At 32.4% G+C, this 72,089-nt stretch overlaps 1 protein-coding gene and 1 long non-coding RNA gene across 2 annotated transcripts in view; both read left to right on the top strand.

Annotated features, from left to right (window-relative positions):
* The window catches only part of LOC134249453 (uncharacterized), a 12,364-nt gene extending 10,421 nt beyond the window's left edge, over nt 1-1,943 (top strand). Inside the window, exon 2 of the mRNA XM_062731804.1 lies at nt 480-1,943. Within this exon, the coding sequence (XP_062587788.1) occupies nt 495-1,766 (1,272 nt within the window). The 5' untranslated portion in view covers nt 480-494 and the 3' untranslated portion in view covers nt 1,767-1,943. The remainder of the gene's footprint in view (nt 1-479) is intronic.
* A 27,287-nt stretch (nt 1,944-29,230) lies between these two features.
* Nucleotides 29,231-31,058, top strand: LOC134249452 (uncharacterized). The gene is made up of 3 exons (XR_009988284.1): nt 29,231-29,309; nt 30,459-30,556; nt 30,964-31,058. It is a non-coding gene; the product is annotated as an uncharacterized LOC134249452 (long non-coding RNA).
* Nucleotides 31,059-72,089: the final 41,031 nt, after the last annotated feature.

Here is a 72,089-nt window from a genome sequence, read left to right as displayed (position 1 = left end):
CACTTAGTGATAATGTCTTCTTGATTCTGTGAAAATGTCATTGATTTTTAAGTACAAGAATTGTTAGAGGATTCCTATCTTAAGGAGCTCGTACACGTATATGTTGCAATATAAAGTTTTTGGATCTTAAATGCAATAGATAAAATACTTTTTACTTTTACACCAAAAAGATCCAGGTTTAAAAAAAGTAAATTTGTTCTTATTTTAAATGATTAATACATGAATTTGAAGGCCACTTAGTTATGCAATTGTGTTAACTGATTTAGTGTCCCTTCATGTTGATCACTTGTAAACATAAAGTTAAATGTATTTTACATGGCATTTTTGAAAGGCTTTTGAACTGAATAAGTCCATTAGCATTTATAAGAGACAGAGGAATCTCTAAACAGCATAAAAAGAAGTATTGTCTCAAATGACATCTTGACAAAAAACGAAAACAGTCTTTATACAATAGTGATTTTGTTTCCTTTTTAATTTAGGATAAAAACCGATTGATGGCAAGTCTAATCTCCCAGATTCCAAAATCATCTCACCTATCACAGTACATCAGAGATGATAAAATTTTTTGCACTGAATTTAATTTACCTCTCCGTGATCTAGAAACTTGCCTTTTCAACATAGCTTCCAATCAACGATGGAACGAGAACATTCCAAAAGAATGGTCTTTTTTTGGAATAGAAATCAATCAGAAAAAAATCTTAATGAGAATCATGAAAATATCGAAAATAAGATCAACAGCTTCAGAGATTACTGATAGAGGAGAGGAAGTTTTCAAAAAAGTTGAAAAACTAGATATGCTGAGATATTATCATGATGCCGGAAAAGCTTTATATTTTAAGGAAGATGGTCTGTACGATAAAGTAATTATTAATGTGCAATGGTTTATTGATGCTTTCAAACATATCATAACAGACAAGCTACATTTTACAGGAATTCCTGGGACTCAGGAGAACTGGGAAGAATATTACAAAACTGGTAATTTGCGAGACCAACTCCTTGTGGAGATCTGGAAATACAAAGATGAAGAATTGTTCGAAAAGCTAAAGAAAGAAGAAAAATACTCCGATAATGAAAGCGAAGACAACGACAGTGAAGATGAATCAGATGAGAATGATAAACGATATCTACTATGTCACAAGGAATCACTCCTGAACTTCATGCAAAGACTTGGTTTGTTGGCTATTGGTACAGAATCTCACTATGTTCCGTGCATGAATCGTAAAGAAATTGAAACAGAACTTTTAAATCTCATCGAGGAATCTGAAAGTAAATCATCTGTGCTTGTTTATCAATTTGATTTTCTGCCATTTTTCTTGTTTTTTCGTCTTGTTGTTGGTTGTATGCAAGAAAATGGTTGGAAAGTCCTACGGAATAGAGGAACATCTTGCCTCTATAAAAATGCTGCTTTATTTTCCTACATACAATACAACATTGTTTTATCTGTCACTAAAGAATCTATACAACTTCAAGTATTTTGCCCGATACAAGGAATTATTTTGGAAACAGAAAAAATATGTTTGATTCAAGAAAGAATAGAAGAGCTGTTAAATGCTTTAGCAGGAACATTTAATAGAAAGATACAGTATGTAAGAGGCTTTAGATGTCGAATGGACAAAGAAGAAACGATTGCTATGGATATTAAGGAACATTTCCTACCTGAAAAAGACATTCCAAAGGAAGACCTTAAATTGATGTGTCCTTTGCATTCCGTTACTGATCGGCATATCATTGATACTGCTGAACTTACTAGATATTGGAAACTGTAGAGAAAAACAACCTCCAGTTTTAAATTATTTAAGGAATTACAAAATTTATTGTCTAATATTTCAATATAGTTGATAATTATACATCATATACATGTTTGAAACTTTCAAATGGTTTTTTTTTCAAATGTTTTGTATGGTTTGAAAAACTTTTTTGAATTTGAATGTTTCACATTTTTTCGTCACTCGACTGAGAATGAAAATATGCTAAAATGCGCATCTGAATATATACTGAAAGGAAAAAGAAACGCACAAGAACATGATGTAGGAAAGTTTTCTGACTATGTGACCGAGAATTATGAAAATTGGTCAGATGTTTATTTTGGTTATCTTGCACCAAAATCACTAGTAAAAACTACTCAACCATGAAATGTATGGCATCACATAGGGGAAATGAAAAAAAGTCAAAAACACGTGCATGTTAATTATGATAATTTTGTAATAAAATTTTGTAGTACCATACTATGCATTAGACATATAGACAACGTTTTTGCATATTTGCAGTCGGTATAAATTTCTTGCAATCGTGGTATGGCTGACGGAATCTACTGTGGGTTTAGTAATTGAATTCAATATTGCATAAGTGAATAAAAAGGCAAAAACATGCTGATGCACAGATTGTTTTCAACTTTTCAACCAAATAAAAGTGGTTTTTGGTTGTCTGAGAGTAAACTTAAAATGTTTCCAACCAACCTTGACGGTGATGTTGACGCTTACCAACGTCACAACAAGATAGGGCTTTTCATCACGCCACCTCGGTTATTGTCAAGGCATTATCACCAAAACTGATATTTATACAGCAGACAAACATGCTCACTTTTTTCACCCTAAACTGACAGAAACTCTCTGCTCTAATTTGGGCCGCGAGCTTGGCCAGTTTACGTCGATTTTACTCTCAAACGCGCAAGTACGCGTCGTTTGCGTAATATTTTTTAGCATGTTTACACTGGAAAAATGTTGCTAATATTTGTCGATACTTTTTTACAAACATTAACAAGTACCAAACCTGCTGGGTTCTGTATATTCTATCCTAAATCGAAAATTCGCGGGATTCGATTGAGCGGGGGGATTTGTTGACTTTGGAATAATACAGCCAATTTCACCCATTAAGACTACCGTCGGAAGGGTTGACTAATAATGCTATAAACAAATAAATGCTCTTGTGAACTCAATGCACAGGAAAATCAAGTTTGTTACTGATGCGAAAGGGAGATTATGAGAATTTTTAGTTTTATTTTTGGGGGGTGTCGACATATTGATATAAATATCTCAAGAACTGTCACTCAAAATCGCACAAAATCTTGGTAACTTGTTGATTAAAAATGAATTAAAATGTATAATAAAAATGCTGAAAAACATATTTTAAATAATTGTTTTAATTTGACTCAAAAGTTTAATATGCGTTTCTTAATCCTTTCAGTATACACTAAAATTAGCGTTTGGTATATCATTAGCAAGCAAATCTTTAATTACTTTTCACTAAGAATATATACACATTATTTGTTTTAATTTCTAAGTGTTTTAGATTAGCGAAATATGTTTAACCGTGTACTGTTAACCAACTTTTATTTGCGTGCGAGAAATTTCGCGAGATTCGCGAGACCATCTTCATCGAAAATAAGTCGTTGCAAATTAAAAGTTGGTTTACAGTATTCTTGAATTATTTGTTGTGTTTACTTACTATTGTACAGACAGTATTTTCATTAAGCTAAATCTACATATGTGTGCAATGTTTGAACACGGAACTGAAAAAGGTAATATGTAATACAAAATTGGTAATTCTTACAGCTAGACTAGGAAACGCCTTCATTAGAGTTATGTTCACCAATGCTTTGGTTGTATTTTTCCTCTTTGACTGTGATCAAACATGAAAGAATGCAACATAAATGAGGACTATTTTAGAAATATGACGTAATTAGTATTGATGACATTTCTATTTTAAACTCAGAAAAAGTCCCAAAAATTTAATAGGAGCGGGATGGGATGGGTTCCTCAAGAAATAGTTTAGACAACCTTTGTTAATTTTTATTTTCAGATATCTTACATACATGTACCGGGGTAAACTTCATAGAAAACGCATTTCTTCCAATCCTTGTCAATGAAACAACAAATTGATGTCATTCAGCAATTTTTAGCTCTACTGGTCAGTGACCATAAGAGCTTATGCGATAGTAATGCGTCCGTCGTACGTCCGTCTGTCTGTCTGTTAACAATTTTTCAAAATGCTATTCCTCGTACAATTTTGGTCTGATTTCAATATAACTTGGCACACAAGTAGACTACACTAAGATACATAATTCTGTGCATCGGTTTTAAATTTCGATGAACGGTGTTGCCATGGTTACTAAATTAGAAATTTCTGTGAACTTCTTTCAAAATGCTTCTCCTCCTACAGTTTTGGTCTGATTTCAGTATAACTTGGCACACAAGTAGACTTTACTAAGATGCATAATTCTGTGCATCGGTTTTTTTTTATTTCGATGAATGGTGTTGCCATGGTTACTAAAAATAGAAATTTCTGTGAAATTATTTCAAATTGCTACTCCCATCAGAGTTTTGCTCCGATTTCAATATAACTTGGCACACACGTAGACTACACTAAGATACATAATTCTGTACATCGGCTTTTGATTTTGATGTATGGTGTTGCAATGGTTACTACAAATAGAAATTTCTGTGAACTTTTAAAATGATACTCCCCTTACAGTTTTGGTCCGATTTCAATATAACTTGGCACACAAGTAGACTACACTAAGATACATAATTCTGTGCATCGGTTTTTTGATTTTGATGTATGGTGTTGCCATGGTTACTAAAAATAGAAATTATTGTGAACTTCTTTTAAAATGCTACTCCTCTTACATTTTTGATCCGATTTCAATATAACTTTGCACACAAGTAGATACATAATTCTGTGCATCGGTTTTTGATGAACGGTGTTGCCATGGTTACTACAAATAGAAATTTCTGTATTTTTTTTTTTTAAACTGCTCGTCCACCAGTTTTGTTCTGATTTCAATATAATGTGGTACACAAGTATACTACACTAAGATACATAATTCTTCGCCTCAGTTTTTGATTTTGATGAACGGTGTTGCCGTGGCTGCTAAAAATAGACATTTCTGTGAAATTCTTTCAAAGGCTACTTCTCCTTTAGTTTTAGTCCGATTTTAATATAACTTGGCACATAAGTAGACAAAACTAAGATTCATAATTCTGTGCATCAGTTTTTATTTTGTTGAGTGTCAAGGATCATTTTTCTATTGATTCCTGTTGTGAAGATTCAAGTCATAACTGCTACTTTTCTCTTCCTTGTTTTAAGTATAAACCAGTAGAGCTACAGTCTCGACAGAGACTTCTTGTTTAAGAAGGTATGGTAAAATCCCTAGTTTTGGCGTCACAATTAGAATAGAGTAATAAGCAGATAATGTGAAAAAAATTGTTATATCTTACTGCATTTTTTTCAGTGAGTCAAACAGTACGAATTTTATTTTTTACTACATACATGTATATACTGAAAACGTATTTTCTTTTCAGGCTTTTTTTATTGTTTTATAGCTTATAAACCTTTTGTTTACTCACATAAAACGTTTCTTCATGATTTTTCTAAAGGAGATATATATGCTATTCAAATTACTTATTATGATAGCATAACTTGCAGAAAAATTGGGCAAAAAATTTAACGTAACACTTTATAAAGGGATATTTGATATTTATTTTAATATTAGTGATCTTTCTTATAAGAGTATCAATATATCTTGAGATTAAGATAAAAAAAAATTAACTAAAGTATATCAAATTTTCTGTAAAAATGTCCAACTTCGTTAGAATGCAAAATATTGAGGTTAGACTAAAAAGATCAATCTCTATAAATCTCCTTTTAAAACTGTTATATGAGGATGCGATGTGCATCAGTAACAAAAATCTGTATAGCAAAAAATATTGTTTTGTTAACTTTTATCATGAAAAAGGAAAATAATGTTTATAGGTGTGAAAAAAAAGATTTTTTTTATTTCATGGAGAGTCAAAATGTTTGCATAAACACGGAATTTTGAGAAGTAAAAGGATACAATTACACCGATATCATCTAAGTAAAACCTCAAATAGTGCTTTTTAAACCTTGTACATGTAATGAAATTATTGGATATAGTGGCTCAATTGTATGTTGTACTCAGACAGACGAAGTTGGACAGAACTTCAACTGGACAAATGCATTGTAACAGTTCCATTGCTTTTATTTTTATGTAACTATTGCTTTAACAGGTCTGGACGATTTCTAAATAAGGAAGTCAAGAACGATAACCGTGAATTGCTATCAATACACAGAATAAACAAGGAACTAATCCTTCTGACCAATCAGATAACGGCATTAAGACAAACAAATGACAGAATAAATAAAACACGTGGTTTTTAAGTTTTTTGGTCAAAAGATTTTTTTTAAAACAAACTTTTTGTAAACTTTATGCGCATTTGGAAATAACATTTATGACAATTCTACCGTGAAAAAACTCGACTTGAAAGCTTGGAATACGTTTTAAATGGAATAAAAAAAATCTGTCTCTAGGAATAAGCAATCTCAAAAGTTTACCTTCGTTAAAAAATGATATAAATACGGTAAATTTTCAGTTTTTAGAGCCTGACATGAAAATCTTATCGAAAAGATAACAGTCTTTATTATTTTTGAGTGTTTATTACACAATATTAGTAGTCCATGCAGTTTCTGATATGCGAGGTAAGATATTGGGATAAAACGCATTCATGTATAATTACAGGATTCTCTTTTCGCCACGTTAAACGCCTTTCCTTATGCCCATTTAAAGTCGATCTGCTTAGCTAAGTATTCGGCACTCAAGAAACACGTGATAATGCAAAACTATATGTGTATACTCCATACGATAAACACCTGTGTGAGTTGATCTATACACATGGAATTTAAGCATTATCGATGAAAATCGGACGGCTAAGCAAAATTATATTTACCATCATATAATATATTCTGGTAAATGTTATAATTGAAATTGATAAAAACTTGCTGGTGCGATCTATACCTCTGTAAATGATTACATTCTATAGTGCATTGTTATATTTTCTTTACCAAGATAGAAATGTCAAGGTTCTTCACGGTAAAATGTGGGGAATACCTTATTCTTCAAAAGTTTTCATTTTATTTATACAGATTTTTTGTTTAAAAAATCTTTTTGAGGAAAAAACAATAGCACGTGTTATCTTTTTGTTCTTTTAAAATATGTTTTAGGGCGTGTAAAAATGCTGTTGTCTGATTGGACAGAAAAATAATTACGTGTACTTCAACTGTGAATTGCTATAAATACACGGAATAAACAAGGCACTAATTCTTCTGACCAATCAGATACATGTAACAGCATTTAGACAAACCCACGACAAAATAAATAAAACACGTGGTTTTTAAGTTTTTTGCTCAAAAGATTTTTTTAGAACAAACTTTTTGTGAACTCTATGCGCATTTGGGAATTATATAATATTTTTGAAAATTCTACCTTAACAAACACGACTTGAAAGCTTAAAATACGTTTTAAGTGGGATAAAAAAAATTGTCTTTAGGTGGTAGCAATACCAAAAATTTAACTTACGTTAAAAATTTGATGTAAATACGGTAAATTTTAAGTTTTTAGAGCCTGACATAAAAATCTTATCGAAAAGATATTAGTCTTTTTCATTTTTAAATGTTTATTACAGATTAGTCCATGCAGTTTCTGATATGCAAGATAAAATATTGGGATAAAATGCATTCATGTATAATTACAGGTTTCTATTTTCTCCACGTTATACGTGCGTTTCCTTATCCCATTTAAAGTCTGCATAGCTTTCTTCGAGTATTCGGCGCTCATGAAACCCGTGATAATTTATAACTATATGTGTATAGTCCATACGATAAACACATGTAAGAGTTGATCTTTACACATGGAATTAAAGCGTAATCGATGAAAATCGGACAACTGAGCAAAATTATATTTACCATCATATAATATATTATGGTAAATGTTATAATTGAACTTGGAAAAAACTTGGTGGGATCTATACCTCTGTAAACGATTACATTCCATCGTGCATTATTTTTTTTCTTTACCGACATAAAAATGTCAAGGTTGTTCACTGAAAAAATGTGGGGAATACCTTATTCTTCAAAAGGTTTCATCTTACATATACAGATTTTTTGTTAAAAAAATCTTTTTGAGGAAAATAACAAAAGCACGTATTATCTTTTTGTTCCTTTAAAATATGTTTTGGAATGTGTAAAAATGCTGTTGTCAGATTGAACAGAAAAATAATTACGTGTACTTGATGTACATATTTATCAACATTCGGTTATCGTTCTTGACTTCCATATTTAGAAATCGTCCCGACCCGTTAAAGGTACATTTAAAATAAAATTGTGTTGCTTGCATTGCTTTGTGTGTAAAGACCTTAAAACTTTGTCAAATAGAATAAATGAGTCAGAAGTATATTAAAATCTCCCGTAAAGTGATTAAGAGGCAATATGGAAACATCAATCCTTCTGTACTCAATAATCCAGAAGTGATAAAGAATTAGATAGAATACATTATAGGGGAAAATGAATTTATTTGTGCCTTTGGTAATCAAACTTATACTCATAGTTCTCTTTCTAATCAAAAATCATATCTCAGTTTTTAATATTTTCAACATTCCAAACAAACAAAATGAAATGAAATTACAAACTTAATAAAAATCCTTACAAACAAATATACCAAACAGGTTCCAGTAAATCTTGAACAGAGTCTTTTTTCACCCCCAGGAAGATATTTACAGTAGTAAAGGAGAAACATCAAGAGTATACTGCTCATTAATATATTCGAGAAGTGGGGTAAATCAGATGTGGATACTTTACAATTCGTATGAACTTTTGGAACATTTGAAATCACAAGATTTTACAAAATTCAGTAACATCAGAATTTTGCACTTCTAAATACAACTATTCCCCACGATAATTTAAGTTCAGGCTTTCTTACATCATTGACAGCTGCTTTTTCAAGAAAAATGGAACTCGTAAATTCACTCACCATGTCATTTGCAATATTGTCAAAACGTTCCGGTTGTACTCACAGATACTTTGAAGTTGTTATTAAAGAGATACTTGAGTTTTTGATTGACAATATATATGTTGTTTTTGGAGACCAGACTTCTTCCAACACTCTTTTTCGAATTCCAGTTGTAACCAATTGCACTCCATTGTAAGCAAGGCTATTTTATATTAATAAATAGCAGAATGTGATCAGAATCTTTGATCAGAAGGAAGAAAATACTTACCATGACCTTCAATTCAGCAATAAGAAATATCGATGTATTGTCAAAAACATTTATTGTTATTCCCAATCTTATGTCGACATTATACATCCCGCTCAATTGGAAATAAAAGATTCCACATTGTGTGACGTTTTAAAATTTGTTTCATATTTTGATATTTTAATGAAAAAAACAGCAAAACTTTATGAAAAACCAGATGACTTTTATTTTACAATGGACAACTTCCTTTACTTATATAGCAATACAAACAATGGTCACCTGTACAGGGAATGTACGAGGGCCGTTTAAATTACGCGGCCTTGTTGAACAGAAAAAAAAATGTTTGACGACATAATCGGGCAAAATTTCACACATAATATAAAATTATCTTTACTTATATGGTCTTAAAAATTTCATATCAAAATGATGTAAATTGGTGTCAATTTTGAGTGATTTTTCAGGGCATATCATTCAGTCACGGAGTAGCAAAATCTTCAACGTCACAGGGCATTCTAAAAAATATTTGATTGAGCTTTCATTTTGTCAACATTTTCCGATGAGTACATGTACAGTTTGAGTTACCTTTTCTACTCAACACCCAAACACCATTCTTGTCAAGCTTGAAATTTATTAAACAACTAAAGAATATTCATTTCATTTTGTTTTTAAACCAAAAATTGTAGGTATTTATATGATATAGTATGATATTGGTGACTCTCGATCAGGTTCTCTACAGTCCGGATAAAATTTTCGTGGATAATGTTCTACCCGTCCTCCCGCATAGCCTTTATTAAGGGGTTTAACGGTCTAAAAATTCGATTTATTATTTGTGGACGGATGTCACATATACCGTAGTTTACATGTTTTATTATGCATATTTTGGATCTATGTTGGCAATTGCCCGAGCATCGCACATAATTTAACAAAAGTGGGGTGCGCCGTCAATCCAGGAAGCGTCATTTTTGTCCCCCGCTTTCGCGAAAGCGAGGGGACATTAAATCTCATTCGTTTGTCCGTCGGTCCGTCTGTCTGTCCGTCGGTCCGTCTGTCTGTCCGTCCGTCACAAAAACTTTAACCTTGCCCATAACTTTTGATTTAGTGGAGCTATAACTTTCATATTTCATATGTGTATTTCTTGTAATAAGACCTTTTCTTTGGGTACCACCAAATTTGACCTTTTGACCTTGACCTTGGAGTTTCAACTACTTTTACTAAAAAATTCCAAACTTTTACTTTGGCCATAACTTTTGAATGGTAGGTACTAGGACTTTCATATTTCACATATTTATTCTTTGTGACAAGACCTTCCAATAAATACCAACAACTTTGACCTTTTGACCTTGAAAATTTACTTACTTATGAAAAAACTATATACTTGACCATAATTTTTGAACAGTAAGGGCTACGGCTTTTATACTTTACATATTTTATTCTTGTAAGAAGACCTTTCATTGGATACCAAGAACTTTGACCCTTTGACCTTGACCTTGGAATTTTAACTACTTTTTAAAAATTATAACCTTGGTCACAACTTTTGAACGGTAGATACAAGGACTTTTATATTTCACACATGTATTTTTTGAGGCAACACCTTTCATTGGATACCAACAACTTTGACCTAAGTACCTTGACCTTGGAGATTTACGTACTTCTGAAAAAACTTTAACCTTGACCATAACTTTTAAACGGTAAGGGCTAGGGCTTTCGTACTTCACGTATGTAATCTTTGTGAAAAGACCTTTCATTGCGTGCCAAAAACTTTGACCCTTTAACCTTGACCTTGGAGTTTTAACTACTTTTTAAAAACGTTAACCTTGGTCACAACTTTTGAATGGTAGAAACTAGGACTTTCATATTTTAAATATATGTATTCTTTATGGCAAGACCTTTCATGGGATACCAAAAAATTTCACCTATTGACCCTAAAAATGATATCTTGCCCACAAAGATGCCGAAAGCGGGGGACCACAATTCTTTGAATTTGCTTGTCACTGTTGTTTTTAAGGGAATCGCATCAGAGAAAAATCACTATATTTCTGTTAGTACTGCAAATATCAAGTAAGAAATCTAAACCCATAATAATAGAGCTATTTAAAGATACATTTGAGAAAATATTGCGAATTATAGAAAATTTTTGAGTTTAATTTTGGGTTCTGCATGCTTTTGCTTCAAATTTTTTGAAGTGTTCCGTACCTCTCCATCAGCGATATCAACATATCGATAATTTTAGTAGAATGTTTTCAATACAGACATTTTGCCAAAAATTTATTGGAACTTTCAAGATACATATTTCCGTGTAATTTCATAATTAATGACGTCTGTGAGAGTAAATAAAAGTACATTCCGCGTAATTTTTGAACGGCCCTCGTGCATCTCTCAGTTCATTCGATACGGAAGAGCGTGTTCTACTTACAGACAATTTCAAAAACGAAGTAAGTAATTGACAAATAAGTTGATGAAGCAAGAATATCATCAGTTTCGTTTAAAGTCATCTATTCGATGTCTGACCTTATCGGCAAATACAATTCAGAATTAAGTTAAATGCTGAATGACATTTTTCATACTGATTGGTAGGTCATTATTTTCACACTGATTCTGATAAGGAGCGAATGGCGGGTTCGCCAGGAGATGCTTACTATCCTACATCTGATGTATTAAAAGCTTGTGTATTATTTTCCTATCCTAATTTTGAAAGATTTTTGAGCTCGAATACCGTTTGTTATCTCCACATATTTTATAGGTTAAAAATTGGGAAAACTCCGAAGGGTGATCATAAGGGACTTGTGACAAAATATTGGTTGACTCAGTCGTACTCGAGCAACGAACAGCTGTAAAGTTGAACATATATATTGAAAATTTCTTCGCAAAAGCAGATAATAATTTGTAGAATTTTTTCGAAGACAGAGGACTTGACAACAGATTAAACATTATTTGGATTGTTTAACTGAGTGAAATAAAATTGGGGTGATTTGATTAATTTTTGTTTTGGCGCTCAGCTGGAAAAAAATTCGTCCTTAAATGAGCAATTTATTATGAAAGATCACCGATTTTCAGTAAGAAAAATAGCCGAATATCCAAACAATTTTAAAATTATGAAATTCTTATCTATCATATATTTAGAACTTTAAATAGATAAGCTGTCAGTATTTAAAAGGCGCCTGTACTTTTTCAATAATTAATTAACGACACAAGACAAAAGGAGTATTGTCAAAATCCTCACAATGTTCATTCTGGAAAAAAAAATATCGTTATCCAATCTTCCTTTTGTCGAGATCATTATTTGTGACAAACGGACTATTCTTTTTATAAAGACAAATCTCTTGCAAAGTATGAAAATAAAAGACACTAAGAAAAAAACTTTTATCATAGACCTTGAACTGAACACTTACACCTTACTTTATTTCTTTTATTGAGGTAATTCAATCAATACTTAGAGTTTTTTATCACCTCTCGTATTTTCATGGTCCAATTTCTGGCCAATGAATACAAGATAGTTCATATTAACGTGTGGGAAAAGTTTCTCAACATGTGAGGTAAGAAAATTGGGGGAGGAAAAAATCCAGCCAACAGTCTCTCTTTGAGTACTCCGTTCCGAAGACATCGTTAAGATTGATTGATTGATTGAATATTGTTTAACGTCCCGTACATGTTTTTTTAATCATACAGAGACGTTACCATATGTCTGTTAAGGGCTTGAAATTTAGATCCATCCTTGGCAATAAGGGCCATTAATCAGTGAGGATTTTTTATTGTATCAACGCCTATCGTGACATGGGACCTACGTTTTTAGGTCATATCCTAGAAACCAATGACTTTCACTTTTAGTACCGAACGCTTGGCGAAGGAACAGTCACTACTTTTTTTAAGTCTTAGGTTTGATGGGGCAGCGAACGAGAATTGGACCAAGGCCTCTCAATCAGGAAGCGAACGCTCTACCACTTGGCCACTGTGATCGGTGACAACGTGAAGAGTACTGGACTTTGAAATAGGCACTCCTCTTTCATTGTTTGCAACAACCACATACATAATGTAGGGAATCTTTCAACCCAACAATGTGCCAATATGAATGTGATAATTTATATAAATTTACCAAATAATTGGGGTCGCTCGCATGAAGCAGTGGTTAGTGTGCCTCCTCTAAAATCTAGAGTAAAGGACTGAAACTTACGTCGCTGATTCGCATTCCACTGGGGGACGTGGGCACTGGTTCTTCGAATAAGACTTATGTGAGCGTATATATCTAGGTCCCGTGTTGCTATAGGTATTGGCCGAAAAATGACCCCTCACTACTCAATAGTTATTGCCGAGTATAGGAGAACTGATTTATTTTCAAAAAGCGCAAACTCTCCCATGTTGTGTTATATCGTATAACATAAGTTGAAATAAACCCCATTCCTTATAATCTAATTACAGAATAGACAATGAGGCATTTTTCCTCCAGAAAAAAAAAAAATTCAAAGTGACCATATTGTAAACGTAACGGCCAGCAGAGTACTGCCTTTTAGACGTGACTCATTGTGACGTAGGCAACTTATGTTATACGAAATTGATTAAATATTTTACAAATCAAATGACGTGTTCCAACTAAAATTAAATTATTGAACTATAGTAAATGTATTAAAGTCATCATTTAGATTCACTAAAGTCAAAATATGGAAATATAGAAGCTTTGATAGTTTGATTACTACAGTTAAATCTTTTCATTACTTATGAGTTATGAGAAAACTTTGTTAATTTGATTTATTAGAAAAAAGCATTGAATATTTCATAACAATAGTGAATAATCTGAAACTTTCACTCAATTTACTATGAACATGAAAATTTTGAGTTACCTAATCAGGAAAATTATACTCACCGTCAATAGAGACGCAATACTTTAATTTTAGGGTGAAAATTATATACGGGTTATAACTATGTACCAAAAAAGTTAGGACTTCTTTTACTTTGCCAAATCAGTTATTTTACTTTTTAATGAATTTCTTTCCATTACCGGAAGTTGCTTTATTTATAGCACATCCACTTATATATAGCAATTCTTAGCAAAAGAAGAAAAATGACAAAGGATTAAAGGAGCTTTATTGATAACATATTTACGAAATATACTGCGGTATTCAACATGTTCAATATGTCATCCTTTAGCCCTCTTAACAGAATTCAAAATTTACCATTTTTAATTGAATTTTAATGATATCTTGGGTTTCCAAGGTTTTGAAACTGTTAATCATAAGTATTGCACTAAAAGGCCGGGAAGAAATCCTTCTTTTTTTACCAGATGTGATGACTTTTTTTCCTAAAAATGACTGATTTTGATCGCTAATGCTGGAAGTTCTCATAATAAAGAAAATAAGAGATGCAGATACAAATGTACACTATATAACGACTCATTAGGCTCATGTGTTTCAATAGCTTCAATAACTTTTTTAGTACATAGTTATAACCTGTATATAATTTTCACCCTAAATTTAAGGTGTTGCGTTTCTATTGACGGTGAGTAATATTACTATAAAAAACAAACTTTGAAACATTTATTGACATAATTAGCACATTACCACTTAAATTTTTTATCTTTTATTGTACAAAAAAACTTTTTAAAAATACAATTCTTTTTGTTTCGGTTTCCAATTCTAGATATTTTAATCTCAAGATTAGATTCACAAACCCCATCCATTCTCTGAAAAGAAAGTAGAAGAACTGAATTTGAGTTCGAGATTAAAAAGGAATCAATAAGAGCAGTTAATTATTTCAGTAAACTTAACAATCTAAAATAAGTGGTGATGGCAACTGGGTAAAAAATTGTTTAATGGGGCTTTATCATATTAGTCAAAAAAAACTTATGTTGTCTCATTGTCGTCTTTCTATTTTATAGTCTTAGTTAAATAGTCTCGGCGTTTAAGTGTGTCATGGCCTGAAGTGACCAGAGTATATAATATAAATCGCTCTGATAAGAACTTAGAACTTACCTCATCACACAAAAAACTCAATTATAATTGGTTAATTGCATTCATCCTTGATTGCTTTGCAAATTCCATTGTAAGTTAAAAAATGATCTCTTTCATCTTTACCTACTTGCTTATGATTCTTGTAGTACATAGGTAGCAGTGAACCTATCTGTTTTGTTGAGATAAAAATAGTATACTTAAAGGAATGTTGTGTGGTTTGTGGCAACGCACTTTGAAAAAATTACGCACTTTGAAAAATTTTTTCAAAGTGCGTTAATTTTTGGGACCATGTTAACGCACTTTGAAAAAAAAATTTTTTTTTCAAAGTGCGTTAATATCGACCATATTAACGCACTTTGAAAAAAAATTCTGCATGGCTTAGTCAATATTCCTACAAATCTCAGGTATGATAAATTATCATTTGAACCTGATTTGATACTTTTTGTCCCCCGCTTGAAAAGTGGGGGACATTAATTTGGGTCTATCTGTCCGTCCGTCCGTGTTTACGAGAGTGCATTTATTGGGTATTTTTCAAGTTCATGCCAAGATTGTACTTATTGGGTACTTTTTGTTTGTTGGGTATACCCAATAAGAAGTGTCGCTGAATACGCTTAAAACACCCTAATTGGGTATTTGCAGGTTAGTACCCAACAAAACTTGGACACGACGATTTGTCCAAAAAAGTGTCCAAAAAAGTTGCTTTCACGGACGCACCGTGTTTTGTTGTTTCAGTTTTACATTCGGAACTCTAAATTCTCGAGAGTTCCGAAAATCAACATCCGTTGATCCTGATCATAACAACGTTTGTTTTCATGAGAAAAAAATATGGCGACTAAGAAACACTTAATGTCAACAAGATTTTCTGATTGACAAGAGAAAAGGTAAGTTTATTCGATTAATATTTATCCATTGCTGGGTTCTTGTTTAAGGAAAATAGATTTAATGTAATTTTGAAAATAACTTTGCTCAAAATTAAAATAGATATATCGGAACAATTAATCCTAAGTTGCACTTGTTTGTATTTTGAATTTTCTCTGTCTTTTTAACTCTCTTGAGGGCGAGAAATATTTAGTAAATGATCGTATATTGTTAGATAATCTTTAATAAATCGAAAGTGTTTATTATTTAATTTTATATCATAACCAACTAAGTATGTTCTGACAATGTATTGGAAAGGGAAATGAAAATTTTAACAATCGTGTGTTCATAAATCAGCTGTAAATTATCGGTTCATGTAGACAGTATTACAATCGCAAAGTGAGCTGAGATGATGATAAATGGGATAATTGACAACAACTAAATAATTGTATATAAGTTTATCTCATCTGATATGTAACTTAAGAGATTCATTGTATTACTGAAAAATTTCAGTAAAAAAAGTGCTTCTTTCTGTATTTGATTTTGTCTCAAAATCAAATTAATAAATATGCCCAGTTTAGGCAATATTCCTTTGCTGTTCTGTTTATTCAGTGCATGCTGATAATCCCTTTGTTTAAACAACGACAGGAAATCACTTCACGCTTGAACGTACGCACACAGCCACCTGGCTAATTAACATGCCTCAGGCTGTCAGGGTAGGGGATTTAACTTGAGAACCTGTCATTTGATTGCATTGATTATGCAAGAATTAGCCCAAGACCAAAGATGATAAACTTGTAAATTATTAACTACCGTATATACTCGCCTATAAGTCGGTATTTTGGGAGTTAAATTTTAGTCCAAAAGTCTATGTCCGACTTATAGGCGAGTCATAAAAAGACAGGTTTTTTTCTGGATGGCGAATCGTAGTATTCTATTAACATTTTCAATAGCTACATGTATCTTTGAACAAAGTATGGATACATTATATCATTATTGTATTATAAGATTTATATACATAAATTATATTTATTTTATATGCACGTATTTAATAATTTTATTTTATTTTTAATCTTGAGAGGGCAGAATTTATTTTTTTTATTATTTAAAGTTTAATATCGACTTCATATCTTAAAATTTTAATTGAAATCAGGCAAAAAATCAGAGCATTTATTAGAAATTGTCATCTGATTCTGCCAAAAAATTGCACCGACTTATAAGCGAGTCAATGGCAAATTCCTGAAAAATAACCTCAAAAAGTACAACCGACTTATAGGTGGACCGACTTATAGGCGAGTATATACGGTAATAAAAATCAGTATCGTTTATTTATAAACCGAAAGTAGAATAAAACACACAATTCAACTTGAAGAAAAACGGATATTTTATCTGAATAAAATACAGTGTACCAAAAAACTGAATGTAATGTGATAAAAAGGCTTAAAAACAACAAACTAAGTTAGTTTCTTTGATTGAACTGATAGATTTGACAAGCTGAGGGTCAAGGTTTCTAATTAAAGCCAGAGTTGTTTTTTTAAACAAATTATGCATGGCAGTAAGACCAGTTTTTACATGATCCTGTTGGTAGAATATTTTCCAAGTAAAGAGAATGGTCTCTACATGTATTTTTCAAAATGCCCATCCCCCCTTTTCTGAAAAAAAGTATTTTCCTTTAATGTTTAAATTGACTGTACTTGTAAACAAGTAACGGTCCAAGCAGGTAAAAAAAAAACAATCATACCTCCAAATTTTAATAATGTTTGCACCTGTTTCAGCTAGATTAATACCATTACTTTCTCAAGTGTAACCTTACTAATTTTTATTAAAGAAATCGGATGTCAATGCCTTTTTATATTCTTTTTGTTTCTGAATTAAAACATTGTTTAAAAAAAGAATGGAATACAGATATATGAATTTATCTTTAAATTACTTGTTTTAAATAAAGATTTCAATATGAAAGGATATTAAAAGTAATTAAACATGTTAAAGTATGTAAAAATTAAAAAATGTTAAATATAATTTCAATGACATTACCATTTTTTTTTCAATTGCCCTCGTGAGATCCTGTCGTGACACAAAGTGCCCCTTTGATTCCTTGATTACCATGCCCTTTTTATGGTCTAGATTTAACACTATTGAGTGTCTGCTTTATTTTGATTTTTTTTTTAAAATTATTGTTTTTGTCATTTGTTTTCATTAATTTAAAACGATACTGAAATTGATATAGGGCTACTATAACTATTTTACATGATGGGTGTGTAATCAGCATCGCGCTACACCCGGGGTTTCCATTTTTGAGGATGGGGCTAATGGTTTTCTGCACTGAGGAATCCCCTTGGGCTATTAGGAATTTTAATATACACATGTAATACATGAAAAGCACCACCGGTATTTTCACTCTTTTTTGCTATTAAATTCCCTAATATGGAAATATTCCACACAGCATGCTCATATTATCCATAAATCTCCACAACTGCATCCATTTTGCAGTACTACAAGATGATTTACTTAAAAACGATCTTTTATTTCCTAATTTGAATCCCCCCTTTCCTTTGTTTAATATAGCAATATTTGCATGTACATATATGCCTCACAGATATCTCATTATTCACTCAATCAGCTCAATGATAAGTGTCATGCAATTATGTAGCGTTTTTTTTTTAAGCCATATATGGCGTAACTGACCAAAAAATATGCTATTGAGAAATACAAAATTAAATAAAGAAATATAATTAATACATTTAAATTAAAGCTTTTTATACAATTCGGAGCACGGAGAACACCTCGTTTTATCTAATAATACGATTTTATCTTCTCTGTAATGTGTTATTTAAATCTTTTGTATTTTCTTCCAAGTCGGAGAAAATTCCGAGAATCCAAATTAAATTTTGATATCTTTATAACGCAATTGACTAGCTTAGATTTTTGTAATTTACGGAAAATTTCTATCTTTATTATGTTTATATAAAGTAATGATACAAATAATAAGTTCTTATAATTTTAGTCTAATAATTTTCATTGTACATACGCCATATATGGCTTTAAATGATTCAAGATGAAAACACAATGATTTTTGCTTCGTTTTAATTAGACGAACTAGTGAATGAGCAGAAGAGGAATATTTAAAATCTTTTTTTCATTTTTTTTAAATCATTTATTTATATATGATTAAATTTTACCAGCAAAAATTAAATTAAACTTTAATTTTAAAAAGAATCATCTGTAGTTAATACCCTGACTTTTTTCACAATGTTACTTTTTAATTTTTGCCTCTATATTTGTGCTTGTCATTTTTTACTCGGGGATAGTAACTTTATTGCCACAAAGCTGTGGATTAGTACTTGATTTCCTTTATTGCACTGCGATGACTATGATCTAATAGCACAAAAAGCTAATGGGTTTACGTATGTGAATTTATATGATTAATGCTTACTTGTGATTTTAGGATAACTGGAGATAATGATTCCTTTTTCCATTGATATTACATAAATATTTTCCTAAGTATTATGTTACAATAAATTGGTTTAGATTTTTTTTTATAAAAGTAATCAATAATTACAATGGAAATTAAAACCATAATCATGTTCATTGAGGATTTTCAATATGTAACAGGTCAAACAGGAACTTCAATTGTGAACATTGCAGAGAACACACTCATCAGAAGATGACCCATCAGAAATAGGACAATTGTAAGTAATCAGTAAAATGAACAGGAATACTTCATGCCAACCATAAGATTTTTTAGAGACATTTTCGCTTCTTAAATTAGAAGAGATAGAGGGAAAAACTTGTACATACTACATAACTACTAGGCAACCAACATTTAACTGCAGGAAAGCTTTTGGTATTTGCAATACAGCTACATAAAACCTCTTTAGTATTCATGCTAAGTTTGAGAAAGTACCTTAGTATTTTTTTCTAGTGTTTGCCAACATTTTTATGCACACTATGTGCTTGTTTGTACTATCATTGTATTTTAAATTCTTCAGATGCCCTTTACCTTTGCCAGTTTAGAATCATTTGTTTTAAGGGCATCTGAGGGTTGGTTCCAGAACTTAATTAATTGTAAAGTAAATACTGGGGTACTATACAGTCATAGGTTATGTTAATACATGTATAACATTTTGTTCTGATAGAGGTGGCATACAGGAAAAGAAACAATACTAGATATCACTTCAAAGGAATAAAACAGCTTCATCTTGTAGGTGTATTTTATTTAAGGATCACTACTTCATGTCTGATGTGCTGAAAGTTATTCATAATCTGTTTGACTATAATTTTTCATATTTTCAACTTCTATCCAGCTTAGTCAATTTTAACTAATTTTGTGCAAAGCACACCCCAGGAAGGGGGGATGGAGTGTCAAATGTGTCTCTGTCCCTGTCAATATAATTTCAAAGCAGTAAGGTTTGGGTCAATTTAAAATCCTCTTTAGCAGAACCATTGGGCTAAAAACAATACTAATGTGAATGCTTTATCATTAAGTTTAGAGATGTTTTTGAAGATTATGTACCCCTAATGTACTGATAGTGTTACATTAGAAGTCTAAAATTTGCAAGGAATAGGTGTAAAATCTTTTTTAAAATCTCCTTCTTAACAATCAGAAACTAACATACTGTCTAATTAATATGCAAAATCGTTTTGTGTGTTGAATGATGATTCCATTTTGATAAAATTATGGCGGATGGGGGGTAGGATGAAGATGCAGTTAGACATAGAAGAAAAAAAAGAGTTGATAGAATTTAGTTTTTCTTCCATTTTATTTATCAATACATATTTCTGAATAAGAAATATACTTCTACTTCTTGGTTGGGTTTGATAAACATAAAGGGTGATCTTGCTGTAGTCAAGAAAAACATGTTTTATACAGCAAAGAAATGCCTTTATCTGATTGCAGAATGAATAAAATGGACAGAGACAGAACTGAAGGAGATGCATGAAATGAGGAATATTTCAAAGATTGCCTGAGCATAACCACTGCTGCTGGATAAACATATGGCAATATAAAAGAGCAGGGTCAATGGAGGTATCATACAGTATAGGCCATGAGAGACCCTGAAGAAGAAAGTATTGAAAAGAAACAAAAATAAAACCATTTTGACATTTATTGAAATATAGGATCAAAGTCTTACATGTAAAATTTGGGCATGTAATGACTTTTCTCTAGCTCTAAGACTTATAACAGTGATGATTTGATTTAATAACTTTATCCCGATTTGTCGAAAAGATTTGGACATAGTGCATCAATTATTTTAAAGTTTTGATACAACGAATTCATTCATTGTACTTGTAACTGAGTTTTCTGGCGCGTCCCTTTTTTATCGGCTTCAAAACTAAGTTTGTGATTTCCAAACCAGATTAATGAGATCATGTAATATCTTTTAACATCGGTGACTATTTAATCCATTCTTTTACATCTCAGAAGTATTTTTATTATTACAGGGAAAATATGCATTGTACATGTATCTGTAATAAACAGGATTATAGAAATTTTCCATATAATACAACACAATCTTAGCAACTGAAGGCAAATATTTTATCAAGGGTGTGATCTATTTATCAATATGGTTTTCAGCATCTTGCTCTACCTGTAATGACTTGCTCCAAGTTCCAATATTTAAATTTAAATTTTGTAAACTTGGTTATAAAATTCTTTAAAAGCCAAATAGTTTAGGCACAAAATGCTTATATATTTCCTATCATTTGTAAAGTGTACACTGAATGAGATGTGGAATGTTAGAATTAAAGTATTAAATATGTTTGGGACTTATGTATGCTTATGCAGATAAATTTGAATTCAACTAGGGAAGGTAAATGTCATACTTATTGGGTTTGCAATCTAATGCAAGAGTATAAATATCCAAGATAAATTTGACAATTTTAATGAAGGGTATAAGTAACCCAAGAAGAATTGGACAGGTAAACATCACCTGTTTGGTTTTATTCTAATGTTGGGATGTAATATCCAAGAAGAGTTGAACCAATGTCCAATACCTATTGGGTTTTCTTTCTTATGAAAAACAATTTGAGTAACCCAAGAAGAATGTCCAATACCTTTTAGTTTATATACTATTGAAGGGATGAAGATATCCAAGAGGAATTGGACAGGTGTCCATTACATGTTGGGTAGTATTCTGATGAGGGGATTCTCAAGAAACCCAAGAATTAGACAAGTGTCCATTGCCTGTTGGGTGGGATGTAGATATCCAAGAGGAGTTGGACGGATGTCCATTACCTGTTGGATGGTATTCTGATGAAACAATTCAAGAAACCCAAGAAGAATTGGACAAGTGTCCATTACCTGTTGGGTGGGATGTAGATATCCAAGAGGAGTTGGACAGGTGTCTATTACCTTTTGGGTTGTATTTTGATGATGCAATTCAAGAAACCCAAGAATTAGACAAGTGTCTATTGCCTGTTGGGTGGGATGTAGATATCCAAGAGGAGTTGGACAGATGTCCATTACTTGTTGAGTGGTATTCTGATGAAACAATTCAAGAAACCCAAGAAGAATTGAAACAAGTGTCCATTACTGTTGGGTTGAATGTAGATATCCAAGAGGAGTTGGACAGGTGTCCATTACCTGTTGGGTTGTATTTTATGAGGAGATTCAAGAAACCCAAGAATTAGACAAGTGTCCATTGCCTGTTGGGTGGGATGTAGATATCCAAGAGGAGTTGGACGGATGTCCATTACCTGTTGGGTGGTATTCTGATGAAACAATTCAAGAAACCCAAGAAGAATTGGACAAGTGACCATTACCTGTTGGGTGGGATGTAGATATCTAAGAGGAGTTGGACAGGTGTCCATTACCTGTTGGGTTGTATTTTGACGATGCAATTCAAGAAACCCAAGAATTAGACAAGTGTCCATTGCCTGTTGGGTGGGATGTAGATATCCAAGAGGAGTTGGACAGATGTCCATTACTTGTTGAGTGGTATTCTGATGAAACAATTCAAGAAACCCAAGAATTAGACAAGTGTCCATTGCCTGTTGGGTGGGATGTAGATATCCAAGAGGAGTTGTACGGATGTCCATTACCTGTTGGGTTGTATTTTGATGAGGAGATACAAGAAACCCAAATAGAATTGGACAATGTACACATGTTCAATTGTTCTTGGGTAGTTTAATCCCTTCATCAAAATACAACCCAACAGGTATTGGACACCTGTCCAATGCCTGTTGGATACCTTCATTCTGTCCAACATGTAATGGGCATTTGCTTATTATTAATTGGTCATGACTCAAAAAGGTTTCTCCTTAAATACTTAATTTTGTTATTCAAGAAAGGTTGAACAGAGTCTGAGATGTGTTGAGTTGTGTTTTCACAATTCAGTTTTTTTGCACTTAGGTAATCATATATATTAATAGTAGATATTTTGAAATATACAGGTGTATATCCTTATTGCTAAGAACAAATTAGTTAGGTGTTACAACAAAAGAGCTATATCGCAGAAATTGACAAAAATATGGGTTCAAAATCAAAGGTTTTCAGTCTTGTCTAAATTTACCAGCAAATATTAAATATATAATAAATTTGAAATGAATAAAAAACAATAAGAAAAACCCAATAAAATACGGACACGAGGATTAATATCCAATAAGATTTGAACAGTAAATACCCAAATAATGCTCTCTCGTGTGTACACTTTTTTTGTATCCAATAAGCAGTATCCAATAGGACTTGGACTTGATGTACCCAATATATAACCAAGTGTGTGTCCGTCCGTCTAGCTGTCCGTCCATCCCTCTTTCTGTAACGCTTTCGTTTCCACACGATATCTCGACAACCCTTTGAGCTTTTGCAATGAAATTTAACATAACAGAATCCTTGTGGTCTAAGGAAGACCCCTTTTGAATTTGGGGTCAAAAGGTCAAGATTCAAGGGCGTAAAGAACTACGAAGGATAGTATTATTCTTCCGCCTATCTCTAAGTCAATTCTCAAAAGTTAACATATTGGAATGATTCTCAAAATTTTTATAGATATTCATATGAATTTTCATAAACCTTTACTTATTTGGGATACCAAAGAGAGATAACTCTATATTTTTGGCAAAACTTGTGTTTTTCACTATAGAAATCAACGGAAAACTGAAAATATTTTTAAAACATCTCTCCCCCCCCACCCCCCCCCCGTGAAACAAAAATTCCTTATTTACAGGTAATATGGACTGTCATTTTACAAATTTATGCCAAAGCTTTTTGTGTTTCACGGGGGGGGGGCATATGTTTATAGACAAAACACGAAAAAAAATTGCTTATTTTTCACCAATTTTAAAGCTATTTAAAACTAAATAATTGTATTTTATTAATTTATATATGCTTTATTTATTTGCGTAAGACATGAGAAAAGATATTAGATACATGTTATCATATTTATGATTATTTCAAAATATGGCGATTCTTGAAAGTTCATCACTATATCCCATCATACGTTGCGAGGGGATAATACTGTTGTCTATTTCTAAAATATATGTCTAATTCCTTTTGTTTCATGAAAATTTTTTCAAAGTGCGTTAAATGTTTACATGGTGTAAAATTATGATGTACAGTCTTAACGCACTTTGAAAAAAATTTTTCAAAGTGCGTTGATTTGGTCCCAAATTCAACGCACTATGAAAAAATTTTTCAAAGTGCGTTAACCTGGTCCCAAAAATTAACGCACTTTGAAAAATTTTTTCAAAGTGCGTAATTTTTCAAAGTGCGTTGTAACAGTGGTTCCTATCAAAAATTATTTCATCCATGTGCGGATCTCCAGCATGTCTATAGATGGGGTCAGAACTTTTAACCTATTCTCGAGGGTTTTGTTTAATATACGAACCGAAGTTGTTAAATGTTCATAGAAAATTAACTAAAATCGACCTTAGAGTGCCTGAAATATACATAACTCAGACTAGTAAAAAGAAGGAAGAGTTATACAATACGAACCTTCCGAAGTAAAAAAGGAAAACGATTCAGCCAATACCACTCACCAGAAGTATCTCAGTTTAGAGTTTATTTTCAATTCTATTTTTCCTGACCCTGCAATCGAAGATTCGTGGGATATAGTATACAGTTCTTGCCTTATCCGTACTTCTATCTGTTTGACAACAAAAATTTTAACATTCCCCACAAATTTCGATTGGTTGGAGCTATGGCATTCACATTCCACATTCCTTTTGAAATACCTTTCTTTGGGTACCATCAAAATTATTTGACTTCTTTGCCTTTGCATTTGACTGACTTTTATAAATATTAAACTTTGTTCAGAATTTTAAACAGTTAGGACTGATCCTTTCATCTTTTTTTTGTTATTGTTACAAGATATTTCCAAGGTGTAAATATTTTAAACTTTTGAATAAGAGTTTGGCCTTGTTTTATAAAAAGTTTAATCAATGTCATGAATTTAGAATTGTTACAACTAGGATTAGGGCTTTCACGTTTAATAGTAAATTTCCTTGTGACAAGAACTTCCTATTGATACCAACAATGTTGACTTTTGACTCTGACCTTGGATTGTGATTAACTTTGAAAACATTTAATCTTTCCACAATTGATGCTAGAGCTTTCATATCTTGCATGTTAGCATCTTAGGACAAGGTCTTCCTTATATTCATTGAGTGAGGCAAGTTAACAACATGTTCATCTCCATGACTTTGACCTTGGAGTTTGACTAGTATTTGAGCCCTTCAACCCTTGCCAAATGGTGTCATACAGGGCATCTGTTTATCACAAACATTTCATTCTATTTTGTTAATTTATCTATCTATTTATTTGATTTTTTATGTTAACAAATTTTATGAGTTGGGTTTTTTTAGTAGTATGGTCGGACGACTGTCCTCCTCACTGGATTAAAGAATGGTTTTCTTATTATCTGTTTATTAAAGATGTTCCCTAGGACTTCATCGAAGCTTTGGTATATATTCGAATCAATCAATTCACTCAGTTGCTTAAAAAGAAAAAAAAATCGTATATACATTATACTTTTTATTAGCTTTGAGGTATAGAAAATACTATTATAATATTATTAACTTTATATTACTCTGATATATATTTTTGATGTAACGCGACACAAAAATAATAATTTTGAAAGTTTATTTTAAAAAGTAGAATTAGACTAGATGCACTTACTTCGACATTTAGAAGTAAGTTTTTAGTAATAGATTCATACGTAGTTCCAGTTCTCGGAATTAAAATTGCTATTAAATGTACCATAACTGCTTTTTTTGCGAAAAATCTTGATTTTCCTTGTCAAATCATAGTACTTATTCCCTACCAGTTCTGAAATGTACTTATCTTCAACTTTATTTTATACTGCAAAGCTTTTCAGTCATTTTGCCAAAGGCGTGAATCCAAGCTGGTGGAAATCGAGACTGTTGACGAAAACAACTCTCTCCGCTCACATTTCGTTGGAACAAATCGACAAGACAAGTTTTAGCTCACCTGAGATGAAGGCTCAAGTGAGCTTTTTTGATCACAATTTGTCCGTCGTCCGTCCGTCTGTCTGTCAGTTTGTCCGTCTGTAAACTTTTCACATTTTCGACTTCTTCTCAAGAACCACTGGGCCAATTTTGACCAAACTTGGTACAAATTATTCTTGGGTGAAGCGAAATTTAATTTGTTAAAATAAGGGCCAAGCCCCCACACAAGGGGATAATCAATAAATGACAAAAATAGGTGGGGTCATTAAAAAATCTTCTTCTCAAGAACCACTGGGCCAGAAAAGCTGAAACTTATGTGGAACCATCCTGGGGTAGTGTTGATTCTAAATTGTGGAAATCATGACCCCCGGGGGAAGGGCAGGGCCGCAATGGGGAATCAAGGTTTTACATAGAAATATATAGGAACATTATTTGGAAATCTTCTTCTTAAAATCCACTGGGCAAGAAAAAACTGAAACTTATGTGGAAACATCCTGAGGTAGTATTGATTCTAAATTATTTCAAATCATGACTCCCGGGGGAAGGGCAGGGCCACAGTGGGGAATCAAAGTTTTACATAGAAATATATAGAATTTTTTTGAAAATGTTTTTCTTAAGAACCACTGGGCCAGAAAAGTTGAAACTTATTTGCACATGGAATAATCCTACGGTAGTGTAGATTTCTAAATGTCTAAATTATGATCAGTGGTGTAGGGTGGGGATGGAACAAGGAGGAAAATCTGGTAAAGAACAGAATGGTTAACGCTTCTCAGGTGAGCGATGTGGCCCCTGGGCCTCTTGTTTATTAAGCTAGCATAAACAGAACAAAAAGAGTGAGGGGTATACAAATCATAGTACCCACACTTTAAAAGAGGAAGGGTAAAATTATAGTAATCGGGTGCCTTCGTTTGTACGTCCGTCCGTATGTCCGTCAGTCTGTCACGCTTTGGAGTATCCATCTCTTATCTTGTATAACTGTATTTGGGTTTCCCATAGCATAACATGGCAGCTGCCATTATATTTATATGGGAGGCGGGCTATCATTTAGTGAGTTCATTGCTCACAGTACTTCTAGTTTAATTCCGTATATTTTATTTTTGATGTGATTGTGAAAACAACTTAAAAAGCATCAATCTTAAGGAATACAAATTGTCTTTTTTTCCATTTCATGATATTTGTTTATTCTGTCTATTTACGTTGAAACATTCTTTGAATTGAGGTTAGTGAAGAGTCCATTGTTAAGGTTTTTTTTTTTTTTTTGGGGGGGGGGGGGGTATGTACCCATAGCTCTTTTTCTAGGGAGAAGGATATGGAAATAACGAACAGGAAATTCTACAAAATTTATGTCAGTTTAAAATATTTTTAACAACCAAAATGAATTCGAATTATCAAATCTTCTTGTTTATAGGATTCGATTGAAATCCTTCTATACAAAGATACATAGCGGGTCCCAGTAAATGTCCTATCAAGCCTCTCTCTTTAATTCTCGCTAAAATATTAACAGTAATGTCGGAGAAACTTCAGAAGAACTATACAACAATATTTTTGAAAAGTGTTGTAAATCAAATGTAGATACCTAAAAATTCCAGGGAACTTTTGGAAAATTTGAAACCACCAACATTTACCAAAAGAACAGCATAAAAGTAGAAAAAAAGTCGAGACATTTTGCAATCGTTGCAGCTGCAGTTTTTATACTTGTAATTTACTTTAACACATGAATTTACTCACTTTCTTATCCCTGTCCTTAATCATTTGCAAAAGAATTTTGTTTAAGACACTTTTGATTGTACAGTCAAGTACTCTGAAGTTGATATTAAAAAGATGATCGAGTTTCTGATTGACAACATCTATGTGGTTTTTGGAGACCAGTCCCTCTAATAATCTATTAGAGTCATCGGGATTGTGTTCTATGCTCGATCGTCACCATTTCTGTTTGACGGTTTTAATATTATTTTTTTCCGTAATTTACACATTGAATTTTCAACAGATTTTATCATCATCATTTCCTAGTCATAACAGGGTGCTTGCTTGCAGAGAGTGTGACCGGTCGGCAGGGGGTGCTCACTCTTCTATAGCACCCGATCCCACACCTGATCCTTTGTATGTCCCTGTTCGCTCTGATCCAATTTGTATTGTTTAATGGACTATTAATCTTAAATATTGGTTGTTTTATCTATACAGTTCATACAGAAAAAGCTTTGTCCTGATGGAAAATATGAACAGTAACGGAAAGGCATATGGAAATCGATGGTGGTTGGAGAGGGAGATATTGAGAATTCAAATAGAAAAGGAGGGTTGAGAAGCACATTCCTTGTCTACCACCGTGGATCATAAACAACGTACAAGTACATGTATCAGTTCTGTTGCAGAGGGATACAGGAGGAGACTATCTGACATTGTCTTGATTGTCTTGTGTGAGAGTGGATATAGACTTCCACAGGGAATATTCAATTTGAATCATTTAAGGCCTGATTACAGAAACTTCCGAAAACTACCAGAGTCAATAGGACTGTTCAATGTTACAATATTTAACATAATTATCTAATTTTATTTTAAATGTTTTATATGAATTTAATTATAAACAATAAAATAACTTTCTTTGATTGTTAATACACGGGTTATGTATATTTTTTGCTGCAGCTGCGACATTTGCAGGAAAGTTAAGGTTACGTACGGAGGTGTTTGTGGAAAAAAATATCTTAATTAAAAACCATAAGGGTTATATCTATGTATTTCCGTACAAAAAACTAAAGAAGTCATTGTATTATTTAGGTGAAATTAACAAATCCAAAATAACAACTGTGTGTGTTAGCTACTATGTAAAAAATGTATTATGGAGCATAATACTAGCCCTTTCATGTTAGCCTAAAAAAAGCCTTATGTTCTCTCATTGTCAATTTTCTGTTATACAGACTAAGATAAACTAATTTCAGCGTTTAAGTGTGTCATGGCCTGAAGTGACCAAAGTATATGATATTTCTCTGATAAGAACCTAGGACTTACCTGAACACACAAAAAATGAATTATAACTGGTTAATTACATTCGTCTTTATTTGCTTTGCAAATGGTAGTTAAAAATGTATCTCTTACACCCTTACCTACTTTTATGTGATAATGCATAGCTTTCATAGTTAATCTCAATCTGTATTGCTGGTATTAAAAAGGTATACATAAAAGAATTTGTATGGTTCTTATCAAAAATAAAATTAATTCATGACATGTGCGGTTCTATACAATATAAAGGCGATGTTGTCGATCAGAACTCTAAATATCATTCGCGAGCTTTTGTTATATGCTGACTGGAGTTAATAAATGTGCCTAGATATGAACCTTCTGAATAAAAAGGAAACATTAAAGTTCAACCAATACTACTCACAAGAATAAGTATTAATGTTTGAGTTTATTTTGTATTCTATTTTTTCTACCCCCGCAATCAAAGAGTCAGGGAACTAGTATATAAGTTTGCCCTATCCGTCCGTCTGTGAACCTGTTTGTTTGTTTGTTTGACCGCAAAAACTTTATAAATTAACCATCACTTTAGATTGGTTGGAGCTATGGCATTCATATTTCATTTTTTTTTTGACAAGAACATTGTTTGAGTACCAACATTTTCGACTTCTTGACCTTGGAGCTTGACCGAATTTTGCAAAAAAATAACCTAGGTCAAAACTTTGAACATCTGAGACAAAGGCTTTTAATGTATCAGGTGTTATCGTTATAGATTTTTCCAGCGGGTATAAATATTTTGTCCTCTTGACTTTGGCCACAGAGTTTGACCTTCTTTTACAAAAACTCTTATCTAAGTCATAACTTTTAAACAGTTAACTTTTAGACTTTGGCTTTCAAATTCTATAGTAATATTTCTTGTGACATGAACTTCCTTTGAAAACAAATGTTTACCTTTGACCCTGACCTTGGATTTTGACTTATTTGAAAATATCTAATCTTCATTCAGTTGTTACCAGAGCTTTCATAATTTGCATGTTTACTTCTTAGGATAAGGTATTCCTTATATTAATTAAGACACTGTTTTCATCTCTTGACTTCGACCTTGGAGTTTGACTAGCATTTAAGGCCCTCAACCCTTGCTAAAAGGTGTCATACAGGGCAATGTTGTCTCACAAACATTTTGCGTCATTTTATCTTGTTTATATATCAATCTTTTTATTTGAATTTTTATGTTTTTTATTTAAATTTTATGAGTTGGATTTTTCAGAAATATGGTCGGACGACTGCCCTTCTCACTGGATTAAGCACAGGTTTTCCTGTTATCTGTTCATTAAAGATGTTCCCGAGGACTTCATCGAAGCTGGGGTATATACTTAAGTCAATCGAATAATTCCGTTGTTTAAAAAAAAACAAAATTCGTAGATACATTTTACTTTTATTAGCTTTGAGGTATTAAACAATACAACTATATATACTTTATTTTACTCTGATAAACATTTTTGGTGTAACTCGACACAAAACAAAAAGTTTATTTAAAAAAGAGTAGAATAAGACTCAATGCACATATTTCAACATTTAGAAGTTAGCTTTTGATAAAAGTGTCATACCCAGTTCCGCTTTTCCATAATAAAATGCGAATATCAAACTGTTTCTCCGCGAAAAACCTTTATTTTCAGAGTCAAATAATACTACTTTTCTACGATCAGATCTGTATCTATTTTTCACATTAATTTCTTTGTTTTATGTTCCTGTATAATGCAAGAAATTTTCAGTCATTTTGCCAAAGGCTTGGATCCAAGCTGGTGGAAGTTGACAAGACAGTTGACGAAAACAACTTCCTCCGCTCACACATCGTTGGAACAAATCCTCAAGGCGAGTTATTTGATTGAGCTAGTATAAAATAACAAAAGGAATGAGGGAGATACAAATAATGTACCCCCACTTGAAAAGCAGAAGGGTATATCTAATCGGGATGTCTGTCCCTCCGTTCGTCTGTCCGACGGTCACGCTTTGGGATGCCCAACTCTTATTCGCAACTCCTCATATACCATTGAGAGAATTTGATGAGATTTTCAAAAAATCTTTATTACACATGGTCATTGTGCATCTGCTATTTTGCTTTTAGATTTGACACATATTTCGGGTTTCACATAGCACATGGACACTGTCATAATATTCATATAGGAGTCGGGGGTATCATTTTACTGAACTCAAAGTTCACAGTATCTCACAGTAATATTGTATATTGCTACATGTGTATTTATGATGTGATGGTAAAAAAGTATCCATCTCAAGGAATATAAATTGTCTTTTCTATTTCATGATATTTGTTTATTATGTCTATTTATTAATTTTATCCACCACAAATTATAAATTCACCTTGAATAATAATTATTTCATAAGACGCATACCCCCCTCTTTCAACCTGCTTACTCAACAATCACAATGCATAATTATCTTTAAACTAGAATTATGATTATTATATGAAGAAAAAAAATATTCACTCGCAGCTTTCTGTAACGAAAGCATCCAGTTTGTGAGAATCAGTCAATCACGCCCATTTTATTGTCTCCAATTTACAGACAAGTGGTGTTTTAATGTTTTAGAGTACTATAAGAAAAAATTTTTGGAACAATAGGTATAGGGTGTGTATTAGCATTGTTTTGATATGTACAACCTTGTTAATACAAGTATACACGCAAACTTTAATAGAACTCCAGGAAAATGTGGCAATATATAACTTTTGGAGGAATGAAACTATAGGGGTCTCTTTAGTGTAGAGCTCATACCATGAAAAGTAATGAGTCAGCATAAACATTTTTCTGCTTTTTCTTAAAGGTTATTTAGTTAGAAGAATGCAAATTTTTCAAGTTTGAGTCCATAATTTTTTTTCTAAAATGACCGAGATTGACCTGTGAAGCACATTTTCTCATATTTCATTTTGATATGTTAGCCTGGGAAAGTGCAAATAATTTTAATAATTCACGCAAAACAATGATTATATGGTTTACTAACAGGTTTCTTCTCTATTTTGTGTATTAAAGTTGAATATTTAGACTTTCATTCATTTAAATACAACAAAATGTAGGATAGGTAAATTTCAGAATTTTACGTTTTGGGGTAAGTACTCCGATAGGCAATAGCGGAAACGTGAACATGTTGACATATAAATTTTCTTGTGTCTATCCATTGCTGGGATGTATATCCAACTTATAAAAGCAGATTTTTTTAAGATTGGGCCCATTTAGCGCCCAGTGTAGAACTACCTTAACATCGAAACATTCTTTGGATTGAGGTTAGTGAAGAGTCCAATGTTAAGTGTATTAGGGTTTGATATACCCAAAGCTTCTTTTTTTTTGGGAACAAATTTTAGAAAATGGCATGTCAATGTTGAATATCTTCCTGAATTCGAATTACCAAATTCTACATGTGTATAGGATTCCATTAAAATCCTCATACGAGGGTTGTCCCAAAATTTCGTAGACTGGGCACACATACTTTAAAGAAATTGATGTAGCTTTATAAAGTTTTCAGGGTAGATAAAGCGTGTTTTTGGCAGATAAATTACGATGTTTTATCATGTTTACTTGAACACTTTTCGATTAATTACATATAACGTGATATCGTTCTCTAACAACTGCAGCAATCTGCAACGTCAAAAAATACAAATGTCAACGGTTCAAATTTTGGAGAAAATATATTTCAATTACCAGAATCAGATTCTTAAAATAAACGAAACGGTTATAGTTATAAATGTGAAATATCTTAATAACTATGATATGATCAAACATTAAAATATGTAAACAAAGTATATATGCATGTACAGGTATGAAATAATAATAATTTGAAAACGCAACATTTCTTCGGCTTTTTGTCTGCTTTATCTAATGGAGTTGCACAAGCCCTTTTCTTAGCTCTGTCTTTTACTTTAGTTACTGTTATTCACACATACAAAAAGAAACCGTTTTAGTCATTTTTTAAGTACTAAGGACAAGAAAAAGTTTCTTAGTCTACTAAACATAAATGATTTATACATTTCTGTAAGAGTGAATTCAGGTTCAAAACACTTGACCATAGTCCAGTGCGCCGCCTGTGCGAACGCGGCCGCTTTTTTTTTTTCAAAAAGTCGGATTTCAACCCCATGTATATAAAACGTTATAAAATTCTTATTTATCAAAAGAGAAAGAGCAAAATTTGAGGAAAAGTAGTTGAGAATGTTCGTTTCCATTCAAAAAATACAGGGTGGTAATTACTTTTCCGTAGGATTTTAAATATAATATACCAAATCTTAATTGCAACTTTTGGGTATTGCGCCGCCTTTCTACACTCGACTATGAAATGTGTCTTTTAAAATGGAATAATTTGTGTAGCTACTCCATATTTGTTCATAAATTTATCAGATACTGTTTTATTTAATCTATATACCAAGTTTCATTAATGTATGACATGGGGTATCTACAAAACAACGCTTGTCTAAGGAATTTTGGGACAAGACTTGTAAACAAAGATACATAGTGGATTCCAGTAAATATTTTATCAAGCATCTCTGTTTAATCCCCCCTAAAATGTTAACAGTAATGAAACAGGGGAAACTTCAGAAGTACTGTGCAACAATATTTTCGAGAAATGTTGTGAATCAGATGTAGATACCTTAAAATTCCAACGAACCATAGAACAGCAGTAAAAAGTAAAAAAAAAAAGTTCAGGATGTTTTGATACCTTGATCATTTGCAAATTTAATTTGTTAAAGAACCTTCTGATTGAACATACAAGTGCTTTAGAGTTTGTATTAAAAATATGATAGATTTTGATTGACAGTATCCATGTCGTATTTGGAGACCAGGTTCTCCAACAATCTATTGGAATCCCCATGAAATATATTTGCTGACAAGGCCATTGTATCGACCACTTTCGAAAATGGTTACTTTTAACAATACCGCTGATATTCTTGTTTCATCAAAATGTTTGTTACTAATTTACCTCGTTATAGAAAATGTTAATATGTAGATCATACTCTGGCTTATCGAATCAACTGAGAAATATAAACTGCGTATGTCGATCTGTGATGAAGGTATATAGTTGATAATTTTAGGTCTGATAAGAAAGGACGAATGAATTGACGATTGAAACAAGAGTTAAAATTGTTAATTGACGAAACCTCGTCGATATATCTAAATGTTCAGTGATAGGCCACAGCGAGTTTTTTTTCTTCAGTTCACATATAAGATCCTGGACAAATTCTTTATATGAATACAAAAACAAGTCTGCCAAAAGCGGGAAACAATTGCTATTTATCATTTCGTCAAACGCTGACTGACGTTTCTCATAGTTATTGTTAGTCCATTATTTACACACTGAATTGTTGATGGATTGACAACGAGTACTCGGCAAGTGTGACCGGTCGGCAGGGGATGCTCACTCTTCCATAGAACCTAATCCCACATCTGTTGTTTGGACCTACCTGTTTGCTCTGTTCCGATTTTGTTTTATCAAGCTTGAATTCGTTTATTCTCTAAGACGGAAAGGCATCCGGAAATTTGGGGGTGGGTGTAGAGGAAGATAATGAGATATTTAATAAGAAAAGGGGATGGAGAGGTGAACCCCTTGTCTACCACCATAAATCATATACAACTTACAAGTATCAGTTTTATTGCAGAGGGGTACTGGATAGGACTATCAGACATTGTCTCTGAGGGAGAGTGGGTGTGGACATCCACCCAGAACACGGCATCATTTAAGGACTGGTCACCGAACCAACCGGACAACTACCAAAGTCATCATGACTGTGTCATGTTCTTAACGCCGGATAATTTCCATTGGAATGATCATTTCTGTACAGTTAAGGGGGATGTACGCCACCTTTAGTGCAGTGAGAACAAATTGTAAACATTTCTTCAAATGGCTAAAGTACATTATATTTTGATCAAATTTTAAACCCTTATGATAAAGATAAATAAATATGCATAACTGAGTGCATGTTGTGCATATATAATCTATACTTTTGCAGAAAAATGCTTTTGATATGCCCCTTAGAACTGCGCAGCTACAGAATTCAGCAGAGCCTTAAAAAATCCAAAAAAATACACAAACTGTGCATTAATGTTCTGTCTACAACCATTTGTTGAGAAAATGTCTAAATTTTGCACTTTTAAATGATAATTTTAAGTTCAAAAAAAGGTATCGTTGTCTTCAAAAAGAGTGTAAAGAACCCTGAAAGTAGTTCATTGATAGCAGCACGTGATCTATTTTTAGCACAGAATTTTGTTTTTAAGACCTCTTCTTAATATGGAGGGACATAACAATCTTTAAATGTAGAAGAGAATTACAGTTGCAAAATATTTCAAATAATATGAACACTATTAAAAGGTATCGTTGTCTTCAAAAAGAGTGTAAAGAACCCTGAAAGTAGTTCATTGATAGCAGCACGTGATCTATTTTTAGCACAGAATTTTGTTTTTAAGACCTCTTCTTAATATGGAGGGACAAAACAATCTTTAAATGTAGAAGAGAATTACAGTTGCAAAATATTTCAAATAATATGAACACTATTAAAAGAAGAATTGTGTTATAGTGTGGCTTGAAGTAATTTATTTAGTATTATTATCGAACAGTTGTTAGATAGTGTACGTGTTGAAATAAACTCTCTTTGATTCAGGTTCAGGTAAGGAAAAATGAGCACCATCAAAGTTTAGAATTAAGAGTTTGTAAGTTTGTTACAGATAACTTATAATATCTATCAAAAGTTTAATTATCACCAATGAAACACAAAGAAATTAAACACATAAAATCGATATGAAAAACCCTGTGTAAGTATCAACTAGTACGAGGGGTGATCAAAAAGTTCTCGAACTATCTCTATATCTACAAAACCACAATTTAGATTAGAAATAAATTTGGTGCACACTCAAGTTCTATAAATAGCATATGTTGAATAAAGTGTGAAAATGAAGTCATTATGTGTGACGAAAAATGGTTGTCTCAGTGGAACTCATTCAACAAACGACTAAAATATTTATGGTATATCTTAAAATGCCTTTGAAGTAATGCATAAGAATTTGTTCACAGTTTATTAAGACAAATGACTTTCTTATAATTCAATCAATGATTGGATAGATCGTTTTAGTGAAGGAAGGCGATTGTATTATATGTTGTACATGTATATATATTTGTCATTTTGTAAACTGATGGGCTGTATTGCCCAAAGTTGTATCCTGAATAAAAAAAAAATAAAAAAATAAACTCAGATGGTTGAATATGATACTTGTTATGTTGCCCGAAAGCAAGTTTGAAAAGGGTTTTTTTTTAAATTAAGCAATATGCTATCAAAGATCTCCAATTTACACTTTGAAAAATACTTGAATATTTCAACAATAATATAACTATCAAATACCTAAGATATCGTTTATTTTTTATCCCCCCCCACCCCGTATACTCTGTCAAATAAACATTTACAATTTTCATTACAGCGCCACAGCGGAGCAACATTTGAAAAAGGAATAAAATCATTCAGAGTAGGAGATTTAATGAATAATTTTTTTTTCTATTTGCCCATTTTGTCAAAATTACAATTTTACAGAGTAAAGAAAAAAATCAACATAATTAAATGTTTTATACCATCTTTAAAATGACGTTTAGTGGACCTCCCAACTCAGGGAAAATTATTGGGTCCGTATTTATGGTGAGAAAATTTTTTCCTTAAAATTTAAACATGTTTGTTGACGGAAGAAAAAAAAATTCCTGTAAGTGGATGTAAAAAAAAATTGAGTCGGGCCATTTCTAGGCAGTAGATCTAGAGAGAGGGCATCCAAATATTTTTATTACAAATGGTCCTATAAGGCTAGTACATGTTCCATCACATACTTAGTAATGCAAAATTTTCTAATCTTTGGCACTATTTTGAGAAAAAGAACATAGGATTTTCTGAAAGGGGGGGGGGGCGTAGTCTCTCATTTTTTTGCGATGATAGACATAGCATATGCAATGGACCTTTGTTTGCAAACATTGTGATTGCTTCTAAATTTCAAAGAAACAACTCAATATTTTATCAAGCTTCGTACGTTCAATAAGCGAGAGCTTACAACGTAGTCAACATAGTGACACATGATGCGTTTTTATGTCCAAACATTACTCCATACAATGTGTTGGTCATTGCAAACAATCAAGCTATTTATGTGAGATGCCTGAAGGAAATCCTTCAACTGCCTATTTTTTCTATCTAACTGCTAAACAAAATAGACATATGTACCAACTTTTCGAATGTAAGACATGTAATTGCAATTTGTTTTTCATGCACCGCATATTGTTTAACATTTTCAAATTAAATGCTAAGCATCCTCCTTGCGGTGCCCCATTTCAAAATAACTCCTATCGCCACAGAAAAAAGACCCGACGTAAACACATATGTTTAGGGCATTTTTTTAAGCTTTTTTCTTGAGTTTTAAAGAAACCAACAAATTATCAAGACTTTTCCAAGAAAAATTAAATATAATCATGGTAATAAACGCATCTATCCACAGCAGATATATGCATATGCCAACCAAGTGCTCAGTGTACTAATATTAGCTAGGAAACTCGAGCTGTGAACAGAACAATTTTTCCCGATTTGCTAGAGTGGGGTTAAAATCGCGTTTTTTCATTAATCAGACGAAGCGATGCAACAAATAAAAGTAGTAAGTAATATTACCTAATGATTATAACTTAGTAATTTCTTGTCTTGATGTTATTATGGTCGCATTTATTCGAAAATCAATGTTATTTGAACTCTGTGTGACAGAGGAATGGCGGACGAAATAAACACATGGCCTCAGGAAGACACACATATGAAAAATCAAATTTTCAAGAATTTTAGATAATGACAAGAAAAAAGCGAAACAAATGGTTGTAGCGATATTATCAATGAATAAAACTAACACCATTTTCAATGCATTTTTCGTCTCGTGAATGCTGTAGCTGCGCAGTTCTACCATGATTAATTTCCTCCTAATTAAAACAAAATGAACTTAATTATTTAATAATTTTGGTCTTTAACAGTAGGTAACTAGTGCATTAACACTTTGAGTAACTTTGGGCTAGTTTAGACGAGTATTAAGCGTATTCTTGGCATTTCTTATTTCATACCAGACTAGATCCAATTGGCTTGTACATCCCCCTTAAGGCGGGATTCATCTGCGAAATGGAGTAAGATGAATACATAGTCTTTACATAATGTTTACTGATTTTTTACCTAAAATTCTATTCAGAAATAATTGTTTTCTATCTACATATCTTGTATACCTGATATGTATATAAATTCACCCTTCTCCCCCCAAAAAACTATAATAATTCCCCGCGTGTTTATTCAACTCAGTAAAACCACATTTATCAATCCCCACCTCAGGCCTAATATTTTGACATAAAAAACTGTTCAACAAAAAAAAATAAATAAATAAACGTAGTCTTGGATTATCTTAAGTATTAACAAGGATTTTAGCTAATATTACCATCTGGTCACCATGATATCACTTTGTCTGCCACAAAAACAACCATGTAATTAAAATACACGATTATTAAAATTCTGCTTTCGCCTTAGTCTTTCGTCACAATTTCTCATAAAAAGTCTTAAACAGAAAAAAACGTATTTGACTTGTATTTATTTATTTAAAAAAAAATTCAAAAAAAATTAATTTTGTATTTCTTTTTGTTTCAGGGCAGGTGAACCGATTGATATTGTAGGATAAGACGCAGAAAATTATTCAAAATTTAACAATGAAAAGTTGCATGTTTGTTAAAATACAGAGGACCGAAATGTATCCTCTTTCATCAGTGCTTGTGCTTTAAGAAATTTAATAATAAAAATGTGTGTACGAAATTTTACTTTTTTCGCTGCTAAAATCAATTGTTACACGTACCATTGTTGTTCCGACTGCTGTTTCCAGATGCAGGGGTTTCATTTAATTTCATTTTTTAAGTATTCTAATTACAGATATAGGTATAAACAGTCATTAATACATATCTTCCGAGCAATATGAGTGCCGTAACAGAGCTGAAATCTTGGCCTATACATTGCACATTGTACACTTTACTCAAATCAATGTTAGTAACCTGGCAGTCTGTGTACCAATTATTCACCGTTCTAAACAGACCAAATTTGATATTCATATAAAGCAGAAGATTTCAAAAACTTATACATTAGGGATAAAATCAAAATACTTGTTGTGAACTTAAACTTGATATTAAGATAAACATCAACGACTTATTGTAATATTAATTAACAATTATGACTTCCATTCATATGTCCACTAGATATATTCCAGTGAACTTGAAATGAAGAATCTTACACATCTGTTTTATATTCGATAGATTACCAGAAAGTTGCATATGAAGCAATATACTCTTATCACCTGCATACAGAGTACATACTTCTTTGAGAACAGGTGATACAAACAAATTTTATCTTCGTAGGAGACTTAATACCATGCCATAGGTTGAGAGAAGTGGCTTAATCTTAGAATTTTTCTCCTTAGAATTGGAAAGTGAAATAGATTTTGAAAATATTTAGTAATATTAGCATTTATTTAGCAATAAAATTGATAAAACCCTCAGTAAAGGTTCACACCTTAACGAGGCCGAGTCTAATTCGAGTGTCCATCACTTTGCGCAACTTTTTAATTTCATGCAGTCATTAATTATTTTAATTTTGATACAAAATTAACATTAGTTGTAACTCCTGCTGATCTGAAAATTTGATTTTACGACAATTATTGGAAAAAGAACATTGAAATGGCTACTAACTACGTCACCATAGAAATGTATTTTTACCGTAATATGACAATTTTAAAGGTATTTGGCTTCGACCTAGACCAATCGAGATGGTGAACGTTTTTTGAAATTTCACAATTTGGTGACTTTTTATATTTACTCTCGTTTACTTGAATGAAAAAGAAATCCCTAGGGAAGAAGTACAAAAAACATTTTTAAAATGTAATAATTAGGCGATTTTCCAACAAATTCCCATAGGGTCAAATAGTTAAATTAGACAACATTTAAGATGGCCCACTAAGAAAACGGGGTGGTAACCATTCGATATTGTAATCCTAAAACAATAAATATAGCAGTAAAAATTAATCATCAAAAAACTATCAAAATCCTAAGGGAAGAAATAATTAGACTCGGCCTCGTTAAGGACAGATGATACACTTTTATCTTTGGAGGAGACTTAATATCATGAAAAAAATTTAGAAAAGTGGATGACTCTTTAAGTAAAATGAATGAGGAAAAACTTACTTTTACCAATTTGATTTTCCCATAATAAAATTCACATGGCGTGATATATTTTTTCTAAAATCTATATTTTTTACGCTTAGCACCAAGCTAACATTTTCTGAATTTTGTTTTCTCCTCTTCTTCTTTTCGTTCGCCTAGTCACACTTGAGTCCCAGTCTCCTCTGCAAATCCGGTGGTCTTCTGTAGGGCTTCCACTGGTCGATAAGGCTTCTCTTGTAGCGTTGTTGTTGTTGTTTACGTGTTGTTTCTCAGTGCCTGGTGTATTCTACAGTGTTGTAGTAGGTGTGTTCTGTGTTCTGCTTAGCTTCTCCACATGGACACATCGGTGATGGTATGACTTTCATGACTCTATGCAGATGTTGTTTGAGTCTGTTGTGTCTTGTCTGTATAAACTCTAATCCAGGATGTTGTGGAATACTGTTCTTCTATCATACTGATTGTGAACGTTTTTTTTTTACCAAATCTGATTGTTCGTTTTTAGCAGTGATATGTCGGACTGAGGTGTGAATGGTGACATTTCCAGTTTTCTCTGCACAGGGCTAGCTGTAAGTGTGATCTCCATTGGTTTATATTTTGTATTTTGTACTTTTTTCAATCATTTTTATTTTCGGGCTGATACAAGATGTGATATGGAAAAGGGTATACATTATTCTCTCTCTCTCTCTCAATTTAATACAAAGGCATGTTCTTTTCGAATAACAAATTTCTTAAATGAGGTACACTATTGACACACAAGTTGATTAAAAAAGAAGTTTAATATTCTTGAATAAAGTTATCATTTCCTAAGTTCTATGGCCGAAACAATGGCCTTGTCAGCAAGTACAATGAAATTATTTGTTTATTATTCACTAATATATGTTCTTTTGTCCCCGCTTTCGCGAAAGCGAGAGGACATTAAACCTCATTCTTCCATCTATCATATTTTTCGAAAGAGAAAAGATATGGATAGCATATTACACATGCATATTACCTTTAACAATGCATTTCTTAATGTATGTATACTGCGACTTTAATTGGACATTGAACATGAATGGAAGTTACATCTTTAACATAGCAACCACTGATTGTGGCAACTTCTTGGTTCAGTTTTTAATTGGATGTTATATGATCATACGCTATATTTATGTTATATTTACATGTTATTGGTTTGTTACCAATTGACATAACAGCGTCTTATGCACTACATTGATGGAATGTACACATGATATGTCATTATGCATTTTACTTTCAAGGGTACCTATATAAATCTTAATTAAAATAATCATTTTTATAAAAATGAATTACACTTTCTTGTTACCTGTTCTTAAAAGATGTTCCTGAGGACTTCTTCAAAGCCGGGGTATTTGCTATATATCTGTATAAACGTCAGCAATTACACAGTTAAATCGGTCATTTGATAGAAATGATACTTATTTAGTTATGGATGATTGTTCAATGTTAATTGACGTCGGTAGTTTAGTGGTTAAGGTGCCGGACTCCAAACCGAAAGGTTGTGAGTTCGAATCCTTGCTGGGGCACGTCGACGTTGTGTCCTTGGGAAAGGCACTTAACACGAATTTTCTCACTCCACCCAAGTGTAAAAGGGGTACCTGGCTATAGGCAGTGAAAGATATTGTCAAAATGTTAGTGTTCTAGCGCTGATAACGGCAGCTTGCACTGAGAAAGATTCTGGATTGTTATGGTCTGCTGGGATAATAGTGATTGTAAAGCGCTTTGAGTAGCACTTATGCTAGAAAGGCGTTATATAAAACCAATCATTATTATCATTATTAATTAATTTCCCCGAGTACTCTTATTCTTTCACATTAAGTGAAAACCATGCACTCTGCGTTTCTCTTCAAATTGTTTTTTTTTTCGTTTTATTCTTGCTATAAACCTGAACATTGCTTTTAATGATATTAACAAAAACGTACCATTACTAGACTTTCATAACACCACTAAATAGAAGATGTATCACACCTGTATATGTTTCAATTTCATCCATTGAATAATGATCTTATTGCTGGATACTCGGAAAAGACATACCACACCTTTATCCATAATGTCTAGGTTTATACATGTACGTAAGTAAAGTCTTTTTAGACATTGATTTTCTTATCTGAAAGTGTCAGAATAATTTATTTTAACAAGTTTAAGTGCATTTTAACAAGTTTAAGTGTATTTAAAAGTGTATTTAAATAAGACTCAAAATTTAATTAATTTTATTTTTTGTTTAACATGTTTAACAAAATTCAACAATTTGGTATATCTCTTCAATTTCCTCACAGTGCCTCATTAGTAGCCAGTGTCATTTACCCAAAGCATGTTTATTCATTTTATCAAACATTTTTGTGTATGGCAGGTCATCTTCTTTATGTATTCAAAATGTGATTTTTTCTACAAAATATATAAGAAAATTTTATTTTTTCACATTTTTTTAATAAATTTTTGCTAGTATATTCATGGAATTTTCATTCATTCTGCCAAAGACGTGGATCAAAGTTGTTGGAAATTGAGACAGTTGAAGAAAATAACTTCCTCCGCTCACATATAATTGGAAACAATTAAATCCAAAAAGGGTAGGGAGAGGTGATGATGAATGTGGGACGGAGGGAGTCATGATACAAGTCCTTTTGTAGGGGGATACTGGATAGGACTATCAGACATTGTCTTTGAGGGAGAGTGATTATGAACATTCACCCGGAACACGACATCTTTTAAGGACTGGTCACCGAACCAACCGGACAACTTCCAGAGTCATCATGACTGTGCTATGTTCTTTACGCCGGATCATTTCCAATTGGATGATGATTACTGCACAACCAAGGCGGGATTTATCTGAGAAATGGGGTAGGGTGAATAAAACCTTATGCTGATGCAAACAATTTTAAGGCCCTGTAATCGACGATTCGTGGGTATATATTTTGACCTGTCCGTCCATCTTTCTGTCTGTCTGTTTATTGGCTTGTCTTTTGTCAACAAAACTTTAACCTCGTCCATAACTTTTAAGTTTTTTTTTTTTTTTTTTTTTGTTTTTTGTTTGTTTTTTTTTTTTGGACCTTAGACGTAAGCCTATTTATTATGACAAAACCTTTCTTATGGTTCTAAAAATTTGACCTCTTGGCCTTGACCTTGGAGTTTGACCTACTTTTACCCAAAGTTTCCAAACAATAGCCATATAACCGTAGCTATAAATAGTTGGTGCTGGAGCTTTCACTGGATATAAAAATATTAAGTTTGCCCTTTTGATGTCGACCTTAGAATTTTGCCTACTTTTAATTCAATATTAATCTTGAGCATAATTTTTTTAATAATTTATAGTGTTTGTGCTTTCATGTTTTACGGTTGTATTTCATGTGACAAAACCTTCCTTTGGATACCATTAATTTTGACATTGACCTCAGAATTTGACCCACTTAAAAACTTTAACATGGACTATAATATAACTTTTGAAGAGTTTGTACTAGGTTCATGGTGCATTTCTTGTAACAATGACCTTTTTTAAAATAAACCTTGGCCATAACTTTCGAACATCCATTACAAAATAATATTTTCATAGTTCATATGTGTATTCCTTCTGACAAGACCTTCCTTTGAATACCAACAATTTAGACCTTCAAATTTGACTTTCAACCCTCAATATGGGATCATTGTTATACAATACGGGCGCAAAAGTGTTTCATCAACACATTTTTTTTCTTTTACAGGGCAAGTGAACCCATTGATATTGTATAGGATAAAACAAGGAAAGAAAAAATATTGTAAAATACATATCTAATTACAGAGAGCTGAAAAAATTGTCTTCATTTGCATATCTTATGCTTATTAAAATTAAACTCGATGAATAAAATTTCTCAAAGTGGATTTTTTACTCTTTTCTAAAGTTGCATGCTTTTACAATTAAATTGAATATATATTTTTTGCAAAATTATTTAAAACAAATTGATTAGTATACCAATTTGGGGATACCACCAGCTATAGAATATTGCTAGAGCCACATTTCTCAAAACAAAAGAGAACAAAAATTATTACCAGGAAACCAGGCATTTTTGCTAGAACTACACTGTACTAAATTATTAGATATCTATTATAGTTACCTTGTTTATAACTCTGGTTTTTTTTTTTTCAAAAGACAGTTGAGAGTTATGATGTAAAAGTTACATGTTTAAATGGTAGCACAACACACTAGATATTATATGGTTATACGCACAGAGAAGGTATGAATTTCCGACCATGACCTTTGACCTCAAAATACATAGGAGACCTTCCTTAAATAATACTAGTAGGAGATTGTGATATGAAATGCCATACTATAATCAGGTTCAAAGGATTCTCGAGATATCGCACGGAAACAAAAATGTTAACACAGACAATTTTGAATATGACCTTGACCTATTGATCTCAAAATCAATTAGAATATTCCTTATGCCATAGAGAGTTGAACATTGTGTAAAATATCATTGCAAAAGCTGTAAGGATTCTCGAAATATCGCGGTGTACATGTATATATGTACTCAAACTCAGCCTCTCATGTCAAAGTTGTTTAACCTTGCTCATAAATTCTGATTGGGGGATATTCATACATATGAAATATATATCAAATGTGTGTCCCTTGTGGCAAGACCTTTCTCAAGTACCACAAAATTTTACCCCTTCACCTTTAAGTTAGATCCACTTTTACAAAAAAATTACCACGTTACCTTGGTTATATAACTTTTGAACAATTGGATAATATGGGATTAATTCATACTTCATAATGTATTCACTGTGACAAGGACTTTTAGCGGATACATTTTTTTTTACTTTGACCTTAGAGTTTTAAAAAAAAAACATAATCCTTGGCCATTACTTTTGAACATATGGGATAGAACTAGACTAATAAGGGATTCCCGTTAAAAAAAGTGAAACCCCAAAATGTTATAATCGTTCCTTGCAAAAGAAATATACATTTTAAGACCTCATGATAATTGATTTACAGAAATAAACATAATTTGTTGGGGGGGGGGTGTCCAACAAGCCCCATGCGAGGATCTAGAAGGGGGGGTTCAGGAACCTCGTGGAATTTACAAGGTTAAAAAATGTATATACACTGTACATGTACTTAAGCAAAAAAGTTACCATCGATCTCCCTTAGAAAACGCTGACCCCCCTGTTAAACGCGAATATGTGTGAAATGGGTATTAAAAATGAAAGATGTGAGGCAATAGAATTCTTAGACTGCAATCCCCCCACTCCCACCCCCAAACCTACCCCACTTAGTTTTTTGACGTTTGGGTGAGAGTTAAGGCTTTTGTTTTGTTTTGCTTTTTTTTTGTCAAAGAAATTTCTTGGATTGGATTTTTTTTTGACTGGGGGGGGGGAAATTTCTAAATCCGCGCCTGAGCCCTGTGGTTGAATATCGGGGGTGGGGGTGAGGGATTCCTGGCCAAAGAGCCCATGGGGCTTTCGTATTTCATAGAAACATCAACCTTTGTCATAAGTTGCCACATGGGTTTATCAGTGATTTGCAAACACTTATTTTATCTTTTTTCTTTCCTTTTCCTTTTTGCTTGTTGGGTTACTTGTATTTCAGGTAAAGTTGACCCCCCTCCCCCTTTTTAAAAAAAACTATGCCACGTCACTGCAAGCTGACAGCATTAATAAAAAATGATTAAAAAAAATTAAGTGAACATATTTCATTAATTCATATCGAATAAGTCAAATAATAAAGTCCTGTAATGTTCTGAAATTTCTGGATGCTGAGAAAATTCGTGAGCTGGAATTACATTTTACGAACGACTTACCATAGTTCAGTAAATTGGTGTTTCTCATTATTTCCTATTCCCCACATGAAAACACCTGAGGTTATCTGGATACGCCTACACCTGTCGAGTGCTAGATAAGAGAAACAGAAAACATTAAAAATTTCCGCGCTGTGTTATCAAATCAGGACCGAGTAAACAAAGAATGGAGCAATCACAATCGTTGGCGCAAACTTCGAGAGGAATTCCAAGATACTAAAGAAAGAGGTGGCGAAATATCTGTGATGGAGTGTGCAATTTCTGATAGAGGCTGAGGAATCGTTTTCTGGTTAGTATTTTTGATTTTATTATACCACATGCTTTGTTGTATGAACAAACAAATCATGTGTACACCCTTGTTTATTTGTCTAGAGCTCTTTATTTCACTGGACGAAATACACCTATGAAGTTTCTATCTTTCTGGGTTTTTTTTTTATACTTTTAAGCACTGTTTAATTCAGACACTGTCAAAGACTCAAATCGTGATGTTGACAATGATTGATTGTACATGTTTTCAGCAATAATTTGACTTCTTGGACATCGCTTTGTCATTAGCTTATGACATAAGCATTGGTCTTTTTAAGGTGTATGAACTTCTTATAATAAAGTTACCTTGTTGGCTGGTATGCAGTATTCTTATAGTAAAACACAACATTATATGATCATATTAATTTTTTTTTCAACAAATATTTAATTTCTCTAGGCCCTATAAATAGTTTTTATAAAAAGTGTGATATTCACAAAATCCTGTAATGGTTGGATTAAACTCAGAGGATTTTTATTAATTATTTAAAATTTAATGATAATTAAAACAGTAAAATAATTCAATCCGACGTTAAGGTAACTTATTGATCAGTTGAGGACATGCTAATTGATACAGGGGTTCTGGGTTCGATTCCTGGTCCAGCCATATCTTGATTCTTTCCTCCTTTCAAACAGCAGTACATTAATCTTTGATTTTTTGGAATATTAAGTACAAAAAGATTCCAACAAATGTGATAAAACCATCCCCCCTCTCTCTCTCTCTAAAAAGATATCAATGTATATGGAACATACTTGTTAATATTAAGACTTTTTGATATGAATTCAAAGAAAGAAGGCGTTTAAGGCGTGTACAATCCCCTGCGCTGAAACAAAATGTTTCTCAATTTTCAAAATCCACAAAAAATTATATTTTTCTAAAATCATGTTCTCAGTTAGCTCATCTTCAAAAAATTTTATTATTTTATTCTACTGAACGACTTATCATTTGATAATCTTTATATCAAAGTTGACAGTTAAGCATATTTAGTAGGAAAATGTGTTTAATAAAGCTATAAAAAACGAATTTTGAACATGAATGGTTTAAGTCTCCATTCTTCGCGAACGCTTAAATGATGGAAACGTAAATGTGAAATCTATTTCATTTGTCAAAAAAATGGAATCTGAACAAATTCTATACGAAAATCGAACTTTTCTGAAATAATTTACAGTTCAACAAACCGGTTCGTTTGAATCACGCTGAAAGACATTAATCATGCATATGCTTCGTAGCGTAGTGGTTAAAGCGGTTGGTCTTGTTCCAAACCTGCGCTATGGAGAGAATTCGAATCATACGTGAAGCTTTTTCTTTTTTTTTTTTTTCAAATGTCTAAAACAAGAGTGAAAAATAAATTATTGATAAATTATTTAAACAATGACATACAAAATTTGAGGTGTAAAAGATTATATAAACCATAAAATTTTGAAAAAAATACTACTTTTAGATTTGAGAAATGTCTCTGTCAGAGCGGTTAATCATAAATGGTATGGTAATCATAATCATAACATTTTAACGTCAAATGTTCAAAGTAAAACGTCTGAAGAATTTGAATGAAAGCGCTAACGTTTATATGTATCCGAATCCACAAACAACATATTCAACATCCGGAATATAGACAGGTCAAAGTAAGTGAACATCTGGACCACTGCGGTAACGGAAATTTTACCGTGTTCGCCTTTTACAAACTGTTTACCGACAGCACGGTAGAAAGAAGAGAAAAAGAAAAAACATTCTATTAAGTCTTTGAAACCAACTTTGAACAGTTTAACACAGTTTATTGTATTTTATATACATGTACATTTATTTCTTATATGTTCAACATATACGCTATTGCTTGTTTCCCGAACATTCATTTTGACGTCATTGTATTGTTGGCAACGTCATTACCATAACATTTTAACGTCAAATGTTTAAAGTAAAACGTCTGAAGAATTTGAAATGAGAGCGTTAACGTTTTACAACTTGTGTTGTCGTTTTTTTTCTTTTTTTAAATATATATATATATATATATATATATATATATATATATATATATATATATATATATATATATATATATATATATATATATATATATATATATATATATATATAATTTAAGAAAAATCCAGTGTTTTGGTACAGTAAAATATATCCAATGAAAAAAAGTCAGAAATCACAAATCTCGAAAATCATTTTTACTGTTAGCGCTTTCTGCCTAATGGCTCTTCAGACAGTTAAAAGTTAAATATATATATAAAGATATATATAACCACTGAGAAATTAACTTTTACAAGGATACTTACTACCGCCCCAGCCCGGGGTTGAACTCTCGACCTACGGAATATGTCTCCTAGCAGTACAGGAACAGCGCGTTAGACTGTTCGGCTATCTAGTCAAGTTGAACACTTGCTTTCGATGCCGTAGGAATTCTCACAACGCTGCCCTACACTACACTAACTTACAACAAATCCTTAACCAATATAACTGCCCCAAGTGAAGGAATATTAATATACAAAGCACTGAGAAATTCACTTTTACATGTACAAGGATACTCACTTCCGCCCAAGCCCGGGGTTGAACTCTCGACCTACGGAATCTGTCTCCTAGCAGTAGAGGAACAGCGCGTTAGACTGTTCGGCTATCTAGGCAAGTTAAAAATAAAAGTGCACACAAGAAACCATGCAATTAAAGAGAGTTAAAATATTGAATATAGTCTGTTCCCCATTCATTTGAACCTGTTATTTCAGGTAGAGTGAAGACATCTTCTTCTTTTGGTCGACGCAGTTGCTTACAAAACAATGTAAGGAATTTTTTTTTTGTGTGTGTATGCAATACCAATGCTGAAGCAGCCTATATGTCATTTCGATTACTCATAAATCGGTACTTAGTTGGTTATTGTGAACGCCTGAGTTACCTGTCATGAAAACACAACATCGTACAATGAATAATGAAATTAAACTTTTTAATGATTTCATTAAATATATGCATTAAGTATTATCTTATTTGATAATTTCATGTACCTATAATTCTATCAATGAAATGTTTTTACTAAATGTGCAACTTGAAAAATAAGTTGAAAGGGCTACAATATACAATCAATCAATCAATCCAAGAATACAATTCCTATTCATTACTCGGCAGTATGAAATGACACAGAAGAAAAAAAAACAACTTTATGTGAGATAAGGTTTATATTAGTTTAGTACACTTCTAATCGTGATATCAGGTGACAGTCAGAATTCAAACCTAATAAAAAAAAAAAACATCTTTGAGTGAAAATAAAGAGTTTGCAAAAAATATTCCAAGAAGTCTTTAATCAAATGCAATTTATCCCTAAAAAGTTATTGAAAATAAGTGGAAAATGTTATGAGATATCCAAGTCAAAATTAAGAATACAAACTTTATGCCTATTAATCTTGGTACATGTAAGTACATTGTATACTTCATAGTTATTTATGAGTGCAGATAACTTAATACAACTTCCAAAATCGATCGAGTACGTGTTCTTTCTTTTCGTCTCAGTTTAGTAAAAGTACCCCCGCCGGGGTACTTATATTTAAAAAAAAAAGGTTGTCATTGTGTCATTTACAAAACTTTATAAGGTTAAAGTTAATTTAGTTCTATATCAATTTTACATGTATATTGATTGATTGTATTTCGCTTAGCATCCCTTTCGAGAATTTTCACTCACTTGGAGATGTCACAGTATGCTTGTACAGGGCTTCAAATTTAGACCTATACTCGGCACTCAGGACCATTGAGCAGTGAAATTTCTTTATCGTGCCAGCGCCTACAGTGACACGGGTCCTACCTATACGTTTTTAAGGACATATCCGAAAGACCCGTGACTTTCACTTCTGGTGCTGAGCGCTTGGCGAAGGAACAGTCACTACCTCTTCTTACGTCTTAGATTTGATGCGTTGCCGCGAACGAGAATCGAACCTGGGCCTCCCCATTAACGAAGCGAAAGCTCTACCACTAGGTTACCTTGAACAGTATATTACATGTACATGTATAGGTGTAGAAATAGTTCTGCTCCTAGTTGAATGATCTAGATGCATGCACTTAGTTTTAATAATGTTGTAGTTTGAATTGAAAGCTATCCTGACATATCTGACATTTAAGAGCAAACGCGAAAATAAACTTCACGGCAGAATTATGAATTGAAAAAAAAAGATTTGATAGACCATAGTATAAATGAAAACTGGTACTATTTCATTTATATTGCGTCTATATATTTTCTTTACATTAACTACTTAAAACTGGAACAGACACTTTTTCAGTTATATCATGCATAAATTAGGAATTTTCCAATGATAGAATGAGGAATATAAAACTTTTTATAGATACCGTATGAGCTCTACCGGAAATGATACCGGAGGAAAATGCCAAATCAGTCTGCAAGATGTTTAGTCATGAAATTAGCAAACTATTTTAAATATATTCTAAATCGCTATTTTGAAACCAATCACTCTGATATCTGAGACATTTTTTTGCATGTATGCACTATCATCTGATGTGTCCACATTTAAATATTTTTAGATCACTATGCAAGACTAAGGCCAAAAGTCAATCTAGAATGCTTCTGCTAATTGGAATAGTTTAAACACGAAAACTATACACAAATGGACTGGAAAACATTCATCGAAACAAAATGAAAACGAGTAGTATTGTCAGCACTGGGCTCAAAAAACAATACCTTTGCTCCCAGATTAGGACGAATCAGTGTATTAATGACCCTGTGAAAGATTTATTATATTTCATTACTGATATAGCAAGAGTTAGGGAGGAAAAGAAGACACTTCCAATATTTTAGAGATAATGGTAGTTCCTTGATTTTGTATTAGAAGTTTAGTTAAAGCAATATGAGCTGCATTTTAGAGAAATTAATTTTGCTGTTAAAATATATTATTATGATAAACCTCTTTGTAATTAAAACCATCATGTTTAATTAGACAAATATAGAGAAATACTTTTGTTTTCAGAAGAAAGATTCTAACGGAGGAATGTAGAGTAAATATACCAGTATATTGTACAGAACGACAATTATATAATTTTGCTTGAATCAAAGCATATAAATAGTTCCTCTGTCTGTAATATAAAGACTATAATTTGGTTATTGTTCTTTTTTTTCTGTCATTTGAATAGTTAACAACTTGGAAAGCAAATCATCACTATATACCGGTACATGTAACCACCTTTTTTTTCAAGATTTAAGATGTAATATGAATATAAATATACTTTCCTTTTTATTCCTCCAACAAATGAAGTTTTGATCAGGTATGTGAAACATTGAAATTTCATCAAAGAAAAAAATTGCTTGAAAATATATAATTTAGATTTTAATAAAAGGAAACATCAGTAGATAAGAACTTTTAAAAAATGATAAAATAATTATGCATCTTTGTAAATTTAAAGGCATATATTGTAAAATAAATCACACTCAGATTTTTTTCATAATTTCCTTTTTTATTCGAATAAGGTTATATATACGCAAACAATTATATTTCAGGAAAAAGAAGAGGAAATACATCCAACATTGCACATTTGTCATCCGGAAATAAAGTCTTTTTGACACAAGTAATCATCGTAAATTAACATGCCAAAACGAAGCTTTTTTTGGTACATGGTACATTTGTACATGTACCTATATATGCATTATGTATATGCGAGATTATAATATCCCTACATACTTAGATGTTGATATTTATTTTACGGGTGCTATTGAAAAGATAACAGTCAACGCATAATAGTGGATTTATTCAGGGACTACAAGTTTTCATAACCAAAGTCAGGTTATTAGCTTGGGGAATCTCTGAACGGGTGCATGCTTTTCCCTACGAAAATTTACTTTGGTATGATAGTATTCAGTCTTAATTCAAAATGAACTATTCTTAAAGTGTATAAATATTAATATTTAAAACAGTAAGACTCAAAGCAATGTATTAAGTAAAATCTAACGAAAGTACATGCAAAAAATATCAATTATCAGTACTTACATCTTCAAAAAAATGCTTAGTTTCCCCATACCGACCCTCTAACTAAAATTGACCCAAATCAAACATTTTTTTTTTTTAATTTACAAGAACTTTTTAGCATTGTGCAAAAAGGGATTTAATAATTGACACAGTCGTTTGGCCAATTCCGAATTCAACCAGTTTCGAATGATTATTAATTTAAGAGCTGATACATTCAAACGTGTAAAAATAAATTGATACCTAAGGTAAGAGGGCTTATTTATTATGTTCCCCAAACGAAGATGGGTAACATATTGTTTTAACTCTGTTTCTTATTAAGGTCTTCCGTTTTCTTTCGATTTTTTTCCCCTATTATTAAGGTCTTACTTCGTCACGGAAGACCTTATACACGTAGTTATTCTATTGTTAAGGTCTTTCGTCTTCAGCAGAAAACATTCTTGTTATTTTTAAGTTTTTTTCTCACTTTTATTTTTAAGGTCTGTTGTTTCCAACGGAAGACTTTATTGTTTTGAAAATTGAAAAAGCCAATCTCGAGATACTTGCAATCCGAATTGCCAAATGGTTAGCGCGTTGAATTGTCACGCGGGCGTCCCAGGTTTGATCCCCCGTGTGTCCAAAAAAATTATCACTTTTTCTGCACAATTTTCTGATATTTGTTAATTCTAATTGCAGCAATATATTATAAACTTTTAAACATATCTTGTGTTATTAGGGGTCTCAAGGGGCCAGAATGCCAGAAATCTTTGACGCTTTATATATGTTAAAAAGAACGAATATTTCCATAAGCAATATTGAGCAAAAGATGATCAGAATAATATTCTAAACAATATGCATACTTGATTTTTTTGTAAGATAGCCCCATTAAGGACTTGTAGGGGAGGCCCCTAAATATTCAATTCAGCATATCTTAACAACGAAAAGGAAAGCTAAAAATGAGTGTAAAAAAAGTCTTTGAAATCACTAAACCTTTCATTTGATATCAAAAAAGGGACTGACTCCTCCAATTAGGCGCTCAGAGGGGCTAAAAGTCTTTCATCTATAACTCTTTTTTGATCAATATTTTGTTATATCTTACTGAAGCAAAGGTATATATGTTAACGATTTGCAACAATTTATGATAAAATTTGGATCATGTGTAACGTAATTAGGAGTTACAAGGGGCCAGCATGTCACATCTTTGGCGATTTATATCTCCAAAAGGGGGGATATATTGATAAGCAATATTGAACAAAAGATGACCAGAATAATGTTCTCAACAACAGGCATACTTTGAATTTTTGTAAAACGGCCCCAATAAGAACTTGTAGGTTGGCCCCTAAAAATATTTCCATTAAGCATATTTCCACAAGGAAAAGAAATCTTTGAATAGGTGTTGAACATAAAATCTTCAATATCACAAAACCTTTCATTTGATATCAAGGAAAAGGGGCGGACCCCTCCAATTAGGGGCTAAGAGGGGCCAAAGTCTTTTATCTTTACTCTTTATTGATTAATATTTTGTGATATATTGCTGGGGTAAAAGTATTCATCTTAACGATTTCCAGCAATATATGATAAAATTTGGTTCATACTCAGCTATGTTAAGGAACGATAAGGAAAATGTGACCTTTTCACCGTTTTAATATGTATTACTTCTTTTAAAAAATTGTAACAAAGCAACTGAATACTTGTAGAAAATGTAATGTATCTACATAAATCAATAAGGGATATGACTGGGTCGTAGTTATTACCAGTAATATCGCACGTATCAGCTGTTGGTCACGTGACTTGTTTAAAAATAGAATTGTTATGCTGAATCTATGATATGGAGATAGTGCAAGGGCATACGCTTGTTTTTCAAGAAAAAAATTGATACACACCAAAAGAAGTTTATTTCCTTTACCCAAAAAGTGCTGGGAGCTAGTCAGTGCTGTTTGCGAAGTACTTCAAATTTTGCCGAAAATGCTTATAATGGCTAAAAGTTTCCACTTCGCTTTAATTCTCTTATGAATAAAAATAATGTTACGCAGACCAGGATCAGCTCCCAGTACTTTTCAAACAAAAGCTTATATACACTATATAAGCGATAAATATTCCAAATTACAGATCAAACAAAATAGTCTATGCCCTTGCACTTTTGATGTAAATACTAAATACGCTCATCGTTTTAGCGATTTTCTGTACATTCCTTGCCCCTGTAAAGCTTCAATGCTACATGTACTAGATAAATTCATATTCTATACACATTGTATTAAATAAATTATTTTCTTTTAGTTTTTATGATTAGGTTTTAAAATTAGCAATAATATCAGATTTATTTAAATATTCTTGTAAATATTTTACCAGTGAATCTAGTCCTCTGGATCACCTGTGCTGCGTCATAACTAGGCTGATGTGGTCAAATTTGAGGAAAGGCTTTTTTCTATTACTCGACTGTATTGCTATCAAGTATTGCAATCTTACAAGATTTTATTAATAATCGATCAAATAAATAAATTCAAGTTGTTATTTACGCATGGCCATGTCGTAAATTAATTTGTGTGGCTTGTTAAATTTCAATGACGTCACAATTGAACTTCCAATACGATGTACAAGGAATATGAACTCTGACCGTCCTTAAAATAGCTGAGTATGTTACGTAATAAGGGGCCAGAATGTCCAATCTTTGACGATTTATATCTCAAAAAGGATGAATGATTTGATAAGTAATATTGAACAAAATATGGTCAGAATAATTTTCTAAACAATATTCATGATTTGAATTTTTGTAAAACGGTCCCATTAAGAACTTAATGGGGTGGTCCCTAAATATTTATATAAAGCATATTTCCACAAGGAAGAGATATCTCTGAATAGGTGTTGAACAAAGTCCTTGAAATCACAAAACCTTTCGTTTGATATCAAGAAAAAGGGACTGACTTCTTAAATCTTAAATTATCACTATTTCGTAATACATTACAGAAGCGAGATATTCATCTTTAGAATTTGCAACAATATATTATAACATTTTGGTCATATCTTACGTAGTAAGGGGTCGCAAGGGGCCAAAATGCTATATTTGTTATGCTTTACGAATCGAAAATGGGGAGTATTTTTATAAGCAAAATTGAACAAAAGATGTTCAGAATATCGTGATAGATATCAGAAATTTTAACTTTAATAAAGGAAAACTTAACGTCATTCTCTTTTAACGAATATCTCAGACAAAATCAAATCTCATCTCATCGAGAAATTCAACGGAAGACCTACTCCTTGCTCGCAACGAGATCTTGTATAGTTATTACGGTCTTCCGTTTCAACGGAAGACCTTGTTATTTTTTTGTTGTTGTTTCTTTTCAACTTTTCTTATTTATTATTTTTATTACCGATCTTGTGCAGGCGATTTCTCGTAAATGCGTCGATGGATTTTCATGAAACTTTCAGCATTGATGACAACTTATATGAACTTCAGGCTTGTTTTTTTTTATTTGATGACGTCACTTCCTGTTCTGAGTTTTCTGCAATTTAGTGAGTTTTAGAGGGTCATTTTTTCCGGCAGTTTTCTTAAAAAGCACTTAACACAGAAGCATGAAATTTTCAGTGCTGATAGAGCAACATTTGGAGATGTGTATTTGGTATATCTCAATAACCGGAAGTACGAAGCGCTGACGTTTGCTATGGCTCGAAAATAGTCCTATCGCGAATTTCAAAATTTCTGACACCTTTTCTTCTATAAATTTTTACCTTTAAATATTTTGTTAAAACATATAGAACAAAAGAAGTGTAGAATTACATGATCTTTCAAATAATATCTCGAAAAAAGGACTGACCCCTATAATTAAGGGCCGAAAGGGGCCGAAATTTTTCCTTAATATCTCAAAATTTGTAATATGTTAAAGAAGCAAAGTTGTTCAAAATTTCAAGTTGAATCAAATAGCGTCGTCAAAAAACGTCCGTTAACGTTACTTCCGGTGAAACCAGAAGTAGTCAGAAAAAGCGTATGTTTGCCGTTCTTGACAAATTTTTTTGGTAACATCTGTCACTAGGAGCATAAAATTCAATTTTCCATCCATCGTCGTCAATTGAATTGGCAAGAAAATTGCTCATTATTGCATTAATTATCATAGATTTGGAGGATTCAGCATTTTATGGATGTATTTAGTTTTTTTTTAAATCGGTCAAATAGGACGGAAGACCTATTCGTTGCTTTGCAACGAGCATTGCTCTAGTTATTATTATTATTTTTCCAACCGATTTTTTGCACACGATTCCTCAGAAACAGCTCGGGAGATTTACATGAAATTTTTATATGTTAATAGATCATCTAACGATCTTGATAGGTTAATAGTGTTTTTATGACGTCACTACCAGTCATCAGATATAGACAATATTTTGTCTTGATTTAGTGCCGAAATGTGCTTAAGATATGAGCTGAAGATTAATTGAAGATGATAGTTCATGATTTATAGCGTTGCAGAATCACCTTTTCGTGGATCGGCAATAATTCCGGTCGATACCGGTAACGAATTTAAAAACGCAATTTTTCAACTTTTCTTCTGTTTTTGAATTAAGACTTCTTTGCATAATCAAAATGTGTACATGTAATTTGTTTGAAATCGAAAAAGCCAATCTCGAGATACTTGCATTTGAAAACTCGAAGCGGCGATCCCAATTGCAAAATGGTTAGCGCGTTGAATTGTCACGCGTACAACCCGGGATCGATCCTCCATGTGGCCAAAATAATTATCATTTTAGCTGTACAATTTTCCGATACTTGTGATTTTTATATCATTTGCACCGATATACATGTGTGGTCATATGGTAGAATTTCAATTTATGACACATTTTCTTCGATAAATTTTAAGCTAAAAATATTTTGTCAAAAAATATAAAACAAAAGAAGTGTTTGATAAAAAGTCAAAAACTTACTGACATTCCCATTTTCTTTATGACAAACTAAGAAAATTACTGAAAATGTGCTTAATTCACTGTAAAACTTAGATCTCTCAAATGATATCTCGAAAAAAAGGTTGGCCCCTATAGTAAAGGGCCGAGAGGGGCCGAAAGTTTTTTTCCTAATATCTCAAAATGTATTGAGAATTCTTAATATGTTAAAGGAGCAAAGTTGATTAAAATGTCTAGCTAAATCAAGTGGGGTCGTCAAAAAACGACCAGTGATGTCATTTCCGGTCAACTGGAAGTAATCAAGAAATGGATATTTTTGCTGTTTTGACAAGGTTTTGGGTAACATTTGTCACTGGGAGCATAAAATTCAATTTTCAGTCCGTCGTTGTCACTTCCGGTTAAACCGGAAGTAACAAGAAATGGCTTATTTTTGCATCAATTAACATAGATTTGGAGAATGTAATCAATTTTTTGGTGTATTTTTTTTTCATTAAAGTTACTTCCGGTCAAACAGGAAGGAAGACCTACTCGTTGCTTTGCAATGAGCACGGCTCTAGTTTTCTTACCTTTTATTATTCTTTTTTTCTTACCGATTTTGTGCACTGCGATTTTTAAAAAAAACGGATAGATGAATTTTCTAGAAACTTTCAGTACTTATGTAACAATAATAGAAATTGATTCATTTTTTGTTTTGATGACGTCACTTCCGGTCGGAATTATTATCAATTTTATGATTTTTAAAGGGTCAGGTTGTCCCTGAATGTTCTCAAAAAATGGCTTTAGATAGAAATTTGAAAATTTCAGGTATGATGGTCGTAATTCTATAGATATGCAAAAAGTATTTCAATTTTATTGGAAGTGCCGCACGTCAGCGCTCGCTAGGGCCCGAAAATTGACCTATCGCGAATTCTGAATTTCCTATCACCTTTTCTACGATATCTTTTTACCTGGAAATATTTTGTTAAGATGAAACATGCCCTTTAAGTCCGGTTAAATGGTGGCTTATAGGTCCTTAATGATGGTTTAATGGTTTTCTTCAAGTCACCATTAAGCACCTATAAGTTACATTTTAACCACCATTAAGTTACCATTTAGACATCTTAAAGTCCTTAATGGGTGCTTAAATGTAGCTTAATGGTAACTTAATGGTGGCTTACAGGTCCTCAATCGTAGCTTTTAGACCACCACAAAGTCACCATTAAGCTACCATTAAAGGGGACTTACAGGTGCTTAATGTCAAAACTCCATTAATCTACCATTAAGCCACCATTAAGCCACCATTACGTGGTCGATAATACTGTTTATATGGGTGAAAAATTATTTCGATAGTAATTTGTTATCATTATTATAAATGTAGAGTTCGCACATATCTTGATTTGGTAAAAATAATAAAAAAGAACGAAATTCAAAATTCAAAAAAAAAAAAAAATCGCCACAGATGGGGTGCAAGCCCATGACCTTAGGACGGCTGCCTTATATCCATTAGGCTATCACCGCTCTTGATTTCAACGAGGCCTGATTTACTTGATTTGCGTATACGGTTTACCGCAGCGTCGATCAGGCACGTCACAGTACCCTTGACTGCCGTCACAAATGAATACAATAACGTCACAATTAAAATGACGTCTAATTGCGCTAAAGTGTTTTGTCTTGCTTACCTGCTATTAGTTCTAATGACTGTGATCGTTGAGAGCTGGCATTTCAATATTTACATGTTTTTAGAAATTTTTTTGTTATTAATAAACAACTTCCGAACATAATTTTTTTTAGGCATCAATTTTTTGGTACAGATTAATTAATTTTATCTTGGTTTATTTCAATGTCGTGAGTTTGAAAAACACTACAACCAAATGTAAACGATAATAGTCTTTCTCCTCGAACGTTTTGAAGTGTTTATACTCACTATCTTTTTTGATCGTATTTTGTCCTTTGTCTGTCGTCGTTGTCGTAGTCGTCGTCGTCGTTGTCGCAAACTTTTCACATTTTCGACTTTTTCGCAAGAACCACAGGGCCAATTTCAACCAAACTTGCCACACGGCATCCTTGGATGAAGGATATTCAAGTTTATTCCAATGAAGGGCCACGCCCTAATTCAAGGGGAGATAATTGGAAATTTATGAAAATTTGGAAGTATCTTTTAAAAATCTTCTTCGCAATAACTGCTGTACCAGAAAAGATGAAACTTATGTGGAAACATCCTCAGGTAGGATAGATTCAACTTTGTTCAAATCATGACCCCTGGGGTAGGGCGGGGCCACAATGACCCATCAAAGTTTTACACAGAAATATATAGGAAAATTCTTTTAAAAGCTTCTTCTCCGGAATAACAAAGCCATAATTGATCATATTTATATGAAAGCATTCTCAGGTAGTGTAGATTCAAGTTTGTTCAAATCATGACTCCCGGGGGTAAGGTGGGGACAAAATGGCCGACCAAAGTTTTGCATAGAAATATTTAGGAAAATTCTTTAAAGAAAACTTCTCTAAAGAATAACAAAGCCATAATTGATCATATTTATACGGAAGCATTCTCAGGTAATGTAGATTCAAGTTTGTTCAAATCATGACCCCTGGGGGTTGGGCGGGGCCAAAATGGCCGAAAAAAAAATTACAAAGAAATATATAGGAAAATTCTTTAAAAATCTTCTTCTCAAGAATATCAAAGCCATAATTGATCAAATCTATAAGGAAGCATCCTCAGGTAGTGTAGATTCAATTTTTTTTCAAATCATGACCACCAGGATTAGGGCGGGACCAAAATGGCCGACCAAAGTTTTACATAGAAATATATATGAAAATTCTTTTAAAATCTTCTCATGAATAACAAAGCCATAATTAATCATATTTATATGGAAGCATCCTCAGGTAGTGCAGATTCAAGTCTGGTCAAATCATGACCTCCAAAGGTAGGGCGGATACACAATGGCCGATCAGAGTTACATAGAAATATATAGGAAAATTCTTTAAAAATCTTCTAAAAAATTACAAAGCCATAATTGATCATATTTATATGGAAACATACTCAGGTAGTGTAGATTCAGTTTGTTCAAATTATGACCCCGGGGTTAGGGCGGAGCAAAAATGGCCGACCAAAGTTTTACAAAGAAATATATGGGAAAATTCTTTAAAAATCCTCTTCTTAAGAATAACAAAGCCATGATTGGTCATGAGATTACTTTTGGATATAAACTATTCAAAAATAAACCAATTTCTACTTTACCCCAGCTACAGTGCTCAGGCGAGCGATGTGGCCCTTGGGCCTCTTGTTGAATATGGAGATAAAATTATTTAATAATGTAAGAATAATTTAAGATATAGAAACAAGTACAGCATTACAATCGTTTGTTAATGTGATGTAAACCCATTGCGACTTATAAAATATCTAGTTGGATAAAGTAAGTCCCATTTTTGAGTTTAGATATGCTCCCTTTTCACTGCAATAAAGGATTTCTTTAAAGAGGGATGCAAATTGTATGATATATGCGAAAAACAAAACATTTCATCATATGTTTTTTTTTATTTAGTCAATTCTTTTCTTTTTTTGCTGAGTTTTAGTATGTAATTATGTATAAAAGCACGAAAAATGGTCCATATCTTGAAAGTGCCCCCATTGACTACAATAAAATCAAGGTAACAAAATTTCATTCTAATTTTCCTTAACATTATATGTTCTAACTTATTTCCAAGAATTGAAATTTTTATCATTCCGTTTTCGTAATTTCCAACTAGATTGGCCCGTTAAATGAAAATATTGAACGTTTATTTTTTGAAAAATTTGTTTGGACTTAAAAAAAGTATTTATTTTGTTGAACGTTTCCAACGTCTTGAATTAATTTATCAATCAAAAATATAAAAAAAAATTATTTATGGATCTTTTTAAAAGGCTTATATGACATTAATATTTCTAAACCATAGAGTTCGGCTTTTAGATTGATGTAATGTGATTTAGTTCCCCCATCTGTTATTCAAAAATCTATACATGTGAGCAAATCATGATTTAATTAAGTCATTGAAAATGAATCAATTATAGATAAAACACAAAAAATTATCATCGAAAAAGAAGACGAAAAAACAGATTCTACTATTTTTTTTAATATACTACGGATATTAAGGGTTTTTTGTGTCCACAATTTAGTGACATTCCTTGCGTAAGAGTTACCATAAAGGCTACTCAACTCTAAAACCTTGCTTAAGTATGACTTAAGTACAGTCTAAAACTTAAGACCGTAACTAGAAGCGTACTAAGATTTTGCAACCTTAGCAAAATTTAGGTGGCCTGTAGAGGTGACTTAATATATCTTAGCTTTCTTGTACATTATTAAAGTCAGTAGGGTATCGTAAATAAGTGTTTTTAAAAAGTGTAGGTAACATTTATCTTTAGGTTTAAATTGTTGATATTAATACATATTATGATCAAATTATTTGTGTTCTTGTTACACATGTATTGATTTTATCTGGTAAGTTTTATAAGATTTGCATTTATTTAGAGAACAAGTTTTTTATAGCTATAGACGACCTCCGACTGTATGACCTTAAATGCAATGGTTCATTGCACCGCAGGTAGTTCGATTGGGGTTACCTGGATTGGCCGGTTTTCACTAGTTCGTGCTATACATTTTTGGTAGTTACCAGGACAGGTCAGTTATAGCTTTGAGATATTTGCTTTACGTTTAACATATTTATTATACCGAAATTTACTGGATTTGAAGGTAATTATTCTTTTAGTTGAAAGTAGGTGTATTTTCTAAAAGTATTTATTTACGTAATTTTGTCATTTCCATTACTTAGAAGTTTGAGAGCTAGCGTAATTGTATTGTGTGCACGTTGAGTTAATTGATGAATTTTTCTCAGATATTTTAGTATGTATGAAGCATTTATCATTTATTAAAGTTTTCAAGAGAAATATATTAATTAGAAAGTAAATTTTCATGGTCATGAAAGATTTTCTTAAACTGTAAGGTAAAACTAAAACAGACCCTATGTTTTATGTACAGGATACTGCCATGCCCATACTATAATGGCTGTTTATTAGAGTGTTATAAAACCTTTACACCTCATGTGAGGTAAGATTGAGTGTGTGTATCCATTTGTTTTGTCTATATATATTTCATGTGTATGTTCAGCATGACGTACTATTTTCTCTAATGTTTGTTTTATTTGCATTTGTTTCGTTTCATTTCGTTTGTTGAGGAATTGTATATCTTTCATTATATATTTTATCAAAGTCTATCTGGACTAACTATTTTTCACAATTAAGAAAATAATGATTCTATAACGGATAATTATAAACAGCAGCGAGTAAATTGTAATTGTAAAGTGTTTTATTTTTTTTTGTTTGCGAAAGATTATGATATGCGTATTGTATTTTATTTTGTTATTAATTTGACTAGTTTATTCACAGGGTTTTTATGTACCATATAAATCAATAAACCTATCCTCATCAAAAAATTTATTCATTTCATCTTTATCGGATACCCGGTTACACATATATTTAGAATTAGTTAATGTTGACTATCGATGTTAAAACATTCCTCTCTTCATAATATGCGTTAAAGAAAATAATTATCTCTATTTGACGCAGATTTAAGAATTTTATTTTTTTTTGTTGGGGGGGGGGGGGGGGGTGTTCACTCCTAACACACCATAAATGTAAATAAAAAATTATCTAATTTTAGAGATACGCCTGCAATGAGTGGGACCTAAGTTTTAAAAATAAATTGAAAACAGTAATACTGTGGTTTCATCAATTTTCGTTGGCATCAATTTTCGTGGATTTTGTAAAAAAGACATTTTCGAGGATACGTAATTTCGTGGACAAAAGCAGTGCCTACACAAATGTATGTTATATTTCGTTATCCAGGTGATAAAACAATTGTCGTGAACATTTACAATGAACCTCAAATCGACACTTTCTGGCCGTGCAGTATTGTTTTCAAACATTCTGGATAATTTATAAAACAATTATAATTTTAATACGAAATCTAATATAACATAGATTAAACCGAAAGGTAGGGACGTCAACTTTAATATGTGATTAATTAAAACCCTACTGAATCTTTTTTAAGCATTGTATCTGTAAATCAAAAACCATGGGTTGACTCATATAAAATATTTTTAACATAAGTTTGTCTTAGCTAAGACCTAGCTAAGTTCGCTTTATGTTACGGTTTAATACATAGATTATGCCTAAACCTTACTTACGACCCCACTTAAGTCAAAAACCTAGCAAGCTTTTTGTTATGGTTTAAGACATACTTAATAAGGTCTTAGATAGGTCCTAAGATTATGCCTAAACCGTACTTACGACCCCACTTAAGTCAAGAACTTAGCAAGCTATATGTTACAGTTGAACAAATCCTTAAGTTGTATTTAGATAGGTCCTAAGATTTTGCCTTAACCGTACTTACGAACCCACTTAAGCCAAGAACTTAGCACGCTTTATATTACGGTTTACGACATATTACTTACTAAGATACATAAAATAGTGCATCCGTTTTTGATTTCATTGAACGTTGTTGCTATGGTTGCTTAAAATAGAATTTTCTTGGAAATTCCTTTAAAATGCTACTCCTTCTACAGTTTTGGTCTGATTTTAATATTACTTGACACACAAGTAGACTACACTAAGATACATAAAATAGTGCATTTGTTTTTTATTTTGATGAATGGTGTTGCCATCGTTACTAAAAATAGAATTTTCTTTGGAATTTCTTTAAAACGCTTTTTCTTCTACAGGTTTGATTTTATTTCAATATTACTTGGCACACAAGTAGACTACACTAAGATACATAAAATAGTGCATTGGATTTTAATTTCGATGAACGATGTTGCCATGGTTACTCAAAATTGAATTTTCTTTGAAATTCCTTTAAAACACTAGTCATCCTACAGTTTAGTCTGATGGCAATGTCTTCTTTTCTCATCCTCTGTTAAAAGTACAAACCAGTAGAGCTACAGTCTCGACAGAGACTTCTGGTTTTTTAAAAGTATTGAGTTGTAGAAGAAATTTTTTTATTATATTATATATAACTAACACAAAAAACAAAGTTTAAAGTTGATTTGTAAACATTGATTATATACATGTATGTACATAATATTACAATATTGCCTTAGTTGTATTACATGTACAGTGGACCCTCATTTATCCGGACGCTTTGGTTCCCAGTCAATTTGTCCGGATATGTGAAGCATCCGGATATCTGAATCACCAGTTAAACAAGACAGAATAACATTTTAAGATTTCAGTCCGATGAAAAATCGTCCGGATACTGAAGCATTCGGATATCTGGCGTCCGGATATCTGAGGGTCTACTGTATTCAAAGCTATTAGCAATTAATTAAATTATTATTAATCTGATTTATTTTGAACTTTATGCCATGGACCTAAAAATTTGTCATTCCCATTTAAAAAAATTTCTTAACATAATTACCCTAAAATCTTGAAAATAAGCCGCGGCTTATTTTAAGTTTTGGTAAGAAAGTGGAGGCTTATTTTCAAGACCGGCTTATTTTCAAATTGCGGCTTATTATCAATGCAAAAAACTGGTAAGAGAAGAGAGCACTCTTGTATTCATTGGCGTTTCCTTGTGTGTACGTTCTTTAGGATCGTCTACTTTATATTTTGAGAATGCCGATCCCGAAAAGTTAATTTCATTGTATACAGCATATGAATTTACATGAAATATAAACTTGTTTTAAAAAAGTAAAAATAATATATAAGATATCCGCTTGCAGTTGAATTACTTGATAAATTAATCAAACAAACACATATTTAAACAACTCAATTATACGGAACATTGAAATGTAATTACTACCAAGCCCTGCCGATCAGCAGGTTTCTTGCCTCGGGCAGTATTACCTGGCAGTTAAATGCTTTACAAACAGTTTGTACAGGTCTAGATGAGATAATTATCGTTCTGACAATTTCATGAAAAAAAAAATCACCATTTTAGCTGGTTCCGTTATGAAGTTTTTTAGCCAGCGTAACATGATTACTGGTAAAAAAATTAACTTTATAAACAACCCTTTATTTAGTAATTTTACATACGTACTACATTAGTAGCTACATACTTCGTATATGACGTTGTTACTCGTACTAGTTTGTACTATGTTGTATGCAGAAATTGGTAAAGGTAAAATGAATTAAAGAAAGATAATTTTTTATTTTGCACAGTAAATAAATATTGTCAAAGTTTTCACTCGTCAATTTTTTAAGACGAGGAAATCGTCAAACGTTTAACATCTTTCCTAAATGGCATTTTCATGACCGGCTTATTTTCAAAACTGGCTTATTTTCGAGTAATTTTTAATGCAAGAAATAGGTGGCTTATTTTCAAAACCGGCTTATTATTAAATCCGTCTTATTTTCAAGATTTTAGGGTATATTACTTCTAACAATAAACTAGGCCTAAAGTGGTATTATCGCAGAAATGCAAGTATGAGGACAGCAAGTTCGAGCCCCACATTTTTACATTTAATTAAGCTTTTATTTTTTGGTATATTTTCTACATTTTTCTTCAATATGTTTTATAATAAACATAATTTCAGAAAGTTGTTTTACACTTTTGTTAGTGAAATTCGCGGCGACATAAAAGAGGAAGAAACGTGTACGCGACCAACAAAAAAATCTCTCGAATCACCAGACGTGAGTGAAGCCGCAAATTCGTCATCAGAGGACAGTGTTTGATATGGACGATAATAACAATCGCATAAGTGTCGAGACGTCAACCATATCCCTTGTGATGTAGAAGACGATTTGAACTAATCCTGACGGTACCGAGGAGGTTACAGATGTAATCGAGAGTCGCAGATAATCTATTCGGAGAACTGAATCCCGAAGAAGTGGACTTCCGTGAACTTGCCAGTGATCATGAGATTCTGAATGAGGTGCCGTGATACCTCGCGCCAGGCGACCGTGTGCGTGTAGTTAAAGGAGATTTGTCCTTGTGAACTGTGTATATTCGTGAAACAAACTTGAGGCCATACTGAAATAGTTGTGAACTCTAACAAAAGACTAGTGATCTGTAAACAAGCTTTTATGTATACAATATATAATTATTTTGATGTGATTTTTAAAATGTTTTAATGTCATGTTAAGTGTTTGTATATATATTTTTTGTGCTCTGTCCGAAGGCGATTTATTGTTTACGTAGACTAAGTTTGCTAGGTGTATGTTAAAATATTTACTGTTTCAACAAAATAATTTTATTTTGAATTGTGTAGTAGAAATTTACTGATTTGGAAAGAAATAATTGTTTAAATAGCTAATGTTTATTTGTTTATGTATTTCCTTTAAATTTTACCATCATGTTTAACTTCAAAAAACTAATTATTTGTTGTCTATTGTTTAATCATTTTGATCAGAGTCAAAAAACTTAAGTAAAGGGGGGTTGTAGCAAATTACTACGACCCCACTTAAGTCAAGAACTTAGCAAGCTTTATGTTACGGTTTAACACATACTTAAGTTATACTTAGATAGGTCCTAAGGTTATGCCTTAACCGTACTTACGACCCTACTTAAGTCAAGAACTTAGCACGCTTTATGTTACGGTTTAAGACATACTTAAGTAGTACTTAGATAGGTCCTAAGATTATGCCTAAACCGTACTTACGACCCCACTTAAGTCAAGAACTTAGCAAGCTATATGTTACAGTTGAACAAATACTTAAGTTGTATTTAGATAGGTCCTAAGATTTTGCCTTAACCGTACTTACGAACCCACTTAAGCAAAGAACTTAGCACGCTTTATGTTACGGTTTACGACATACTTAAGTAGTACTTAGATAGGTCCTAAGATTATGCCTTAACCGTACTTACGGCCCCACTTAAGTCAAAATATATATCAGAATTATTATAAAAGCACGTAAATCCATGTGTGCTGCAATTTGATTGGCTGATACTTTAAATGCCTATAGCTTTCTTGTTTATCAACAAAACAGGATGGAATTAAGAATATGAATAGGCATTATGAATTCTTACATGATACTACTATCAAAATTGAATGCAAGCTAGGACATGCTTGCATATACTTGCGCAAGCGGAATGCGTAAAATTAACAATATATTTGAAAAACGGTGAGCTATATATTTTTATGAGTTTTTATTGATTCTTAGAATAGAAAGATATATTACATGTACCTGTAGTTTAGACAACATGCCAAGATCACATTCCATGTGCATGAACATGTGTTTGCGTGCAATGCGTTAAATGAGAAAAAGTTGATATCATTTAAGCTTTTAAAATTCTTTCATGAAATCCTGCGATACTGAGCATATTGAAAAAAAGTTTCAGGGGAAATTGATACAAAAAGGGAGTTGAGGAGCGTTTGGGGAATATCTGTAATGGTCCCCGATACAATTAGAACTAGTTTTTTTTTCTTCTTCTTTTTCTTCTTCTTCTTCTTCTTTTTCTTTCTCTTCTTCTTCTTTTTCTTCTTCTTCCTGGGTACTTTTTGGTCCGGAGGTGATCTTTTAAACTACACATCCGACTTAGGTTAAATCTTTTTAGGGTCAGTAGACATGTTAAGTAGATTTGCAGATCGAGGGTCATTTTGCGAGAACGTGCACGTGCAACACGTGAAATGACCAATATGATAGAAATAGAGTAATTTTTTTTCTATTTCTTCATGAAATGTTTTGATACTGATAATATGAGGATATATTAGTAGCATAGATAATAAGACATGGTCACAATAGAAAGATCTCACGCGCAAGAACGTTCGGTTCACTCTGATTGGTTGAAACTAAAGTCTCAATACCTCCCTTGTTTTTTGACGGAATCCTTTTGAAAATTTAACATAGCCATGCATTAGGATGTCCTACAAGAAGATCTATAGCAATTATCATGAAAACATGTGCATGCACGTGCGCTGCAATCTGATTAGCTTAAGCATTAAAAAGCTCAACTCCTTTGGTTTTCACCAAACAGGATGGACTTTGGAACATAGATAGATATAATAGACTTCTACAAGAAGGTATGGTCAACATGCACATGCATACACGTGCGTGTACGTGCGTTGCGATCTGATTGGCTGAAACAGCTATAACACCCTTGATTTTCAACCAAACGGGGTGGGATTTTATGACTTCTACAAGAAGGTATGGTCACCATGCTCATGTATGAGTAAAATCAAAAATACACTTGAATGAGCGTATTTTTTAATATTTTGGATTGAATACTTTAATATTTAGTACATTAAAATATATGAATTGTGAAGACAAGATGATATGGTCATTACGCACATGCATTCACATATTAATATTAGAGCGAACTTGGAACACTTCTGGGTACCGGTAAACGTTGTTAAAGTCTCAAATGCTTAGAGTTGGTCTTATTCAATGAAGCGTACAGGGAATATGTCACTAAAAGGGAATGAGGAGCGTTTTGGGAACATCTGTAACGGTCCCCGTTACAATTAGCACTAGTGAATGTTTGATTTATGCGAAGTTTTGATTTTTGCCGTCAGTTCGGTTTCGGTATGATGCTTTAGACAGTTGACATAAATTCTACAATGCAACAAATATGTTTCACCGCGACACTCAAGTCTGCAGAAAAACCTCAATAGAGACTCCCATGTTTTACATAAAACAACATTTAAAAAGTAAGTTTGTTACGTACTCTAACAAATCCTAAAAAGGGTCTAAAAGAGATATTTCGAACACCGGAAGATATCGGAATATTTATGCGCCCGGATCGATAGATCCGAGGCGTATATTGTTTTTGTCCTGTCTGTCTGTTTGTTTGTTTGTCTCTACACTTTAACTTTCGCCATAACTTTTGAACCATGAATGGTAGAAACTTCATATTTGGTATGCATACTTCACTAATTAGTTGCTTTCAAATGACACCAATATTAATGACTTTATGACCTTGAATGTGACCTATACATGTATGCTAAAAATAGCTTTTCTGTCTGCAAACTTTAACCTTTGCCATAACTTTTGAATCATGAAAGATAGAGACTTCATATTTAGTATGCGTACTGCACTAATAAAGTTCTTTCAAATGACACCAAGGTCAATGACCTGGTGACCTTGACTGTGACCTATATGCTAAAAATAGCTTTTTCCTACCTTTCACCATAACTTTTGAACCATAAAAGATAGAGACTTCATGTTTGGTGTGCATAATTCACTCATCAAGTTCTTTCAAATGACACCAAAGTCAATGATCTTGTGACCTTGACTGTTACCTATGCTTGTATGCTAAAAATAGCTTTTTTTGATTTTCGTTGCCGCCGGGCGCACAGTGTTTCACAAACACATCTTGTTTCGTGTTGTCATTTTACTAGTTCTGAAAACCAATTTTAAACACTATTATATAAATAATTTTTTGTTGTTTTCCTTATGGTTAACGTGACTTATAATATCCTTGCACGAAAAGCTGGCAGAAGGGGTATATTGAGAGGATGTATATCAATCTCTCCGTCTGTATATCCTTTCGTCTGTCTGTACGTCCGTCTTTCCGATACGCTTTTTGGACCCGTTTATTTTCCACAACTTTTCTTCTATCATTGAATACAATTTAATGATGCTTCACAAAATTTAATAAGGCTTTCACATATTCTTTCGTAAATAGTGCTAAAGTACACCTTCCATTTTATTGTTTGATCTGACACGTAATTTAGGCATTACATGGATACTGCCATTGTTTCTAATATTGAAGGGTATATTCATCTCTTATCCTCAATTTCTCCATCCACTGAATAAGATTTAATGACACTACAACAGATTCTATCATAGATTCTTCATTCCATTGTTCCATTGTACATGTAACCTCTTATTGTACTTTTTTGGGTCTTCCAGAACAAAACATGAGCAGGGTCATCAGATGCATGTAAAGTATCTGTATTTATTCAGATCATGATGATAACAATCAAAAATGCCATTTAGGACACATATTGAAAAACGAATGCATCAGCATTCATGTTTCCAGTCAAAAAAAGGAAAAAAGAGAATTTTCACACAGTAGGAGTATCGTGTTTGCTTTACTGTTCATCAGACAATAAGATACCGTATAAGTAGAATTTTTAGTTCTAACGATACACCACAGAGTTAATCAAATTTAAACATCAGGTTTGAGAATTTCTTTTTCTTTGGTTTGCGTATTTTTTCTTTGTTAATGTCAAAAGATATTTATTTGAGTTGACAAGGAAGCCCCCTCCCCAATCCAAACCCTCTTCCTCGCACCATCCATCCTTTCTTGGAAAAAAAAAACGTTGGATCTATGCATGGCAAAAGAATGGGAGCCAATGAGAAGGAATAATGACATTCTATTTTTTTCATGTTCAAAGTAGTTTTTAGGCTTTATGTTGTCATTGTCAAGGATCGATGTTAACAAAATATATTCAAAGTCTCTATAGAGCATATCCATTGCATAATAAAGCCAGTGTTGAAAACATGAATTATAATTAACGTTGAGGACCATCCTCACAATGATTAATGATTTTGGAAATCCACATAAACATTCGTGTGAAATTTCTAAATCACTACATGTATCTTGACATTTTGTGGATTCTGAAGGATGTGCCTTCTTTGTTTCTTCTTCTGTTGGAGAATATGATGGCGTTAGTACGAGCACTGACAGATACATGTAATCCTGTTTGTATAACTAACAACTGCATTATGTAATTTGCATAAAGTACTATCTCATTTGCACAAGATAATCAGTTTTTTTTCGCACAATATAATTATTTTATTTGAATATAATTTTCACTTTCGCTCGAGATAATTATCACCTGTAATTTGCATTATAAACATAATTGTAAATTATAATTTCTCACAAAAATAATGAAGTATCGGTGGAGGAGGATGATGGCATACCACCACTAGCTAGAACCCACTTTACACGCCTGCCAATTGATTAGTGGCATAACCACCAGTTATGTAAAACAATCAAAAGAGATCGATATTCGCTTATGCATTTAAGGATCACGTTTACTAATGTTTCAGAAAACAGAAAGGAAATATTTTAAAGTATAATATGTTCAATCAAAATGGTCCTAAATGAATGAAATGATCAAGTTTTATCTCAATATTTCATTATTTAAAGAAAATAGACAGGAACAAAAATTAATGTATGGTAATGCAGAGGAAACTCGGACGAATTTTTTAATTCTTCAATTATGTCATTTTTTTTTATTTCTTGCAATATTAATCACAATGTAAAAGTTAAATGTATTTTAAACATCATTTACAAATTTTATAGCTAAAAAAGCTAATAAGTTAATTGAAATAATTATATGCTATGAATATGGAAATTCTAGATAACGCGTTGTTTAGAATATTTATAATTAGGTATGATAATATTTTTGGCGGACATGCTTTCACATTTATATCTCAAAAGGAGGAATATCAAGTGATCAGCTTCTAAGATCAAAAAACTTGTGTGGCTTTCAGCGGGGGTATTAGGATATCGAGTATAATTAACTCGTACGTAGTTCAAACTTGCGAGAAAACTCATACATAGTTTAAACAATCAATACAGGGTGTTTCAAAATTAATATTGACTATTTGATATAAAATCAAATAATCCTGATTGTTTGTTATGCTACTTGCTACGTTTTCATGGATTGTCATATTTAAATGGTTGCTTTAAGGCTCGATGGTGGCACAATCTTAAAACGAAAAACGTCTGTGCATGTGTAAATGAGAAACTCGGCATGATTGCAAAACGAGAATGTTTTTGCACAGAACATTTGAGAATGAAAGCGAATGAGGAAATATCATATGAGGAAATTTAAAACATTCTGCT

The sequence above is a fragment of the Saccostrea cucullata genome, unplaced genomic scaffold, assembly GCF_032062105.1.
Source record: "Saccostrea cucullata isolate Sc308-1 unplaced genomic scaffold, CSIRO_AGI_Scuc_v1 ctg1013, whole genome shotgun sequence".
Taxonomy (NCBI): Eukaryota; Metazoa; Mollusca; class Bivalvia; order Ostreida; family Ostreidae; genus Saccostrea; species Saccostrea cuccullata.
The sequence above is the reverse complement of the archived record's forward strand: the minus strand, read 5'-3'. Positions and strand labels throughout refer to the sequence as shown.